Consider the following 72,089-nt stretch of genomic DNA (forward strand, 5'->3'; position numbering starts at 1 on the left):
ATGGGAAAGTTGTTTCTATAAATCTCATGTAGACTCATTGTAAGATTTTTGAGCTCAGAGAGCGATGTTGTTGTAGAATCTCACCCGACTTGTGATACAAATTGATGGAGTTACACGACATATAACTTGATATTGTGGTATTATTATGTTGTACATATCATCCCCTCTCCCCATGAACCATAAACCTTGCCGTTGGTGGGGAGGCTTGCGTGCCTCAGTGATACAGAGAGCCATACCGTAGGTGCAACCACAATGGAGGGGTATCTGTTGAGAGACCAGACAAACGTATGGTTAATGAAAAGGGGCAGCAGCCTTTTCAGTAGTTGCAGGGGCAACAGTCTGGATGATTGACTGATCTGGCCTTGTAGCACTAACTAAAACGGCCTTGCTGTGCTGGTACTGATAACGGCTGAAAACAAGGGGAAACTACGGCCGTAATTTTTCCCGAGGGCATGCAGCTTTACTGTATGGATAAATGATGATGTCGTCCTCTTGGGTAAAATATTCTGGAGGTAAAATAGTCCCCCATTCGGACCTCCAGGCGGGGATACTCAGGAGGACGTCATCAGGAGAAAGAAAACCGGCGTTCTACGGATCGGAGCATGGAATGTCAGATCCCTTAAGTGGGCAGGTAGATTAGAAAATTTAAAAAGGGAAATGGGTAGGTTAAAGATAGATATAGTGGGAATTAGCGAAGTTCGGTGGCAGAAGGAACAAGACTTTTGGTCAGGTGAATACAGGGTTTCAAATACAAATTCAAATAGGGGTAATGCAGGAGTAGGTTTAATAATGAATAAAAAATAGGAGTTCGGGTAAGCTACTACAAACAACATAGTGAACGCATTATTGTGGCCAAGATAGACACGAAGCCCACGCCTACCACAGTAGTACAAGTCTATATGCCAACTAGCTCTGCAGATGACGAAGAAATTGAAGAAATGTATGATGAGATAAAAGAAATTATTCATATAGTGAAGGGAGACGAAAATTTAATAGTCATGGGTGACTGGAATTCGATAGTAGGAAAAGGAAGAGAAGGAAACGTAGTAGGTGAATATGGATTGGGGGTAAGAAATGAAAGAGGAAGCCGCCTGGTAGAATTTTGCAGAGAGCACAACTTAATCATAGCTAACACTTGGTTCAAGAATCATAAAAGGAGGTTGTATACATGGAAGAAGCCTGAAGATACTGACAGGTTTCAGATAGTTTATAAAATGGTAAGACAGAGATTTAGGAACCAGGTTTTAAATTGTAAGACATTTCCAGGGGCAGATGTGGACTCTGACCACAATCTATTGGTTATGAACTGCAGATTAAAACTGAATAAACTGCAAAAATATGGAAATTTTAGGAGATGGGACCTGGATAAACTGAAAGAGCCAGAGTTTCAGGGAGATCATAAGGGAATGGGGGAAATAAATACAGAAGAAGAAGAATGGGTAACTTTGAGGGATGACGTAGTGAAGGCAGCAGAGGATCAAGTAGGTAGAAAGACGAGGGCTAGTAGAAATCCTTGGGTGACAGAAGAAATACTGAATTTAATTGATGAAAGGAGAAAATATAAAAATGCAGTAAATGATGCAGGCAAAAAGGAATACAAACGTCTCAAAAATGAGATCGACAGGAAGTGCAAAATGGCTAAGCAGGCATGGCTAGATGACAAATGTAAGGATGTAGAGGCTTATCTCGCTAGGGGTAAGATAGATACTGCCTACAGGAAAATTAAAGAGACCTTTGGAGAAAAGAGAACCAATTGTATGAATATCAAGAGCTCAGATGGAAACCCAGTTCTAAACAAAGAAGGGAAAGCAGAAAGGTGGAAGAGTATATTGGGGGGCTATACAAGGGCGATGTACTTGAGGGCAATGTTATAGAAAGGGAAGAGGATGTAGATGAAGATGAAATGGGAGATACGATACTGCGTGAAGAGTTTGATAGAGCATTGAAAGACCTAAGTCAAAACAAGGCCCCAGGAGTAGACAACATTGCATTAGAACTACTGACAGCCTTGGGAGAGCCAGTCCTGAAAAAACTCTACCATCTGGAGAACAAAATGTATGAGACAGGCGAAATACCCTCAGACTTCAAGAAGAATATAATAATTCCAAACCCAAAGAAAGCAGGTGTTGACAGTTGTGAAAACTACCGAACTATCAGTTTAATAAGTCACAGCTGCAAAATACTACCGCGAATTCTTTACAGACGAATGACTAAACTGGTAGAAGCCGACCTCGGGGAAGATCAATTTGGATTCCGTAGAAATATGGGAACACGTGAGGCAGTACTGACCCTACGACTTTAGAAGCTAGATTAAGAAAAGGCAAACCTACCTTTCTAGCATTTTTAGACTTTGAGAAAGCTTTTGTCAATGTTGACTGGAATACTCTCTTTCAAATTCTGAAGGTGGCAGGGGTAAAATACAGGGAGAGAAAGGCTATTTACAATTTGTACAGAAACCAGATGGCAGTTATAAGAGTCGAGGGACATGAAAGGGATGCAGTGGTTGGGAAGGGAGTGAGACAGGGTTGTAGCCTTTCCCCAACGTTATTCAATCTGTATATTGAGCAAGCAGTAAAGGAAACAAAAGAAAAATTCGGAGTAGGTATTAAAATCCATGGAGAAGAAATAAAAACTTTAATGTTCACCGATGACATTGTGATTCTGTCAGAGACAGCAAAGGACTTGGAAGAGCAGTTGAACGGAATGGACAGTGTCTTGAAAGGAGGATATAAGATGAACATCAGCAAAAGAAAAACGAGAATAATGGAATGTACTCGAATTATGTCGGGTGATGCTGAGGGAATTAGATTAGGAAATGAGACTCTTAAAGTAGTAAAGGAGTTTTGCTATTTGAGGAGCAAAGTAACTGATGATGGTCGAAGCAGTTAGGATATAAAACATAGACTGGCAATGCCAAGGAAAGCGTTTCTGAAGAAGAGAAATTTGTTAACATCGAGTATTGATTTAAGTGTCAGGAAGTCTTTTCTGAAAGTATTTGTATGGAGTGTAGCCATGTATGGAAGTGAAACATGGACGATAAATAGTTTGGACAAAAAGAGAATAGAAGCTTTCGAGATGTGGTGCGACAGAAGAATGCTGAAGATTAGATGGGTAAATCACATAACTAATGAGAAGGTATCGAATGGGGTTGGGGAGAAGAGGAGTTTGTGGCACAACTTGAATAGAAGAAGGGATCGGTTGGTAGGAGATGTTCTGAGGCATCAAGGGATCACCAATTTTGTATTGGAGGGCAGCATTGAGGGTAAAAATCGTAGAGGGAGACCAAGAAATGAATACACTAAGCGGATTCAGAAGGATGTAGGTTGCAGTACGTACTGGGAGATGAAGAAGCTTGCACAGGATTGAGTAGCATGGAGAGCTGCATCAAACCAGTCTCAGGACTGAAGACCACAACAACAACAACAACAACATGTTATCCATTGAAGGAGGTGTGATAGGTGGTGGGTTCACTTTCAGAATATGCCACAGGAGCTAGTAAGCACTGAAAGGGAACATATATGGCGAAGACATTGCGCTCCTGGAGGTAGGCATTCTTAAACTTAAAGAAGTCTTCATCCTTAGTAGGCTTTTCCACAGGTGCCAGTTCCTGGCTAGGGCAGTCCAACAGATGCATTACTATACACTTGTTCTTAGTTAAAGAGCTGAGACATCTATGACAAAAATATTGTTTGTACTCATCTTTATTCAATTGAATTGAAAGTGTGCTGTGCGGGTGCATCATGGCGAGATTCAATACCGACAGGTCCCTTTGGTTGACAGGATCACTGAGGGTGGTATAGTCAGAACGATTTTCCTCCACCAGAGGGAAGCTTAGTAATGATTAGGTCGATTGAAGCGTGACCTTTGGGACAGTTGCTCTCACTCAGGGGTCAGGAGTCAAGTGGATTGAGTGGGTAGTAAGCGCCGGGATGTCGTAGCCGACAGGTCCTTGGCTCGCTGCTCCATTTGGAATGTTAGAGTTAGTTGAGTAATGTCTGGTGTCGACTGGATCAGTTAAATAAATGATGTCGTGTCACTAGGGTCTCCCATTCGCCGGGTGCAAGTCTTTCGATTTGACGCCCTTTCGGCGACTTGCGCGTCGATGGGGATGAAATGATGATGATTAGGTCAACACAACAACCCAGTCCATGAGCGGAGAAAATCTCCGACCCAGCCGGGAATCGAACCCGGGCCCTTAGGATTGACATTCTGTCGCGCTGACTACTCAGCTACCAAGGGCGGACGGCTAGATCAGTTGAGATTACCTGATGCAGATGTTATTTCGGTGTGTTGCTGAGGCACTGCAGCGGCACCTCCGTTTAGGATAGGAAAAGTTAGTTTTGTGCGATATTCTGAGCACAGGTTGGAGCCAGGTGCGGGCCTGATTGCAGTGAGTTACACATACCAGCAGTAGCGAAGGCAAATAGAGGCCACAGGGGCGTAGAACTGCCGGAGAGGGCACACACAGTAATTTCCATGGTGCAAGTCACAGGCAGAAGAGGGCTACTAGCCAACCTAATTGTTATGCATAAGTGATGTGAAGCGGCACACTTGACCAAAACAGAGGCGCACTGCCGGGTATAAATAAGTGCCATTTTCTAATGAGATTCAATTCAAGTCCATGAAGAGTCGTTGGTTCGACTCTCTGAGGCCGACGCAGGGTCCGCAGCCAGCCAGGGCGGGCCACTGTCCGGCTTGCTACCATGGGCAGTCATCTCGGCTCCCGATAAACGCCGGAGACTTCTGAGGCGAGGGCGGCAGATTCGGATGCCGGATCGTGGACGGTCGTTGCCGCTGTGTTCTCTGCTATGTCAGTGAGAAGTAGCAGCAGTAGGGCTGGCCTACGGCTCCCGGCGGAGCAGCGCAGAGTCGACAGGGACGGTGGCTGTTGAGTTGGTTGCTGGCGCAGCCATCTTGATGTAATCTGAACTCTGCAGCTGGTGTACAAAACCGGCCCAACACAGCGTTGCGTTGCACAGCCCGCTAGGGCGCTTCCTCAGCAGTGGGGGGCCCTGTGACGCAGACCGAGGTAAACAGAGTGCTGTAGTGGAAACAAATAAATCATTTGGAAAGTTCTCGTCGAGTTTTAATATGGAAACTCCTTGCCCACACCCACTACATTTGGTGTCTTCCCACTACAGTAGGTCTACCTGATACATTTGGTGGCAGAAGCCACCATTACATTTGGTGTCAGAATAGCGGACGTCGTCTGTCCAGTACAACGTTCGAGCCCACCACCAGCAGATGTCGTGAGTGTTGGCAAAATTGTTCATTACGAGTGTGGGACGTTTTCTTTCTTTTTTTTCCGAGCATGGTTCCTGGCAAGCCACATTGTTAGATATTTGCGTGGGCATAGTATATTTTGTTGTCAGAGTAAGAGTTAGTGTGCTTAGAGAGTAACATTGTTTTGTGGCGTTTAATTTCTTTTGGTATTAATTTGAGTGTGGTGATACTGAGTATGACGATACAGAGTTGTAGGAAGTCAGGTTAGTCTTGCACTTAATCGTTTTGTTTTGGGACTAACTGAGAATGAAAGCAACACAATGGCAGAGTCAAGGACGCAAGGGGTGTCAGAACCAGAAGTGGTGAGGATTTTGTTGGAAAAAGTAGTACAATTGACAGCAGACAATCTGCAGTTGAGAAATGAATTAATATCTAGAAGTGAGCGGGAAACCGCATCTGATCAGTCGTTGTTGCCTAGGGTGCAGGAGATTGATCCAGCTGCTACGAGTCTGATTATTCCGTTTTCTGGCAAGGCAACTGAGGATGTGCGTTCGTTTGTGGAGGACTTGGAGACTTCAGCGGTGATGAATGGTTGATCTGATAAGCAGTTGTTACACATAGCCAAGATCAGATTAACGGGTGAAGTGAAAACATAGGTGAGGCCTTAAGGATGGCAGGACAGTTTAAGGCGTTAAAGGAAGGGCTTTTACAATGGTACAAGAAACAGAATAGCGCTCGGTACTTTAGGGAGAGGTTAATTACAATGACAAAGAGACAGGGGGAGACGGTATAGAAATTTGCGGAGAGGATAACGGAAATTAATGAGTATACTTACGAGTTGGGTCGGAGCAATGAAGCGAATAGTGTTCTGTTGCAGGAGGCTGAGAAAAGAGTATTTGATATATTTTTGAGAGTGGTGGAAAGTGCGTGAAGGGACTCTGAAAGATTTATATTCGGCCATTCAGCTGGCAATTCAGTGTGAGGAAATGTCGAGACATCTGTTTTGAGGGTCGATTCATTATGACGTTTCTTTTGTGTATTCAACCGTGATACCATTAATTGAGTATCTTATTTCTTGAAACAGAAAGGCGAATGCATTAAATGTAAGTCACAATGTTGCTGAGGCTTCTAGAGAGCTTCCATTGTTCTAGGTTACAAATCTCTCTTCGAAATATAGAAAGATGTTGCTTGGAATTGTTAATTAATCTTGATGCTGAATGAGAATTCTTAACTCACCATTATTATTAAACGCCGCTGAATCGAAAGGTCGTGGGTGAAATATTGCTGACAAATGATAGAATCATCATATTGAAATGGAATTGTTAAATCGAGTGGTTATATCGACGGGTTTCTGAACTATCAATTTAAGCAACTCATAATTCCTAGGAGTTATTACGACCTGCTTTTGCTGAGAAGTGGAGTCCTGATGGCGTGTATATTGCTTTTGTAATTTATATCCACGCTGCTTCAAGTGTAGATGTACTACAATTTACTCAACACGAAAATTGCATGAATCACCATTCTTGTCCATGATATTCAACTCGAGATGCGTTGTCTGAGCACTAAGTGGTAGGTATATTGAATTGTTAGGCATTTCAACTATTTTATAACCAGAGCCCACAGTAGGAAAGACTCTATATATTCTATGGATTAATCTATAATTCAGATTCAAATTCATTGAGATATTACACGCAACATGAATTGTGCTAACAGGTTATATATCAATTAGCTGATGTGACTGACTAATTTTATCAGTATTATTATTCAAATCTTGACTCTTCTGGAAAATTAGTATTAATGGTACTGAACCTTTCTGGCTAAAGTCAACAGTCTCTTCCTTTGTTTTTATCTTTGTTTTGAATATACTGTCATATGCTCATAACTCAGAGTCTTTTACAAATCCTCTGATAGACACATTTAAACTATCCTTGTATCATGTGTCTGGAGGTTTTTCCACAACTTTTTAATTCCCTAGATGTGATTTATTGTTCACCTTATGGATATTATGAGTTTTGCTGTACGTTTGCAGACTGATCAATGCAATACTCCACACCCTCTTGCTTAGATCTATTGGGGCAAAGTAGTTTACTCTTAATATTGATGAAGGTTCTTTTAAAGTTAGAGAGTACGACATCACATCTAAACCTGAACTGATGCAGTGCTGTTCATGGTGCCTGTTTTTATGCAGCCATTAGAGGAAACATTAGTCAGCAATTTCAACAGAGAAATGAATTGAAGTTGTAGAACACCTTATTCCCGTAGTTCGAGTAATAACGAAATTCTTCAGGTGGTCTTACGTCATCAGTGAATGAAAATAGTTGAAGATATGCCGGTTTCTTCGACAAATACAACGAAATGAGTCCCACATCCTACTACAACTTTAAATTGGCAGTACCGTATTCCATAGATTTCCACATCGCCTTTGACAACATATTCCACATAAACACTGCAATAAATCCAGGATTTTGAGTTTTCTGGGATACTAGATGGGGCCCTTTCCTCTCTGTATTTGTAAGTGGCCTGTCCGGTAATATTGGTATGAACGTTTTTCTTTCTTATGATTGGCCTATGTGTTTTCCTGTGCAGTTTTAAATACAGTCTTTTACATACACCGACAGCCTCAGTTACCCAATAATGCCTTTTAGCCTCCTCTAGCTGCTCCTGTACATTTTGTACATTCTCTATTGCCGCCACTCCTGCTAATGAGCCAATTACTGATAGCCCTGAATGGGCAGGAATCCGAAATAGAATGGGAAGTAGAAATAAGAATATAGATTCTTTCCGACAGATATCATAGGTATTGCCAGAAACCTAGGCGTTTTATAAGGAATTTTTCTTTTTACTCCTTTCGGATTCAAAGCACTTTTAGCCACTGCCACAACTGACTGAACGCTATTTGTTAAAAATGCTACAAATGTTTCTTCTGTTTCTTCAGTCTATAATATGCTGTATATAAAATTTTTCGGAAAGATATTCTGGCGTCCAATTTAAGTTTGATGTATATTGCAATATCAATTGCCAATGCTATGAAGTATTGTCCTGTGTCTATGCCCTGTCTCACGCTGTTTGCTTGGATAAAATTTGATCTGCAAAGTGATGTTTCGCCAAAATTTAATTTGCAACGCCAGCAATATCATGATCCTTCTGGGCAACGTGTAATGTATCAATTCCCTTATTGCCACAAGCCAGACACTTTTTCAGATTCGTTCCAAGTCCACAGTAGTTGTATTTAGGAATATTAAAATCAACTGGTAACATATCAGGAATACCATCGCCACATCTAATGCAGTTCTAAATACTTATATCATGCTACTGCATTGTTTGAGGTTTGCGTGTTCTCCTATATACCCAACTAGTATACTTTCATGTGGAGCTGAGCTACTTAACTAAAACTTTGTTCATTCGACATATTATAAGATCCTCTATGAGTAACATATCGAATTATGAAATTTTCTGTAATTTCCGTGCGTCAGAACTTCCAGCAGTTTCTTAAACTTCATTTCCATAAACATGTAAGTTCTTGGGTTTGTACATTGCACTATTTGATTTGGTAAATATCTCTGTTTGCCAGTTCGATAGGTACACAGGTGAAATGAAGTTTTCTACTTCGAAATATACACCGAAGCACCTCCGCTGAATTATCGCTATCATGGATCTTGATATGATTGTATACTGGTCTTTTTTTTTTTTTTTTTTTTTTTGTCGTCAGTCTACTGACTGGTTTGATGCGGCCCGCCACGAATTCCTTTCCTGTGCTAACCTCTTCATCTCAGAGTAGCACTTGCAACCTACGTCCTCAATTATTTGCTTGACGTATTCCAATCTCTGTCTTCCTCTACAGTTTTTGCCCTCTACAGCTCCCTCTAGTACCATGGAAGTCATTCCCTCATGTCTTAGCAGATGTCCTATCATCCTGTCCCTTCTCCTTATCAGTGTTTTCCACATATTCCTTTCTTCTCCGATTCTGCATAGAACCTCCTCATACCTTACCTTATCAGTCCACCTGATTTTCAACATTCGTCTATAGCACCACATCTCAAATGCTTCGATTCTCTTCTGTTCCGGTTTTCCAACAGTCCATGTTTCACTACCATACAATGCTGTACTCCAGACGTACATCCTCAGAAATTTCTTCCTCAAATTAAGGCTGGTATTTGATATTAGTAGACTTCTCTTGGCCAGAAATGCCTTCTTTGCCATAGCGAGTCTGCTTTTGATGTCCTCCTTGCTCCGTCCGTCATTGGTTATTTTACTGCCTAGGTAGCAGAATTCCTTAACCTCACTGACTTCGTGACCATCAATCCTGATGTTAAGTTTCTCGCTGTTGTCATTTCTACTACTTCTCATTACCTTCGTATTATGAAGCTCATTATCATAAACATCAAACGGTCTCATTTTTATTGTGCTGTGTACTGATTGGTTACTCTGTTCAGTGATTTGTGACAGATTATGTTGTCATTCGTATGTCCTCAAAGATTAAAGTGTCGCGCAACACTCACTTTCATGCAATCTAAATGGTACCTCTCGCTCCAAGGATGAACCTCGTGGCAGTGTGACTCTGTTAGCTGTCTCCCCTAGACAGAATGGGGTCGCATCAAGTTATACCATGAGATAATTAAAGTCAATTTTATCGTGATACTGAAGCAATAAATCTAATGCTAAAAATTGTGCAGTAATCATTTTCTACATGAGGCGAAACTACCATAAAAACCTGGAAATCCTTTACTTACAACACCTCTGAACTGAGGAAATTCATATCATTTTCAGCTACCCTGCTTAACCCACACTGTTGTGGGCCAAACCTCCTTTACCCAAGGAGGTCCAAACATGCCACACATACCTGGGATTGTGTCAAACAAGAACTTATGCTTCCTTCCATCCAGTAAATTAACCGTGGCGTCAATTCAGAGAGTTTCAAAGAGGGCGCATTATTGACACAAGAAAATGTGATGCACCCATCCGGAAAATTGCTGCTCATGTGGAACGAAGTGTTTCGTCAGTGCAATGGGTGTTGCAGAATGATTCACGGTAGGCCGTAGAACACGATGAGATGGGTCAGGTCGCACCACCCTGACCATCCCCCGAGAATACAGACACTTCAGCCGAACAGTATTGCAGGACAGATCTTCATTTTCCTCGGCTGTAGTCGAATAGTGTAACACATCGTACACTGTCAGTGGTGACGGCTTATTACAGCATGGATCAATTGGGACAGGAATGGCATCACATAGTGTTTTCGGACGAACCCAGTTTGTTTAAAAATGATGAGCGCATTTTCGTTCGCCGCAGACAGGGGGAGCGGCATCACAGTGACTGCATCACACAAGACTTACAGTGCCAACTGAAGGCCTTGTGCCAAGGGGTGCTTTTGGGTACAACCTCAAATCACAGTTGGTTCGTGTCCAGGACACTGTGCCCTGTGTGACCTACGTAAATGACATTCTGCGACCTGTAACCATACCCTTTCTGCACAGCACATTAGACGCCATTTTTCATCAAGACAGCGCACGACCACATGTTGCTGCACGAACACGTGCCTTCTTGGTGTCACAGGATGTCAGCCATTTTCCCTGGCCTGCTAGACAATCAAACTTGTCACCAATTGAAAATGTGTTACATATGAGGCAACGATAGGCGCAGCGCTGTGGCCCAGTGCCCACCACCAGAGATGAACTTTGGAACCAGGAGAATGCAGCATGGATGGCTGAACCACAGGGCGAGATTCGCGCCTTATATGCGTCGATCCCATCACGCATGGAACAAGTTATCAGGGTTAATGGCGGACCCTGCGTCTAGCAGGAAACAGGACACATACTGAACCGAGGTGACTGAAATACTTATCATTTCCGCAGAACATACTAATGTACATGTCCTGTGAATATGAATGTCCTGCCTCTAGTCGTTCAAGGTATTCTGTGTTTCTTGAACACGAGTGTATAAGAGACAAATTTCACCATGGCACGCAGCTCCGCCCCCCCCCCCCCCACCTCGCCATCTAAATCTGAGTTACTCATTCCCACCCTGTATCTTCCTGTCATGTTTACTGTTACGCTTTGGCCTAGGGTACCTGCCGGGATGCTAAGCTTTTCTGACAATGCAGCTCACAGCATTCCTGCTATATGTGGTCTGCTCGTCAACACCTGTAATATTTATGACTTACGGTGAAAATACTTATTTTGAACTTGGGCCACCATATCTGTCTCTCCCATCTCCTTCACGGCTGCTGTTGCTTCAGCTATGTTCTTAGGAGACTCAGTTCCTACTTTTCTTTGCACGTCAGCCGTCAATCCCCTCATAAGGCTATCCAATACCCTATGTTCCCCTTCCTGCAATAGGACCCTGTTGGTAACATTTTTTTTCCATAAACTCACATCTATTGACATTCAGCTTCCTAGTACTGTCAACAAAATTTTCAATGAACTCCCTTACTTTTTCCACACACTGCTCAACAGTTGTTCTTCCTTCTGAATCACAGAACAAACCTGTCCTCAGATATGAAATTGTTGACAAATTTCTCAATTTCTCATGACAGATTACATATGCTTTAGCATTTCGAACTAAGTGTAGCTTGGACATATGCAAAAGCTGTTCCTCCACCCAATATCCGAGCCTAGTAGCTGTTAACACAACTCCTGAAGATGGACGTTGACTGTGGATATTGTATCACAGACACAGTCTCTCTAATTGTTCATAGATGTCACTAAACCCGCCCAAAGATGTAATCAACCATGCTTGAGAAGACGGAGCGGTCCTACAGCCGATCAGTTGCAGTTATTCCACCAGGAAGGAAGTACACAGATCGTGTTGTCTGTAGTTCAACCATGCCTAGACGGTCAATACCACGATTCGATCGTGCCCGCATTGTTACTTCGTGCCAGGAAGGGCTCTCAACAAGGGAAGTGTCCAGGCGTCTCTGAGTGTACCAAACTTATGTTGTTAGGACATGAAGGAGATACAGAGAGACAGGAACTGTCGATGACATTCCTCGCCAGGCCTCCCAAGGGCTTTATTGCATTGGATGACCACTACCTACGAATTATGGTTCGGAGGAACCCTGACAACAACGCCACCATGTTGAATAATGCTTTTCGTGCAGCCACAGGACGTCGGGATACGACTCAAACTGTGCGCAATAGGCTGTGTGATGGTCAACTTCCATCCCAACGTCCTTGACGAGGTCCGTCTTTTAACCACGGCACCATGCAACGGCGTACAGACGGGCCCAACAACATGCCGAATGGACCGCTCAGGATTGGCATCACGTTCTCTTCGCCGATGAGTGTCGCCTATGCCTTCAACCCGACAATCGTCGGAGACGTGTTTGGAGGCAATCCTGTCAGGCAGAACGCATTACACACACTGTCTAGCGAGTGCAGCAAAGTGGAGGTTCCCTGCTGTTTTGGGGTGTCATTACGACGTAAGCTGCTGGTGGTCATGGAAGGCGCCGTAGCGGCTGTACGATACGTGAATGCTACCCTCCGACGGATAATGCAACCGTATTGGCAACATATTGGCGAGGCATTCGCCTTCATGAATGACAATTCGCGCCTATATCGTGCACATGTAGTGAATGACTTCCTTCAGGGTAACGACATCGCTCGACTAGTGTGGCCACCATGTTCTCCAGACATGAACCCTATCGGATATGCCTGGGATAAATTTCAAAGGGCTGTTTATGGGCGATGTGACCACTCTGAGGGATCTGCTCCGAATAGTTGTTGAGGAGTGGGACAATCTGGACTAATGATGAACTTGTATGCCACGTCGAATACAGGCATGCAGCAATGCAAGAGGACGTGCAACTGGGTATTTGATGTACCGGTATGTACACCAATCTGGACAACCACCCCTGAAGGTCTCGCTGTATGGTGGTACAACATGCAATGTGTGGTTCTCATGAGCAATAAAAAGGGCTGAAATGATGTTTATGTTGATCTCTATTCCAGTTTTCTATACAGGTTCTAGAACTCTCGGAACTGAGGTGATGCAAAACTTTTTTGATGTGTACACTTCCTCACCTGCCTTAGCAGAAAAAGAGAAACTATAGTAGCTGTACTGACGTGTGTAATGGGTACTGGGATACTAGATTGAAAAGAACTAAGAAATACCCAAGGATGTCGGTCATAGGTTCTTCCTCTTCTGACACCAAAATATGGTGATATAGCGTGCTATGTAACGAAACCAAGTGGGTGTTGGTCGCTATGGTGATATCAGAGTTGCAGGAGGGTCCCTCTGCCCCAGACTACATCAGGGGGTTCTGTGGGATGGTATATTCTAGTACTACGGCCAATGCCGAATATGATTACTCACCAACTACATTATTTATTAAGCATTACGTCAATACAAGAGGTTGACGACTGCTAAGACTAAATGGCAATGGCTAGCGGGTGGCAAATTCATGTGCTGTGGCAGCGAAGTGCTCCACAGCATAATGACAGTTAGGGGTGTATGTGGCCTTATTGATGCAATATAGTTGTCTGCTTTGCAGCAGGTGTGGTGAGACTGCCGAGTCGTGAACACTGCATTCAGCCCAAGGTGGCGAATTGAACCTAGGAATCTAGCGTGACTGGCTGGAGTGTAAGCTGAGGGCACCCACTGGGCAGTCTTGCCTTGGTTACCATCCAAGTGTGGCAGCATCAGGGCTGGCTGTCAGGGTGGCAGAACAGCAGGTTTGCTGACGTTTCTCAATGAGACTATCTCTGTTTAGCCACACATTGACTAAGGAATGGCGAGGAGGCTGTCATGGAGCTGGTGAATGTCGGAAGTCGGTCGTCCAAATCCTGTTAACGGCTGAGTGCGGAAAAATTATACTTCCCCCGGCCCATTTCCGTCACTTAGGTGGCCGAGGCAGCGCAGCCTTGTGCCACAGTGTGTAGCAATCGAGTCACCGCTATGGTAGACTGATGCCTTGTAGAATTCAGTATTAGTCTAGTGCGTAGAAGCTGGCCCGCACTCCCTTTGGCTGCTTGCAAGAGCTTCCCTTATGCCTGTGCAACAACATATCGTACTTTGTTGTCGATAAGACCATTACAGAGTATTCTGTCATTCTTTCAGAACTCACGGAGCCTGACGCAAGCAGGGAAGTGCTGCTGGTACCTGACCCTAATGCTCGCGGAGGTGTTTGTTTACTGCTGGTTCGGAGACGAGCTCATCACGGAGGTAAGAGCCATAAAACATCCAAGAACCTCACAGCGGTAAGACATAGTACTGCAGGTGCAAAAAGGCAATGTTGTTTGGGATAAGGATTTTAGTTACAGAACAGTAACAAGAAAATGTTGCGATGTAATGGTAAGATAACACACAGAATAAAACCTAAATAAAACAATTAAAAACCACTGATGAGCCAAAAAATTATGACCACTGCCCGTTGCGGGACTGACACCTGCTGGTATTGGGAACGTGATACACTAAGGAAAGTATATATAAGGAGGGATCAAAAAAATTCTGTTTGATGGCGTTGCCGCACCGTATATGCAACCCAGCGTGACACTGATATTGGTGTACGAAAGTAATCACTGACATGCAGCCAAGGGGTTAGCGTTGCCTACGAACTGAATCTTATTGATGGCCGCTTATAAATGTAGGATATAGTATATGAAATCATTGAATAGATTAAAGCCGGCCGTTGCGACCGAGTGGTTCTAGGCGCTTCAGTCTGGAACCGCGCGACCACTACGGTCGCAGGTTCGAATCCTGCCTCGGGTATGGATGTGTGTGATGTCCTTAGGTTAGTTAGGTTTAAGTGGTTCTATGTTCTATGGGACTGATGACCTCAGATGTTAAGTCCCATAGTGCTCAGAGCCATTTGAACCATTTGACATCATTAATTACGACTGCAGTGAACACAGAATCATAAAATTCGACCGTGGACTATTGGAAACGTGTCTTAAGGTATTACGAATCACATTTATTGCTACACCAAGTGAAGGTTGGTCCAGATTTGTCGATATTCGGGTGAAAAGCTGATCGATACGTGCATCACGTCACGGATACAGACAGAAGGGGACAAAGTTACGCTATGGAAGATATGCACCAGGGGTGCCATGGGACCTACGGTAGTAATCAAAGGCACATGTTAGCTGTGGACTACGTGAACATTATTTCCGACCAGCTGCATCTTTTCATTCTCGATGTCTTCTCCGACGGCGATCTCATCTTCCATTTCATTAACTTCCCTTCTCTCAAGGCCACCATCGCTCTATAGTGATCTAGTGTTCTGAAGACTACTGATTCATGTACTGCCCGCCAAATTTCCTTGATCAGGACTTGAAAGAAAAAAATGTGGTATGCTATCTGGCTCCTGCTCCTTGCACACAAACCACCAACCCATAGTTTACGGGAATTGCGTGACTTGTGTGTAGAAGTCTTGTGTAACATACGTCCAGTCACTTACTAGGAACTTATCGAATCTGTGCCAAGAAAATTCCTGCTGTATTGTGTATTGCGTTTCAAACGTATGCCCACAGACTGTGCGGCAGGTGGCCATAACGTTTTGACTCATCCTCATATTTTATAACGATGATGCTGGTCTGCCACTTTGAATTCCTGCTACGTCGAGTATTTATTTCATCTAGAAGGAAAATAATCAATAGATTTGACAATACAGCGTTAATCGAAATCTAGGTGGTGCTTGCAGTGCTGTGGGATGCAAGATAGCCTATGGTGCGCCGTTGTACAATCAGTTTAACGATAATGACAGTCGTTATTTTGATAGGATCCTGTAAAAAATTGGCCTGTGTGTGCTGTACACTAACAGGGTTGTTAATTACACCATTATTTTACGTTTTTGTTCACGTTCATATGGTAGTGTTATAGCGGTATTACATTTCAGACCTGTTGGTAAAGTAAACTGTTGTAACGGCGACCGGAACGGACGCGGGGTAGTAGTGACGGAAACGCGGCGGGACCCGCGGAGCGGCCCGCGAACAACAACACAACGGGAGAGGACGAACACGACCAACGGAGGACCTTACGACGCAACAAGAACAGACAACAGAGTAACGAACCAAACAAGTCAATGACGTCCACTGGAATAGAATCACGGAAGTCAATACGCTGTCTGGGGCGATATGTCCTGAGACGCACGCGATGTTAGACTGCTGGCTGAGCTTTTTTTTTCCTTTATTGATTTTCAATTCCCCCGCGAAGGGGGCGGGCTGGCAGCAGCTTAGTACGCTGCTCTACAGCCTACAGACTTTTTTAAAAGTGGAAGAAGAAAAGAAACAAGAAAGACAGGCGATAAAACGGTGACTTAAAGTGTACAATGGCGGAAAAATGCGGAAAGTTAAAACAGAAGGCAAAAGGGGTTGGCAATGTTAATAAAATACACAGGAATCAGACAAGTAACATAGGAGACACACAATTAAAAAACATTGTGACAGTCTGGTTTCTGTGCGCAAGAGATAAAAAATCACACCCAGCGGCAGTATGATGGCCGTTCGCAACACTTCCCAAAAGACACAACACGGAACACTCACTGTAAAACACTCACTGTAAAACACTGCACGGAAATGGCGGCATAAAGATGACACTCCCGAGCCAAAGGCAGATGGGGGGGGGGAGGGACCTGGAGGAGGGGGAAAAACAAGGTGGGAGGAGAGGAAAAAACGAAAGGGGGGGACCAAGGAGGGAGAGGACTCATAAAGGGGGAGAGGGACAGGGCAGACGCGAGAGGGAATGAGAAGAGGCAGAGGAGGGAAATGCAAAAGGACTCGGGGGAGAGAAGGGCGCAGAGAGAGGGGAGGTGGAGAAAAAAGAGGATGGAAGGGGGGAGAGGGAGCCTGGGAAAAGGACAGAGGAAAGGAGGGGGAGTGAGTATCAGAGTTAATAGGAAGGATAAATGGAGGGAGAGAGGGCATCATCCAGGAGGGGGAGTTGATGGAAGCCACCTTGGGAAAGAAAATGAAGGGTGTAGAGATGGAAGGTAGGGGGGACACAACAGTGAAGACGTGGCAGGGGGTGGGGATGGGAGAGGAGAGGAACAACCAGGGGGTGAGGGGAACCAAGGTGGCGGGAGGTGTAGAGGATGCAGATATGTTCGAGGAATAGGAGCAGATAGGGGAAAGGAATGAGGTCATAGAGGATCCGCGTGGGGGACGGGAGGCGTATACGGAAGGCGAGGCGGAGTGCATGATGCTCAAGGATCTGGAGGGACTTATAGAATTTGGGGGGGGGGGCAGATATCCAGGAGGGACTGGAATAACTGAGGATGGGACGGATTAAGGATTTGTAGGTGTGGAGGATGGTAGAGGGGTCCAACCCCCATGTCCAGCCAGAGAGGAGTTTGAGGAGTCAGAGGCGGTTGGGAGCTTTGGATTGGATGGAGCAAAGATGAGGGATCCAGGTGAGGTGACGGTCAATGGTGTGGCCAAGGTCGGTGAGGGTGGGGGTGAGGTGGACAGGACGGGCGCAGACAGTAAAGGAGGAATCCAGGAGCTGGAAGGAGCGAGTGGTACGACCTACGATGATTGCCTGGGTCTTGGAAGGATTTATTTTCAGGAGCCACTGGTTACACCATGCAGCAAAAAGGTCAAAGTGATTCTGGAGAATGCGTTGGGACCGTTGGAGGGTAGGAGCGAGGGCGAGGAATGCAGTGTCATCAGCATATTGCAAGAGGTGTACAGGAGGGGGGGAGTGGGTTGGGGCATATCTGCCATGTACAGGAGGTAGAGGAGAGGGGAGAGGACAGAGCCCTGGGGCACACCTGCAGAGGGGTAGAAGGTGTGGGAATTGGCATTATGGATGGTAACATAGGAGGGGCGGCGGGCGAGGAAGGAGGCCATCAGACGGATGTAGTTGATAGGAAGGGCATAGGTTCGGAGTTTAATCAGGAGACCGGGATGCCAGACACGGTTGTAGGCCTTTTCGAGGTCGAGGGAGACAAAAATGGCGGAGCGACGGGAGAAGCTGGAGGGAGAGGAGATGAGTGAGGCGGGGGAGTTGGTCATCGGCAGAGAAGGGAGGTCGAAAGCCATATTGGGTGTTGGGGAGGAGGTGGTTTTGGTGGAGGTGGTGATGGAAGCGCCGGGAAAGGATGGATTCCAAGAGCTTGCTGAACACCGATGTGAGACAGATAGGACGATAGGAAGAGGCATCAGATGGAGGCTTGTTGGGTTTGGAGAACACCAGGATACGGGACGTTTTCCACAGGTCGGGATAGAGGCCAGTGGCAAGGATGACATTATAGAGGGCTGGCTGAGCGCGAGGCAGGCGCGTAAGTATGCTACCGGGGGCGCCACTATTGGCCGCTGGGACCACGTGTTCCACAGTGGCGCCCCCACACTAAAAGCGGACCAGGAGGCGCGCGCCGCCACAGCTTACGGCGCGATGGTGCAGAGACCTCTATGAGTCTTCAATGTCCCTGACGTCTGGCGCAGATTCAAATTCCGTTGCGCGCGGCACCGGATAAACAGAGTGGTCTGTCAGCGGAGACTACTATATGTCAGTGGACAAATTTCCTCTGTAAACACTCACATTATGTATTGCAAGCATTTACATAGGTATATATGCACCCTCCGTGTAGTATAGTCACTAACATAATTTTGGTAATCTATTTCCTATGTTACGGCGGAGTTTACTCAACTACCATTACACCAAAACATTTAGCCCACATACAAGATCCAAGTTTGTCGACAAAAGTATAAAATAGTGTTCCATTAAGTTTCGGGTGTGCAGCCGCAAGAATTCTCCTTCTTCTTCTAATATTTCGGCTGTATAACGTTCAGCCATCTTCGCAATCAACGCTCTTCTGGAGATAAGTTGATGACACCTTTTTTGCCTGGTCCAATTAAGGTGATGCTCTTAGTCGATATTTGAACAACTTCAGCTGTCTCCGTCCCAGTATTAGATTTACCATGGAGGTCGAAAGTGATGGGAGGCTTCTATGTTTGAACATGACGATACTCTGGGTCACAGTGTTCACTCAAAGCTGTCACATAAAGATCGGTATCGGCACGCTTAGTGTTGCCAGCCACCACACCATCGTAATGGCGTACTTAGATCTCTAGTTCCTGAATATGTACTACTGAAGACCACGATAGTTGAACTAGAAACTTGCACATTTGACACCTGCTTGTAAGGAAAGTGGACCATTTCTGAAGGTGCATGAAGAGGAGAACAGATCTGAGAACGTTCATCCTTATGTTGTCAACATATTCCTTAAGACTGTTCGAATTTGAAAGGATTTTAACATTAAGAGCATGTTCTGCCCACCTTCGAAAATTTTGGAATTACTCGGCCCTGTCAGTGATGATTTGGGGCATACAGATTTCCTTGTCACTGTGGGAGGACTTACATCGACCGTTCGATTAGTATAATTCAGGACAGGTGCGTTGAACATTGTCGTCTCACGAGACTACAACAGCCTGAAAAATCGCACGTAGAGGAATATTGTTTAAACGAGCGACACGAGGTGAAATTTGACGAGCCCTGCTAGTTGCCAGTATGTCCCGTTTCTTGAATAGTGTTTACAACGAGGCAAGTGACATTAGGTAGAGAGATTAATGAAAACGAGCGTTATCCTGTTAGCAGGACGTGGAACCCCGTGCTATCTCCCATGAGAAGCCAACATTCTCAGGTGCAAACATCCCAGAATTTGTAGACGATGTATAATTGGCGTTGGTGTCCTTCTAGGGACGGTGACACAGCCCGTTTCTTTCTTTATTTTTTTTCTTTTGTGGTTTTAGGGCGCACAACAACAGTTGTCATTAGCGCCCAGACTAAATTATGACTGCAGTGTGAGGCACAATGTTAAAACAGCAACTAAGAAGGACAAAACTATAAAAGGCATATTAACAGGCAGGGGATTAAAAGAAAACAGCATAATCAAATGTCCTTAGACAGGTTTGTCAAGTGGATAAAATGAAGAGCGCGAGCAGCTGCTCCTGGATCATCGGCTAAAATTTCATCCAGAGTACATGGTAGGCCAAGATCAATGCGCAGTGTATTAAAATTCGGACAGGACGTTAAAATGTGGCGTACCGTCAGCAATTGCCCACATGGGCAGAACGGGGCCGGCGCAGCCGTCAGCAGATGGCGGTGGCTGAACCGGCAGTATCCAATCCGTAACTGGGCCAAAACGACCTCCTCCCGCCGAGAAGGGCGTGAAGAGGTCCAAGCCGTGGGGAGAGGTTTCAAGGCCCGAAGCTTGTTCTCAGTAAGTGAAGACCAATGCCACAGCGATAAAATGCGCTGACATATGACTCTGCTAAAATGAGATGAAAGCACGCAACAAGAAACTGTCCGATGCTGGAGGACCGCAGCCTTGGCCGCGGCGTCTGCAGCTTCGTTCCCAGGAATACCAACATGGCCAGGAACCCACATAAAGGTAACCGGAGAACCGTCGTCCGCCAGCTGCTGAAGAGAGCGTTGGATCTGGTGCACGAAAGGGTGAACCGGACACGGATCACTGAGGAATCAGAGCAGATGACATAAGCAGAATGTCGGTGGCGGCGGATGTAAAGAACAGCCTGATAGAGGGCAAATAGCTCAGCTGTGAAGACCGAATAATGCCCATAGAGCCGGTATTTGAAACTGCGTGCCCCGACAATAAAAGAACATCCGACACCGTCATCTGTATAAATGAAGATCGTATTAATGAACATCGAACGAAGTTCGACAAACCGCGAGCGGTATACCGCAGCTGGGGTAACCTCCTTTGGGAGCGAGCTGAGGTCAAGGTGAACGCGAACCTGAGCCTGGAGCCATGGTGGCGTTTGGTTCTCGGCAACTCTAAAGGTTGCAGGGAGTGGAAAATCAAGTTGCTGAAGAAGGCGACGAAAGCGAACTCCAGGGGGTAGCAGGGCAGATACATACAACCCGTATTGACGGTCGAGAGAGCCGTCAAAAAGGGAACGATAAGACAGGTGGTCGGGCATTGATAATAGCCGACAGGCATACAGACAAAGGAGTATATCGCGCCGGTAGGTTAGTGGCAATTCACCGGCTTCAGCATGAAGACTCTCGACGGGACTAGTATAGAACGCTCCGATCGCAAGACGTAACCCCCGACGTTGTATAGAGTTGAGGCGGCGTAGGATGGACGGCCGTGCAGAGGAGTATACAAAGCTCCCATAATCCAGCTTTGAGCGGACGATCGACCGATATAGGCGAAGTAGGACGGTTCGATCCGGTCCCTACGAAGTTCCGCTGAGAACACGGAGGACATTGAGGGAACGAGTAGAACGGGCAGCCAAATGTGACACATGTGGAGACCAGCTATTGTCATGTGCAGCCCATAATCAGTGTACGGTATGGAGGCCTATATAGGGCGACGATTTGCAGCCTTGGCATCAGGTTCCATTGGGACTCAGCAGCAACAGCATCATTCTCCTGAAGATGAGGAGCCGGTAGAACGGAGAAATGTTGAGTCCAATTGATTGTAGGATCCAATAGCAAACCCGAGGAGGCTATCAAGAATTATCACACCGGGAAAGCCTACGCAGTACCGGGGATGTTTCCTGCGAGTATAAGGCGGATGGGACGATGGGCCTGCCACCTCCTAGTCGAAAGAAGGCTGTACTGAACTTACACTGAGGCTAATAGACTGGTCACGAGCTTGCGCCACAGACTTTACGTTTTTACATGACGAGAGCAGTTTACAAGCATTATTGGAAGAACCGTGTGTACCACTGCGATTCGAATCATACTACAGTTGGTTAAGAAACTACCACCACCTTCCACCACCATCCAACGATAATTCTTTCAGGACTCTAGTGGAGACAGCTGCATATCCTGCCCATTCCACGTCACGGTTTTAGATGCTCTGTCAACCACATGTGGGATTTCACATCATACGTTACTGTGTTTCCGAGGTCAGAGGCATGAATATTAACAGTAGGACACCTACATTATTCTACACTGACGGAAAAAGTAGCAGCACCAAGAAGCAGTTGTGTGACATAAACGGAAATTGGTAGATGTGTTTCTACACTACTGGCCATTAAAATTGCTACACCAAGAAGAAATGCAGATGATAAATGTGTATTCCTTGGACAAATATATTATACTAGAACTGACATGTGATTAAATTTCCACGCAATTTGGGTGCATAGATCCTGAGAAATCAGTACCCAGAATAACGGCCTTGATACCCCTGGGAATTGAGTCAAACAGAGATTGGATGGCGTGTACAGGTACAGCTGCCCATGTAGCTTCAACACGATACCACAGTTCATCAAGAGTAGTGACTGGTGTATTGTGACAAGCCAGTTGTTCGGCCACCATTGACCAGACGTTTTCAGTTGGTGAGAGATCTGGAGAATGTGCTGGCTAGCGCAGAAGTCGAACATTTTCTGTATCCAGAAAGGCCAGTACAGGACCTGCAACATGCGGTCGTGCATTATCCTGCTGAAATGCAGGGTTTCGCAAGGGTCGAATGAAGGGTAGAGCCACAGGTCGTAACACATCTGAAATGTAACGACCATTGTTCGAAGTGCCGTCAACGCGAACAAGAGGTGACCGAGAGTGTAACCAATGGCACCGCATTCCATCACTCCGGGTGATACGCCAGTATGGCTATGACGAATACACGCTTCCAATGTGCTTTCACCGCGATTTCGCCAAACACGGATGCGATCATCATAATGCTGTAAATAGAACCTGGATTCATCCGAAAAAAATGACGTTTTGCTATTCGTGCACCCAGGTTCGTCGTTGAGTACACCATCGCAGGCGCTCCTGTCTGTGATGCAACGTCAAGGGTAACCGCAGCCATGGTCTCCGAGTTGATAGTCCATGCTGCTGCAAACGTCGTCGTCGAACTGTTCATGCAGATGGTTGTTGTCTTGCAAACGTCCCCATCTGTTGACACAGGGTTCGAGACGTGGCTAAGATGCCTGTCACCTCGACTGCTAGTGATAAAGAGGCCGTATTACCCTCCTGAATCCAGCGATTCCATATTCTGCTAACAGTCATTAGATCTCGACCAACGCGCCACTATAAAGAGGAAAAACAGGTTTGGTTAAAATACATGCTGTAGCGTTCATATGGGTTGGTTACCTTTGAGACTGGGCGTGGTGAGTTGACGTTAGTCAAGAATGTGTTTAAGCCTGCCAAACGCCATTATTAGCACCTCAATGACTTTGAACGAGATTGGGTAATATGGTTACGAGAAGCTGGAGTTTCTTCCTGCGCTACTGCAGAAAGGTTTGGCACAAATTTGGCGACTGTAGATGATTCTTGGGAGCGGTAGTCATGAGAAAGTACGGTCGCAAGGAGACCGCGCTACGGGCGGCCACTTGGCAATGCCGGGAGGGAAGACTATCGTGTTCGACGAAGGGCTCTGGCGCATCGCGCTGCATCTGGAGCAACAATTTGAGGAGCAGTTGGCACCTCAGTAACACAACGAACTGTTGCCAATCGGTTACCTCAAGGGCAGCTCGGAGTCGGACGCTCTGTAGTGTGTATTAGACTGATCAGAAACCACCACTATTTACTATTTCAGTGATGCCAAGCGAGAGTTCATTGTAGGGCAGGGTGGAAGTCTGCTGTGTTTTCTGATGACAGTTGGTTCTGCCTCGGTGGCAGCGATGGTCGTGTGTTGGTTAGAAGAACGCCAGTTGAGGGCCTGCAACCAACATGTCTGAGAGCTAAACACACTGGATCTACACCTGAAGATATGGTCGGCGTGCGATTTCGTTTGACAGCAGGTGCACTCTCCTGGTTATCCAATCTCGTGGTTATCCTACGCGTTCTGACTAATGTACGTCAGTCTGGTGATTCTACATGCTGTACTGCCATTCTTGAACAGGATTCCAGGTGTCTTTTCCAACAGGTAACGCTACTATAACCGAACATGATGTACATGTCGACATGTTGTTTTGGCCTGCTCGATCACCAGATCTGTCTCCAATCGAGCACCTTCATCGGACGACAACTCCATAGTCATCCGAAAACAGGATTAAGGGGGGTAGGACGTCAAACGGGCCGACTTGGAGCAGGAGAGGCACCACAGAACATTTCATTTTCTACTGTCTATACTTTTACAAATAAATTCATAAAACATTGTCAGCATGACCAGGAAGGATTCAGGATTCACACTCATAGCAGTAGAAGTGCAAAAACATAATAAAATTAATATTTTTTAGATATGAAGTTTCATGATTTTTTCATTTACTGTTGGCTGCATTTATTGCTATAGGTACATTTTTCTTCACAAGTAAGAGAGATTCTTTGATAAATTTTGCACAGCATACAAACCCTACTTACAGGTGTATGAAACTCTAGAATTTTCCAAATATATTAAAAACTGTGGCAAAAATTGAGATAATTAACTACAAAATTGATTTTTTTCTGAACATAAAGTTTAAAACGTAACATCTCATTCATTTTGTTATAAATTAAATAGAATCTAGACTTTCATACACCTGTAGGTATGGTTTGTATTCTGCGAAAAATTCATCGGTCTCTCTTACTTATGAAGTAAAGTGTACCTATAGCAACAAATGCAGCCAATAGTAAGTGAAAAAATGATGAAATTTCACATGTAAAAAAAATTATTTTGTTATGTTTTTGAACTTCCGCTGCTACGAGTGTGAATCCTGAATCCTTCCTGGTCATTCTGACAAAGTTTTATGACTTTGTTTGTAAAAGTATAGGCAGTGGAAATTAAGATGTCCTGTGGTGCCTCTCCTGCTCCAAGTTGGCTCGTTTGACGTCCTAACCCCTTTAACCGTCTCTGTATTGCCAGAACAAATGTAGCAGGCATGGAATTCTAGGCCACAAACTCACATCCGACACCTGTACAACGCAATTAATGCAAACTTACATTCAACATTCCGCCAGTTACTCCGGTTGTTAATACACCAGTATTTCACAGTTGCATCGGCTTATCTCGCACTTACATTAAACTGTGATCTTGATATGTTAATCACTGAAATATATTACCTAGGCATATACACTCCTGGAAATTGAAATACGAACACCGTGAATTCATTGTCCCAGGAAGGGGAAACTTTATTGACACATTCCTGGGGTCAGATACATCACATGATCACACTGACAGAACCACAGGCACATAGACACAGGCAACAGAGCATGCACAATGTCGGCACTAGTACAGTGTATATCCACCTTTCGCAGCAATGCAGGCTGCTATTCTCCCATGGAGACGATCGTAGAGATGCTGGATGTAGTCCTGTGGAACGGCTTGCCATGCCATTTCCACCTGGCGCCTCAGTTGGACCAGCGTTCGTGCTGGACGTGCAGACCGCGTGAGACGACGCTTCATCCAGTCCCAAACATGCTCAATGGGGGACAGATCCGGAGATCTTGCTGGCCAGGGTAGTTGACGTACACCTTCTAGAGCACGTTGGGTGGCACGGGATACATGCGGACGTGCATTGTCCTGTTGGAACAGCAAGTTCCCTTGCCGGTCTAGGAATGGTAGAACGATGGGTTCGATGACGGTTTGGATGTACCGTGCACTATTCAGTGTCCCCTCGACGATCACCAGTGGTGTACGGCCAGTGTAGGAGATCGCTCCCCACACCATGATGCCGGGTGTTGGCCCTGTGTGCCTCGGTCGTATGCAGTCCTGATTGTGGCGCTCACCTGCACGGCGCCAAACACGCATACGACCATCATTGGCACCAAGGCAGAAGCGACTCTCATCGCTGAAGACGACACGTCTCCATTCGTCCCTCCATTCACGCCTGTCGCGACACCACTGGAGGCGGGCTGCACGATGTTGGGGCGTGAGCGGAAGACGGCCTAACGGTGTGCGGGACCGTAGCCCAGCTTCATGGAGACGGTTGCGAATGGTCCTCGCCGATACCCCAGGAGCAACAGTGTCCCTAATTTGCTGGGAAGTGGCGGTGCGGTCCCCTACGGCACTGCGTAGGATCCTACGGTCTTGGCGTGCATCCGTGCGTCGCTGCGGTCCGGTCCCAGGTCGACGGGCACGTGCACCTTCCGCCGACCACTGGCGACAACATCGATGTACTGTGGAGACCTCACGCCCCACGTGTTGAGCAATTCGGCGGTACGTCCACCCGGCCTCCCGCATGCCCACTATATGCCCTCGCTCAAAGTCCGTCAACTGCACATACGGTTCACGTCCACGCTGTCGCGGCACGCTACCAGTGTTAAAGACTGCGATGGAGCTCCGTATGCCACGGCAAACTGGCTGACACTGACGGCGGCGGTGCACAAATGCTGCGCAGCTAGCGCCATTCGACGGCCAACACCGCGGTTCCTGGTGTGTCCGCTGTGCCGTGCGTGTGATCATTGCTTGTACAGCCCTCTCGCAGTGTCCGGAGCAAGTATGGTGGCTCTGACACACCGGTGTCAATGTGTTCTTTTTTCCATTTCCAGGAGTGTATATTCCCAAAATGTCATTATTATAAATTATGTATTTGTGTATTTGATTGGTGTACTTGAAGATGGCCAAGTTAAGTGGCAAAATAAAAGAAACAATTTATGTAGCTGGCAACAAAATATTACATGACTAACAGAATATATGGCAAGGCCCCGCAAAACACTAAAACAGTCGCTCACGTGGGATTCCTTAGAAGGATATTTTATAGTTTTAGTTTTCTTGTTGATGTGGTGCACCTTTGAATATTAGCCGATTGACAGGGCAATGTACTTTGAGTAATAAGTCAGATATGTAGAGAGGTTCAACACGAACATATACGTATGAGCTAATCTGATCAGTAACATAATGTTCACTATCTAGTGCTACTGCATACATTTCAAATATGAGATGTTTTGAAAGAGTAAAGCGATTTGTAATTTCGTTTGTAATATTAGTGCTGTCTGCGTGATTGATAACCATGTCTGAAAAGTAACAGCATGGTTTAGTCACATGGGGTATTTAGTGTGTTTCCGGCTGTCAGAAAGGTTACACGTGTTATTTAGTGTGTTTCCGGCTGTCAGAAAGGTTACACGTGTTTTAGTAGTATCTGTAAACATGGACCAGCGAAACGGTATTAAAAGTTTCAATAAGAACGGAATAAATTGCATCAAATTTTCAGAAATGTTTAAAACTGCTTTTGGTGAATCTGCTACGACTAAAACACATGGGTTTACATGGGTCTACGAGTCGTATAGGCGTTTAGAAGATTGCCGTGAATGCTATGTTGATGAGTGCCCTCGACACCCCAGCACATCACCAACCGATTTGCCATATCAATTAGCTCGTGTCATGAAAGTGTTGCTGATGATCCGATGATTTTGGTATCAAACAAGTGACAGCAAAATTTATTCCAAAACTGTTAATTTCCAAAGAGAACCAGCGCAATTATAAGTTGCACAGGAACCGATGCAGAGCTATTGGAACGCGTCGTTACAGGTAACGAAATAATGTGTATAGTGGAAACATTCTCGGTCGCCGAAACCGAAAAGTGTTCGGTGAATACGCCAAATGTTATGCTCACTATGCTCTTCGATTTTAGCGGGGCAGTACGCCAAGAGGTTTTCCTGCAATGTTGAAAGATCAATGAGAAATACTACTTACAATTTCAGCACAGTTTGCGTGTATCAGTCCGACAAAATCGTTCGGGTTTGTGGCGATACAATGCATGACCATTGCATCACCAAAATGCATATCAGTGCACTAATTTTTGGCCAAAAACAATACTGTGATGATGTATCAGCCTCCATATTCTTCTTATCTGTTTGCAAAGATGAAGAAAATTCTTCACGGCCATCGAATTACAAAGATAGATGAGATTTAAAACGCATCGTCGGTAGAGGCAGAAGTGTACCCACCGGTCGATTTCCAGAAGTACTTTGGGGATGGGAGAGAGCATTGGTATAAATATATATCTAACGGGGTCTGTTTCCTAGGGAATAACAATGATGAGGACGAATAAGTAAAATTCTTTTCAGAAACCAAAAATTCCCGCAAATTTTTTAACGCAGCTGGTCAGGTCCGTGACATCCTTTTTCTTTCAGATTCTGTGATTTGCAAAGTATTTATTTTGCTGTTTAAAAAATATTTATAGAAAAGTTCATGACATCCTTAATAGGTTCCTTATTTCTTTCCTGGAAAGTGCCGTGTAGGCAGTAATAATGGAACTGTAATTGTTAATTAGACCTCTAATATCAAAATAGAAAAATAATAGCATTTTATGTAGCCTTAGACCTTTGTTATGTGTGTGTGGTACAGTTTAGTTGCTTATGAACAGTACCTCACATAAAAGGGCCATGTAAAATTGAAATTATTGAATAAATCAGCTCTGCAACGGATATTGCTCTATACGAATTTGTATCACGTAAGTTTCGGTCAACGAAAACGCAGAACACATTTTTACTTTGTGAAAATAGTTTTTATATTGACAGCATGAGAGAGCCGTTATATTTTGGGCACGTTTTCCTTTCTGTTGTTTATACTCACTTGCTTTTTTTTTACTAGCTGCTGGGTGGCTCTCGATCTTCAGTGCTTGTGTCTTCTTTCAGAGTGAGAACGTCACTCTGGCAGCCTACACAGCAGTGACGTCACTACAGGGGTTCCCCGCTGATGTCCGTAAGTCGCTGCTGATTGTCATGACCCGTGCTCAGCGCCCCCTGCGCATCACTGCCGGTGGGCTGTTTCCCTTCTGCAGGGAATTCTTCGTCTCGGTGAGGATTCGTCCTAACGTACACATTTCTGTACATGTGTTCACATTCGTTTTGGCACAAATACTGTTTGCTTTATGCTGTGGGTTCAGTATAGGAACCATCCGTGCGGCAACTGCCTCCTCCTGGAGTGCACATCAACCTTTACGTCTCCATATTTTCATAAAATTTTTAATTGTTTGTTAAATGTTACATTTACTAGATCAGAAAATTAATGCAACATGCTGCGTATACAGAGCGGTTCAGCTACCCTGCCCGGCCGGTGTGGCCGTGCGGTTCTAGGCGCTTCAGTCTGGAACCTCGCGACCGCTACGGTCGCAGGTTCGAATCCTGCCTGGGGCATGGATGTTTGTGATGTCCTTAGGTTAGTTAGGTTTACGTATTTCTAAGTTCTAGGGGACTGATGACCACAGATGTTAAATCCCATAGTGCTCAGAGCCATTTGAACCATTTTTTTTCAGCTGCCCTACAATTGACATCTTATGGAACATTCAATGTATTAGCTGGCTTCATAAACAACTTGCGAGATTTTCATATTCTCTCGCTCGCTACATGAAAAGCATTAGTCCTACAGAAGAAATGAATGAAAATTTTTGCTGAAAATTAATGTAGTTAATCTTTGTACTTAAATCCGTTTTCCCTAGTGGCCGTAGTTTTAGGGTTATTCAACAAAAACGCAGCCCCACTCCCAGAGTGGTCTCCACTAGTCAGGGTTTGTAGTACGTTGTTCATGCCACTCCCTCCTACCAATATACAATTATCTGAGACTACACAAATTATTTCACAGCCGAAATTGTCTACCGAGTCAAGGAATTAGAAATTGGGATAATGAAGTTTGTGTAAATTTTACCTAACAATTTCGTGAATTTTAACAGCATAAAATAAACCTTTACATCTTTGTATTCGTCAGGCTTTCTGACTACGAAACTACTGTGCTTGTACGGGCTAATTTTGAATAGAATTGTTAATGTAATTAGTTTTAAAAATGGCTCTGAGTACAATGGGACTTAACTTCTGAGATCATCAGTCCCCTAGAACTTAGAACTACCTAAACCTAACTAACCTAAGGACATCACACACATCCATGCCCGAGGCCAGATTCGAACCTGCGACCGTAGCGGTTGCGCGGTTCTAGACTGTAGAGCCTAGAACCGCTCGGCCACTCCGGCCGGCGTAATTAGTTTTAGCATAGCGTTTACAGATGTCGTGTTTCGTTCGTTACCATCACTGGCACTTTTAAATAAATTATGTTAACGAAAAAGCTGATTATGTTGGCGGCGTAACAGCCCAACCAAAATAGACCAAGGAAGGTGTAATATCGGGAATAGTTCGTGGTAGTCGGAAGTCTTTGAACAGTGGTAGGAGGAAATGCCAAGAACAACGGTCTATAAGTCCTGACCGGCAAGAGACTAGTATTGGGTGGAAGTGCGTTTCAAGGTCACTTTTGTGCGTTTTCCAAAGATAACCAGCTCGAATATAAAATGCTCATGAGTCAGTAGGTAGAGTAAACATTGAAGCAGAACTGCTGGAACGCGTGACGAAGTACCATGTGCAGTGGAAAGTCATGGATATGCTCACTGTGCTCTTCAATGTTATCGGCGTTGTACATCAAGAGTAGAAGTTTCTGCTACAAAGGACGAAAAATCAATGAGGAACACTACTTACAATTTCGGCGGCGTTTGCGTGTAGCAAACCGAAAAAAAAATCAGTCGGATACGTGGCGCCACAACGTTACTTCTGTATGTTTTTCTCGAGTAACTGAAGTACTGTGGCCTGCAGCGATAACGTATCCCAATTAAGAAATTAACTACATTAAATTTCCTACAAAAAGGTCCTGTTGATTTTCTTTAGGGCTGGGAGTTTGCGAGCAGGGAGAGCGAGATTATCAAAAACTCTTGCTTGGTATGGAGATCAGGTATAACATTGCGGGATGCACAAAACGACAGCCGTACCTAGAGCTGAATCACATTATACATAGGGGAACATCTCCAATATTGTTCGACTACACTGTTGGTTATAAGGGATTAGAAGCAATAACAGCTGTAAAATATCTTCAAGGAACAGTCCACAGTGAGCTAAAGTGGAATGACCACACAGACGCAAAAGTAGCTTGTTGCTGTCAAACAGCAACGTATGATACTCCTAATTTAACAGTGTACTACACGTTTATATGGTGAGGGTCGTCAATGCACAATGCTCATAGATTCATTTAAAGTGGCCGAGTATTGAGTACCTGCGATAGCTTCATTGAGTACGGACGCACTTTGTAATAGAATTTCATTGTTATTCACATTATTTATTATTTTTCCTCGACATCAGCAACAAAATATAATGAGATGTAGTCCTTTCGTCGAACAGACAAATGTGTGATGAGTCCTTAAATACGTTATAGAAATCTGTTTGGCAGTTGACTGGAAACACGTGTACGTCCGTTTGCAAGAATAATAAACGAAGTTACATAAGCGATGGCGCGTACTAGTTCTTTGATGAATTTCTTTAATTTGTAACCGTTGTTCGTCGTGGAGATTTGCTCTCAAATAATACATGTTCCACTGCTTACATCATACAAAACGCAACAATGAAATGACTGAAACACTATGGGGCATGCCTCATCAAGAACGTGGAATGGCTGGGGACCTTTTTCTCTCATACGCGATCTGAAGTTTAAGATTTAACGACCACCTTTGAAGAAAAACGGTCCTTCCACTATAGTCAACAAGAATTCATAAAAAGGTCTTGTTAAAAGGAAATTAATGGGGTTTTATGCATAAAAGTACAGTCTCTATTGTCTGCTAGATTTATGATGACTTATTTTTCTGATAATGTCATGTAAAAATGTCAGATATTTCCCACTTCTCCCGCAACTCCTCTAATGTCACAACAGTAGGTCACTTTTGCTAAGTATAGAATCCAAAGTAGCAGACCTAGTCCGCTTTTCTTACTTTTAAAACGGTGTAAACTCAAAAATCCCAGTTTAAAATAGTGGGAAATTAAACGAATCCCTCTTGTGCGAAGGCTGCAACAGGCTGTGTCGTTTCCGGGGCACTTTGATAAGTTTGGAATCCGAAAGCCTACTTGCCCTATCTTTAAAATTGCAGGAAATTAAAAATAATGCAGAATGGAATAATGCCTTAAGTTTAAAATGATGGGAAATTAGAAACAGCCCATTTTTTAATTCAAAAAGTCAATTGCGCTAGTGACCTATTGTGTTCAATGTTCAGTTACCACTGCGTGTAGTGGGATAGAATAGGGACATTTATTGAGTTAATGAACGGGTGGATAGCTCCACAGTATGGCGACACAGGTAACAGCTGCCCATTATGATGGTTCAACAATTTCCTTGGTATCTCAGGATGAGTCCTACCAACCATCCCTTCTTTGAGCCGAGCAAAGCCATAAACATTTTCCCTACCTCAAAGTCAGTTACATATCTATTTCCCGGTCGGACACAAATTTTCATACGTTACCAGAGTGGCCGTCACGAAATTAGACGCCACAAGATCACACCCTATCCCTGGAGTCGAGCGGCGATAAGCGCTGTGATTCCACGCGACATAGCTTTGATTCCGCATGTACATTAAACACAGCAGTAAGTCAGCAACAGCTAAATGTTCTTTGTTCCGATGTGATATCGTATCGTTTGAGTTTTCTGTGGTACAGTGCACTGGCGTATGTTTGGTAGCGAGCAAAATGCAGGAGCAAGGGCCACCACTTGGTGTGCGTGCAGGCCGAGAAGCCATTCGAAAACAATCTAAAGTTGTCGTATCGAACGTGCTGACTATATTTTACTGACCTGCCAACAGTGAAGCCAGGAATAATATAAATTTTGCGCAAGTTCATAAAATGGCAACAAAACCTTGTGGTATTTTCGAATTGACTGTACTCCGTATTACAAGTCCAGTAACTTCTGTAATATCCCTATATGTGAGCACATGTTTTGGTTCTCCAACAAAGGGATACAAATAAAAGCGAAAGCTACGGATTCTGACTATTTTCACAAAAAGGTAGTGAACAGAACTGTACTTCGATACTGCGACAGAAGAGAGTATCCGATGGTTAGGATAATACAAAGTGATCACAATTAAAACATTAATTATACTGATTCAGACATTTCTGTTCTTTGTCTTACCCTTTTATGTGGTTTTTGATTCAGAAAGTATGATGATGGACAAAAGGTTTTAGAGAATGCTGAGACACTATATCAGCAAGAACGAAGTTTTCTTTTAAATGCGCTTACTGGGCGCAGAGGGTAATAGTTTCGTAGAATACGTCGATAAAACTTGGACTTCACAAAACCACACTCAAAACTATATTTCACTCGAGTTTAATGGAAATATTGGGCAGAAAATACTCACAGTTACATTTGTATGCGTGATGGCTGCAGTGACGAAGGCTCAGTAAGGGCTGCAAACAAACCATTTTCGGGAGGTAGCGGATATTCTCGGTCGTATTAAAGGGAGCAGTTCAAACTGAAGTACTGGCAACGGCATAAAAGTAGTCACGCGATGCTGAGCACGGAATCTCTTGTAAGGAAAGTGCTTTCGTACATAACGCAAAACAGTAATTGTATCTCAATGGAGACAAGTCTTCCGAAGTAAGAGTGACTTCAGATGTGCCTCAGGGGAGTGTCGTAGGACCGTTACTGTTCACAATATACATAAATGACCTTGTGGATAACATCGGAAGTTCACTGAGGCTTTTTGCGGATGAAGCTGTAGTATATCGAGAGGCTGTAACAATGGAAAATTGTACTGAAATGCAGGAGGATCTGCAACGAATTGACGCATGGTGCGGGGAATGGCAATTGAATCTCAATGTAGACAAGTGTAATGAACTGCGAATACAAAGAAAGAAAGATCCTTTATCATTTAGCTACAATATAGCAGGTCAGCATCTGGAAGCAGTTAATTCCATAAATTATTTTGGAGTAGGCATTACGAGTGACTTAAAATTGAATGATCATATATAGTTGATCGCCAGTAAAGCGGATGCCAGACAGAGATTCATTGGAAGAATCCTAAGGAAATGCAATCCGAAAACAAAGGAAGTAGGTTGTTCGCCCACTACTTGAATATTGCTCACTGGTGTGGGACCCGTACCAGATAGGGTTGACAGAAGAGATAGAGAAGATCCAACGGAGAGCAGCGCGCTTCATTACAGGATCATTTAGTAATCGCGAAAGCGTTACGGAGATGATAGATAACCTCCAGTGGAAGACTCTGCAGGAGAGACGCTCAGTAGCTCGGTACGGGCTCTTGTTGAAGTTTCGAGAACATACCTTCACCGAGGAGTCAAGCAGTATATTGCTCCCTCCTACGCATATTTCGCGAAGAGACCATGAGGATAAAATCAGAGAGATTAGAGCCCACACAGAGGCATACCGAAAATTTTTCTTTCCACGAACAATACGAGACTGGAATAGATGGGAGAAACGATAGAGGTACTCAAAGTACCCTCCGCCACATACCGTCAGGTGGCTTACGGAGTATGGATGTAGATGTAGACATTACCAAAATTAATTTCATAGTTTTCTTAACCATTTTCTCGCTGGATCTATCTACAAGGTCCAACAGAACGTGTATTCATCAACAACGACGTTTTTCACTACACCGTCGGAACAGTTTCATACCACTTAGGGGATTTCATTTATTGTCTGGGATTACTTTTACGTTTTCACTATAAAATACGTGTCACATGCATGTGTAAACTTTGAGAATGTTGTTATTTTATTTTCTGTCAAACTAAGTCAGTGGTTATTTTTATTCCACAGATTGAAGTAAAAAAAATATTTTTGTTTCAAAATTTCTTGTGGCAGTAGTGTTTAATTTTTTTTTGTAGCAGCTAGACTAAAGTAGAAGTCTTATACTTTTTCGGAATCTGTACTAAGATCTAGAATTATCATTAACTGCAATGCTCGAAGGCCGTAAGATGCCCTTGAGGAGGCTATTTTCTTGACGGCCGCTGTAGTAAATCGTGTAACCGTCGTACAATCGCATTCGAAAACTGCGAATACATTTCGTAATGTAATTCGTCGGTCTGGAAGGAATACTGCATCGAACTATACAGGCACTGTTAAAGACGGACACTGCCCTTTTGTACTACTCTCTATGTTGTGGGATGGAGTAGGAACGTTTTCTCATTTCAAATATAATATCAGCCTTATATTTGTTTAACTAATCACAAAGTGATGCGAGGCTACGACAGTCAGGTCTTGTCAGGACTGCCGCTGACCGACGAGTGGGCGGTCAGTGTTGCGTCAACCGCCCGAGCAGGCTGACGGAACCGTGCCGTGCTGTGTTGTGCTGTGCTGCATCCCATCGACCGCGGTCCACCGTTGGCATTAGGCTCAATGTGAAATTTACGAGGGCCCGTCGCGAGATCCACTGACGTCAGAAGATACCGTAAGTTCAGTGCCACCGACTGGTCGAAATTCGCACTGTTTTCGCCGTCTGACTAACTCTCAGTAACACATTATTGCTTCAAAGTTCAGATATATGACATAGCTTTCCAAACCTACACGATTTTAGACTTAACCTTGCTCCAATTTTAGGACAGGGCAGCAATATGCCCAGACAGGATGTAGGTTGCTGTGCTGGAGAAGCAAAAATGGTTCATATGGCTCTGAGCACTATGGGACTTAACTTCTGAGGTCATCAGTCCCCTAGAACTCAGAACTACTTAAACCTAACTAACCTAAGGACATCACACACATCCATGCCCGAGGCAGGACTCGAACCTGCGACCGTAGCGGTCGCGCGGTTCCAGACTGTAGCGCCTAGAACCGCTCGGCCACTTCGGCCGGCGCTGGAGGATCGCTGTTTCCCATCATAAAGTGAATGAAATGCTTATAATTATATATGGTTACTATATCTGCGCCAGTTAGATAAATCATTCCAAATAATTCAGAGTTCGGGCAACGTAACCATCCTCTATGCGGAATTTGCGATCTTTCTTGGATTTTGGAGGGTTTACATTTGAGATGGCTGTATGAGGATTATTCTAACTAAATCTCCAATCTGTGTTGAAGCCTGGTTAACAATTTTCACGGGTAAAGCCGCAGAATACGACTCGGCAGATTGGTATTTTCCATGGTTATCATCAGAGGTAACAGAACTTAGGGTCACAACTGCGTCAGTTTTATAAAAAGACCAACCAATTGACATCAGAAATATATATTTTCTGTGACGGATAACAGTATCATTATTTAACTAACACTGATTATTTATGTAGGTATGCTTTGATGTAAGCGAAATACGCAATAGTTACACGTTCTGACAGAACAGACGGTAACCTCTCAGAGAAGAATGGTCTTGTAAAATTTTTTTGTTTATTTATACACACAATCACATGTTTATGACACAGCCATAGCCGGTTTCGGCCAAACAATGACCATCTTCAGATGCTAAAAGAGGCATACACTTAATACAGCTTCATGCGTTTGACAACGGTCATTGTATGGCCTAAACCGGTTATGACTGTGTCATAAACATGTGATTGTGCCTATAAATAAACAAAAAAATTTAAAAAGAGAATCAATCACGCACTCCGTAGACAAAATATCGTTTTTCCAGAAGAATGCTCGTTAGTAATGTGCTACAACATCTACTCGCAGTGATATAATGGTTTGTTAACGTGTTTCCGATGAAAGCTCACGGGAAAAGGACGGGAAAATTGGAGATATGATAGTCCATTAACCACTTCCCACGTCTATTGCCATTAAAACCACCTGCTTAGTACCCCGTTGGCCCATCTTTTACACCAAACCAGCTCCTACTCTGCTTGGCATGGATCGCGCAAACGCTTAGATACGTGATACCAAATGTTTGTGAAATCGTCGTAAATTGCGGATGCAAGCGTGACGTGCCATCGAGTTCAGATCAGTCGAATATGGTGACAAAGACATCAAAGTGAGCCGACCTCATACCAATGTAGTAAGTTTCTGGCGCTGTTCCGCTGCCAGTTATCCTGCAGAAGGACATGATACATGAAGGAAACAACTCTGAGATCAAAAATTAGGATGAATGAGAAAGACAACTATTCAAAACGACATATGAAGAAATTGACATGCGCAGTAAAGTGCAAATGTACGTGGTGTACATGAGGAGTGGGAGCTAATGGGTCGTTCAGTAACAGCACTGAAAATTTGGCAGAGGACAGAACGTGGACGTCGTGATGCTTTAACGCTGTTCTGCTCTCTTTAGACATATATCTTAAGATAAAATCAGGCAGGTAGTATTGCATCGCTCTGCTAGAGATGCACATACGATCGCTGTATTACCGTCAGACTTTTCCACAAGGTTTCCTATTAATTTCATCTACATATACATCATACTCTGCAAGCCATCTAATGGTGTGTTTCGGAGGGTACTTTCGGTACCACTATCTGATTCACCCGACCCTGTTCCACTCGCTAATAGTGCATGGCAAGAATGATTGTCGGTAAGCCTCTGAACTGGCTCTAATTTCTCAAATTTTCTCCTCGTAGTCAATATGCAAGATGTACTGGGGGGTGGGGGGTAACATGTTGTCCGACTCCTCCTGAAAAGTTCTGTTCTGAAATTTCAATAGTAACTCTCTCCGTGATGCACAACGCCTCTCTTGTGTCATCTGCCAGTGGAGTTTGCTTAGCATCTCAGTAACGCTCTCGTCAGCTAAACGATCCCGTGCCAAAACGCGCCGCTCTTCATTGGATCTTCTCTATCTCCCCTATCAGTCATACCTGTAGGGATCCCTGATAGATGAACAATACTCAAAAATAGGGCAAAAAGAGTCTTATAAGCCACTTCTTTCGTGGATGAGTTACAGATCCTTAAGATTCTTCCGATGAATCCTGGTGTCTGCTTTTCCCACTATCTGTTTTATGTGGTCATTCCACTTAAGGTCCCGGTCTCGGAAACTGACATACAGCCGGGAGAGCGGCGTGCTGACCACATGCCCGTCCATGTCGTCATCCAGTGATGCCTATCAGCTGAGGATGACACGGCGGCCGGTCAGTACCGTTGGGCCTTCATGACCTGTTCGGGAGGAATTTCTTTTTATTCCACTTAGGTCGCTCTGGATAGTTACACCTAGATATTTACGGCAGACGCTGTCTCCAGCTGTTTGTCATCAATTGTGTAGCAGTACAGTAGTGGATTTCTTTTCCTATGTATGCGCAGTATGCTACATTTATTTACGTTCAGGGTAAACTGCCAGAGCCTGCACCAATCATCAATTCTCTGCTGCTCGTTCTGCAAATTCTTACTACCTTCTGCCGTTGCTACTTTGGTTTTGTTAACTGCATCATCTGCGAATAGCCTTAAAGAGCATCCGAGGCTTTCTACTAGATCGTTTATATATATTGTGAACATCAACGATCCTACCACACTTCCCTATGGTACTCCGGGTATTATCTTTACATCTATCGAGTCATTTCCGTTAAGAGCGGCGTATTGAGTTCTATGTGCAAGAAAGTCTTGAATCCAATCGCAAGTCTGCTCCGATACTCCGTAAGCTCGTACTTTTTTCATTAAACGGCAATGCGGGACGATGTCAAATGCCTTCCTGAAATCGAGAAATACGGCATCAATCTGAGCGCCGTTGCCCACTGCGCTGTGGATCTCATGGAGGAACAGAGCGAGCTGAGTATCGCTGGATCTCTGTTTGCGGAACCCATGTTGACTGTTATAGAGGAGATATTCATCTTCAAAAAACGTCATAATCCTTGAGCATAAAACATGTTCCGTAATCCTACAACAGATTGATGTCAACGATATAGGTCTATAATAGAGTGGATCTGTCTTACGTCCTTTCTTTAAAACGGGAATGATGTGCGTTTTTTTTTTCAGTTGTTAGGGATCTTTCGTTGCTCAAGCGATCTACGATAAATTGCTACTAGAAGGGGAGCAAGTTCTTTCGCCTAATCTTTATAGAATCTTATAGGTATCTCATCTTGTCCCGACGCCTTTCCTCTACTAAGCGATTGTAGCTGCTTTTCAATTCCGCAATCGGTTATCTCAATATCTGCCATTTCGACGTTCGCACGACGATTGAAAGGAGGGACAGTGCTGTGATCTTCAGCGGTGAAACAACTTCGGAATACCGAATTCAGTATTTCGGTCTTCTCTGTGCTATCATTCGTTTCGTTGCCGGTGAATAGATGATTTTGACCCACTTACTGATTTTACGTACGACCAAAATCTCTTAGGGTTGAAACTTCCTGGCAGATTAAAACTGTGTGCCCAACCGAGACTCGAACTCGGGACCTTTGCCTTTCGCGGGCAAGTGCTCTACCAACTGAGCTACCGAAGTGCGACTCACGCCCGGCACTCACAGCTTTACTTCTGCCAGTATCTCGTCTCTCATTCTCTTAGGGTTGTTACTGAGTTCGGTTTACAACGTCTTACTTCCCAAATCATTGAACGCTTCTCTCATTGCTCTCCTTACACTCACTTTCGCTTCGTTCAGCTTTTGTTTGTCAGCTAGGCATTTACTTCTCTTGAATGTGAGATGAAGTGCTCTTTGTTAACGTAGCGCTTTTCTAACATGGTTATTAAACCATCGCTCAAAACCTCAAATGCATAATTTCGAACGAATGGTGGTATGATTCCTTCACCTAGTTGACTGGCGCTTTGTATCCATGTCAGTGCGATCTGTAACGATACTGATATCGATGGGATATTAAACTCACCCTTCTGATAAGCATAAAGCAATCTAGTATGCGAGCCAGCATTGCATTCTTGAGCAATTTTTAAGCGATTTGTCACAAAAATTCTAATCAACAACTTGGTTTCTGTCCAAGCTGCTTGCAAGTGTACCAGATGCGACGAAGTAGTTCACATCCTACTTTTGTTTCTTCGTTTCACAGGCTCTGATAACAGTAGGGAACTCAAGGTGACCTGTAGCTCATTGTCCAACCTTCTGTACTTTTGTTTCTCAGCAAATAATAATACTATGTTCTTTCATCATAATGTTTACACGACACTCTTATTTTGCTCTTTGCTGATATCTCATTTACAAACATAACGTGGTAATCCAAGAAATAATTCTCTGCCTAACGTTTCGTCTGTCAGTGCTGAAAACAGATTCAGAGTCTTTAACGACACAGAAAGACAACGACGTCAGACGCGGTCGCCATAGTTTAGCAGGTAACATCAGCCGACAACGTGGTCAAAGTAAATCCGATTTCCTTCGTCAGTTTCTGGCTGGGTCGAGAGCTTAGGATACGTTAGGTTAGTACAAATTCTGTGTATCAAGTAGATTAGATTTTAACCCTTTAGGGTGGGATGGATGCCATGACGTCTGTGACGTCTGTGTGCTTGCAGACTAATGCTGCATTGCGGCATTTGCTATTAAAAAGACCCCGGACACATGTGAATGAGCTATATCTGTCTCGAAAATACCAGGCGAATTCTGTACCTCAAGCTATCGGCATAACCAAACAAGTTTTACGAGTACATGACATGACGAGATAAGCGTTCTGTTACGACTCGAGACAATTCGTGGTGACCTTGAAAATTAAGTTACAAACAGTCTGTATTTACTCTGTATTTGCTTAATGTTGTGCAAAACTACGTCAATTAACGTCTAATGACACTCATTCTGCATACGTATGAACGATAAGCATAAAATTTAGCATAAGGTATTCCGAGCACCTAAAGTGCTGAAAAGTGGAAATACGAGTACATGGCTATCGCACACCGCATTTAGAAACCACATCACATAACAGAATCACTACGCTTCTAAGCTGAGATAATAATTTGTAGACACTAATGCCAACCTACCACAGCCCTAAAAAGACCCACTACAGTAACTATAAGCGTAAATACGCTAGCCTTCTGACTTGAATAAATTACTGTTTGAGTTTGTAATTTACACCTAAAATTTGCAACAAACATTTTTCCAATAAACTTGCGATTACAGTCCATAGATTCTCATCTATTACCGATTATGAATTTTTTACCTTTAGGGTGCCACAAAGTCTTTCTTTGAGTAAACGTATCAGTTTCTCACGCTCTATATTTAGTGTATGGAAACATCGAACCAGTTGACCGTAGAAGTTGATTTGAAGTTCACCGTTTGTGGTCCGAAGGCTTTACGATCCGGCGATGAGATCGCCTAAGGTGTGATCCCGCACCTAATGGCGTACTGATGCGGAAAGATTGGCTGTCTTCAGCCGATATCGGTCGTCGGCGGAATCCACCGCTATCGGAGCCACTGAGACCACAGCCTAACATCGCAGAGTCGCGCTGAAATATGCTGCTGATGTTGTAATGGGGCAAGAGTTGGCGCTGTTTTTTGTGTTCATCTCAGAGATCCAGAACTTATCTAACGTCAGTCCGTCTTCTTTTGAAGTTGCTCTTGTGCATTTGAATTTGTATGACCTCACTGTTTATCCTACCGTTGTAACTATTAGATCTTACTGAGACCACAGCGCGCTGGTTTTCTACTTCTAGCGTATATCTTCTACAGCTGAATTATTCTACTTGCCCGGGCAACAATTGCTCCTGTATTCCTTAAGGTGGGTGCTAATATATCTATTTGCAGTTTCTATGTTCATTTGGGTTTTACATGAGTAAGGGATTTTATATGCTCTTGTAAAGAACCTGCGCCCGCCCCTCGGTAGCGATCAAGTGTTACAGGAACTACAAATAGAAGCATTAGCACCCTCCTTAAGGACCACTAGAGCGGTTGTCGCCTGGGCAAAGCAGGTAAATCAACAGTAGCAGAGCATACACTATGACCAGAAAACTTCCAAATGCGTTTCTCTGACATTCTTGTTATAGCTGGATCTAACAATTACCGTGGTATGATGAACAGAGCGGCCATAGAAATCGGAAAGCATAAAAACAATTTCAAAAGAAAACAAGAAGAATTGAAGCTAGTCAAACTAGTGTCATTAGCACTACATAAAAGAAACGGCGCCAACTGTTCTCCACGAGACGCTCCCCGCGATCATCGGCAGCGACCTGATGACGTCACAAAGCGCCATTCGCGTGGGTGTATGTAAACAGTTCGGCTTGTTGAGCTTGTTTGAGTCTGTGCTAGCTTTCTGAGTTGTTATGACATCTGATGACATCTCAGGCATTGGATGACGAAACGTTAGGCAGAGAAAGACGGCCTTATGCCCATAAGTCAGATACCAGCAATAAGAAAAATACTGCCTGCGAAAACCTGTTTTTGATTTTGCACTTTGGCTGGTTTGACACAGCTTTCCACTGTAATTTATGCTCCATTTGTTCACGTGCACATAACTAATGCTCCACATCCACTGGTGTGATACAGACGTAGTGGGTAACAAAGGCGAGGAGGAGTCCTGTGATTGCACGTATTCGTTTTAGACTGTCGTTACTCTGATCTATGTACACTCTCGAATCGTTGTAGCACGGTTAGAGTCTTGTACCAAAGGCAGCTATCCTCCTATAACACGTCAAACACGAAGGTGTGTGAAAAGGGGCATCACCTGTAGGGATGAATGCGACAGTCCAAAATGGAATTGTCATACACAGTAAAGGGCATACACACATCCAATTTCACTGCAATTTTTTAAACATTTTTCTTTTTCCTCTGTAATTGCAATGATATTGTATAGCTTTACAGATAGAACTCTCAGATTTGGTATTATCAATATGTATATCTATGATCATGGAATGAATGGACTCAGAGACAAATTTTCTGGTACAGCTTGCAGCAGCTTCATCCAACAGTTGACCATTGTCGGCCTCTAGGCAGGAGCGTAATTTCTGATTACCTCTTACACACTTGATCCTTTGGCCGCCTGTAGTTTTCAGTTCATCTGCTAACATTAAGGTGGTGTTAATAACCAGTAATATCGAAAATAACAGACTTTGAAAGGAGGCAGTTCGTCAGTTATCAGCAGACAACTGTCTCTAACCTACTGGAGACATATAGAGATAATGTCTGTAATTTTGCGAGAACATATGAGGCTCATGATGAAACTTCATCTGTTAAATGTAATATCTAAATTAGTTTGGGTTTGCGTTAAAGAAGATTGTGGCTTGTCTATAGCACGAACTGACGGTTAACAAAACTGTCCACATATGACAAAGCAGGCATTCTCTTTGAATCTCGATGATACAATCTTCTCGGGCCGACAGCCGAGTCATTGAGTTGTTCTCCGGCAACGTTTCAGCAAATTTATTACTTTCCATCTTCGGGCAAAGTCTCGGGTTCACGTCCCTTCCGGATCTTTATAGCCGTTGGACCACGGACTTCTCCGCATCCTCAGTGCCGGTCAGGCCATTCAGCTGCCAGTAAAATGGCGTGGGTGGTGGGGGAGAGGGGGGGGGGGGGGAGGTGCTGGCGCCGGGTCCTACCGTCTCTGTGCGGCCTGTTTATTACATCTTCCGCCACCGACCTGTCTCCATCGGTGCGGTCTCTTGATAATGTTGTATTCCACGTGGTGCTGAGATAGAAGCCACTATCCCGGTTGACCAGGTTATCACTGACCTTTCTCTCCACTGCCTCTTTAATAATAAAGTCCCAGAAACCTTTCGCTCTCTGAAGCCTCTGGGTTTCTTCAAACTGAAACGTGTGTTCTTCACTGAGGCTGTGCTCCTCTACCGCAGATTTTTCCTTTTGTCCGAGGCGAACGCTTCTCATGTTCAGAGAGGCGTTGTGTGATGCAACGCTGCGTCTGTACAATATGCTGATTTCCACACTCACAGGGAATGATGTAGACACCCGGTGTTCTTACACCCAAGTTGTCCTTCATTGAGCCCAGCATATTACCATCTTCCGTCCTCCAGCAAAAATCAGAGATTTAGCGACGTCGATCTTGAACCATGAAAATTGGTAATCACAACTGTTAATTTAAATGGGTCTAAAACTACTTTACAATGCAACCATTTGTTATTACGCTTTAGTTTTCAAGTAAACTAAATTTATGTCTTTATTTCTAATTTTTATATTTTTACAGTCGGCAATTCAGTCGACAATTATGCAAAGAGAGGAAGCTGAAATTTTTATGTTGTAAAAATTTACACTCATTAGTATTAGTCGCATAAATCTTTATATATATATATATATATATATATATATATATATATATATATATATATATATATATATATATATATATATATATATAAATTATTTCCGTAAAACTTTATGTAAGTTGTGCCTGAAAAGTAATTTCAACTAAGACAGTTATAATGAAATTCAACTGTCCCCCTTTGTAGAAGGATGTGGGTGTTATATATGTAACACTTATGGAAATTTTAGGTGCCACATCTTGAAGCTCTTGAACTGCCTTCAAAGGCGCTTGACCATGGGAGAAAGTAAGGTTTGCCCTAAGTGTCACGCAGATTTTGAAAGTCGTATTTCGCTAGTTCTGGCAGATCCAGTTCAAAAGTATCAGCTTCCTTACTACCCGCTTTTCATAGGAAATAATCCGTTGAAATATGCATGAACTATGGTGCATTTGTTAACGAAGTCTGTTGAGGGAGTAATGTTCTTATCGTGTCATATTTACATGGCAGTAGATGTAAAAACCTTTGTCTGGACCGTCACATTCGTAATTTTCCAACTTTTTTTCAAGAACGTTCATTGCAAATTTAATGAAATGCCATTATAGTACTGTAAGTGCCCTAGAATGCATTTTGGAATATACGAGTGTTTGCACATGAAGTATCATTTCGCTGACGACCATTCTACAACTCTTTGAAGTTATCATATATTCTGACACATTGCGTAATTATAATTTTTAAATTTTCGTTAGCATCAGCGCCGACCTGCAGCTAAAATCTGTGTTAGTTCTACAATAATACTGCCGTCTATTGTGAAACATATGTATATATTATTTGTTGCTTTGCTAAAACTGAGCGATTGTCGTCCTTGATTGTACTACGTCAGACTGATAACTATGGAAAACCACAGTTGCTGAACCACATTCTGAATGTGGCTTTACCTGTAAAAATTCTTAATCAGACTGCAGTAAAGATGCCAAATTCCATTAGTTTATACCATACACAGCCTGTAGGGTGCAGCACGCCTTAGCAATATTATTATGCAGGGACATTTAACACCTATCTAAAAGGCAAATTCTCCGAGAACCAACACAGACCGCAAATTCTACAAAAGGAATAGTTACACTGCCTATAGTCTTAATTATTTACAATAGTTTTCCTCACTCGTACAGCTATACAAAGGTAACAACCACAGATCTTTATAAACTTTGAAGTCATTTTACTTCTGGAAATTATTGTCCTCTAGCTTAATTGTCTGCACCACGTCTGGGTATGCTGCTGTCCAGTTCTAAAACTGGAGCAAGGTTAAGTGTATAATCGTGTAGCATTAGAAATTCATCTGGATTATAATTGAAAGCAGTTCCCTAGATCTAAACTTAGAGTGATAGACTGTGAGTAAGTCAGCCTGTGAATATGGCCTAGGATTCAACCAGTCGATGGAGCTGAATTTGTGCTACCGCCTAACAGCACTGGACCCACCAGAGGGCTATAGTTCCATCTGCATGAATATAGTGCCAGGAGCCGCCGTGGTGAGCGTGAATCTGCTTGCTGAATGGACGGTGGTAGCCCTACTGCTACCGACGCTACGTCATTTCGTCATTATTTGAACAAATAAGTTGCCGGTATATTTGAGTAGATAAGCTAGAAATTGTTTAAACATCGTGACAACTGTTATATAAGCAGGTATCCACTCCAACTGCGTTATAGGAACTGTTTCAATAAATAACTTTCCTATCATGCTCTACTGCACACACTGCACGAACTGTTCAAGAATTAATCATTCAGTTGCTTAGATTTCCCTCTAGCACAGGTGGATGTTTCAGTTTGTCACAATTTTAAACATAAGGCAATTGGGGTTGGAGCTTTTTAGAATTTCCCGCCATTTTACACTTTGGGTAAGTGTCCATCTTGAAGTTTTGAATTTTCCATCATTTTAAAGGTAGGGCAAGAGCGCTCTTTTAGTCTAAACTTAGCACAAGTGGTCTGACAATCATGTAGACTGTACCAGCTTAAGCCTAAGTAGGATCTTTAGAATATTGTGCCGTTTTTAACTGGGATTTTTTTAATTTACCGCTAGTTTAAAGTTTGGGAAAATGACTAGGTCCACCATCTTGGATTCTATACTTAGCATAGTGAGATACTTCGATTGTATTGTCACGGTAGTGGAGGGCGTGAGTCAGGAAGAATTTTGACACTATTGCATGACATCATTGGAGAAAGTAGACCTACAGAAATCTGTATTCGTACCTCAGATTCGTATCATAGGACAATAACTTCCATGGCCGGCCGTGGTGGCCGAGCGGTTCTAGGCGCTTCAGTCTGGAACAGCGGGACCGCTACGGTCGCCGGTTCGAATCCTGCCTCGGGCATGAGTGTGTGTGATGTCCTTATGTTAGTTAGGTTTTGTAGTTCTAAGTTCTAGGGGACTGATGACCTCAGTAGTTAAGTCCCATAGTGCTCAGAGCCATTGGAACCATTTTTGAACAGCCATGGACAGAGGCAAGCAAATGGATTCCATTAAATAAAGCTTTCTCCTAATAAAACATGCTCTCTGTTGAACATACAAGACAGAGAGAAAATCAAATCGGCTTACTTCACTTTGCCACTCAGAACGACTTAATCTCTGTGTTCCAACGAACCAGGCTTGTCTGCTGTATGATCAGTGGCGTTCCGCCAGGTAAACTAGTCCAAACGTCCACTGCTTGCAGTTTCCCTGTCTATATTCGTTTGAAAGTTGGTTGAGATGGGCAGACATTCACTGACAGCAGCACTTCCTGTTTGGTTTGAAACCGATTGTCTTTCACAAGACGTGACGCTTGTCTCTGGATCCTATCGGTTAGGATTTTTTCACCACCACTGTTTACGCCTTGTGACAAGGCTGCGAACGTTACATCATTCATTCCTGATATGTCGTACTGCTTGAAACCAACAAATCGAGCAACTTCAGTTCTGGTGTGGGCACGCACAGGTCCAAAAACAATAGTTCCATTGTGTCACGCCTCCACGTGGACTCATCTTACTGCGCTGATTCTATACAACTGACTGGAAACACACACACGACTTCCCTGCCGTGCCTTATGTAAGTGGAGGAAGACCAAAAGACAGAATAGTTCCAGTTCTACACCACCTACGGCGTTTCAAAACCGTCAGTGGTCTCTTTTAAGGGGAGAGTAGTAATCTGCCCACTGTGTTTAGTTCCCACTGATATTTAGGTGGTGAAACAGCATTTGCATCCATTCGTTTGGTGATGACATCATATGTTGTGTCCATTATCTACAGGCTTTCTCTATGACCGTGACGTATCGAAACAAGTGAACTGTTATTGATTACTTAATAATAAAGTTTACTTTTACTCGACTCACAAGTTTGTAGACTTGTTATACCTAGTAATAGGCTCAGATTCTCTATGAAATTGAAATACAGCGAGAAGAAAAATTCGTGCACTTGGACTTCGCAGCACAGTTCCTCACATACTGGCAAAACAAAAATGTTTGTCACAAAATTTCGTGCTGCACGTATTTCGGGCAGTAAATGGCTATCTGGCAACACTGTAATCACACGTACGGTAACTACCTCTGTCAGGAAATTCATTAATAATGTGAAGTTGGTGCAGTGGATAATGTTTTGGGTTAACGTGCAGGGGGTCGAGGATTCGATGCTGGGACCAGGCTCATCTGTTTTTGTATGCTAAAAGTAGTCTGCGTGGTACGGTATCTGGCGTTTTAATCGACATACAGTGATTATAGTGGGTTTTGTAAAAAAAAAAAATGCAGTTACTCCCTACAAATACAAAAATGGAAGTACAATCATATCCATTGGTCAGCTTTTAAACAAACCTTGTCGTGGATGCGAATTGTTTCGCACCACTGCATCTCCTAGATTCCATAACTGTTTTCTGTGTACCCTCCCCCAATGGCCCCATCGAAATTATTTGCAAAGCACATTGCTAGCCCTACTGGTGACGTAAGGCCCTAACGAAATGTAATGGATGAGAATGTGGCAAGAATAATTGTTAGTATTAATCGCTAGGACTATTCGGGTACAAACAAAACAAGTTTAGAATCTACTAGATGTAGCGGTGAGACACAATTCACAATTATGACATGCCAAATGTTTCTTTAAAAGCTCACCAATGAAAACGAATGTACTCATATTTCCATTTCCATGTTCGTAGTACGTAGTTGCAACTGCTTTGATGAAGGCTCACTATAATCGCTCTATGATGATTAAGACGCCAGATACCGCACCACGTAGACTACTTTTAGCAAATGAAAAGAAATATGCCTGACCTTGTATCGAACCCTCGACCTCCTGCATGCTAACCCAAAACACTGTCCACTGCATTAACTTCATAGCACTACTGCCATCCCCTGACAGAGCTACTTACCGTACATGTGATTACAGACCTGTCAGACTGCCAATCCCTAACGTCCATCTAAAAACTAAGCTCTGTCTGAACAGCCCAGGAAGGCCCAACGGTACTGACCGGCCGCCGTGTCATTCTGAACCTACAGGCGTCAGTGGATGCGGATGTGGAGGGGCATGTGGTCAACACATTGCTCTCCCGACCGTACGTCAGTTTGCGAGACCGGAGCCGCTACTTCTCAATCAAGTGGCTCCTCAGTTTGCCTCAGAAGGAATGAGTGCACTGCATTTGCCAACAGCGCTCGGCAGACTAGATGATCACCCATCCAAGTGCTAGCCCAGCCCGACAGAGCTTAACTTCGGTGATCTGACTGGAACCGGTGTTACCACTGCGGCAAGGCCGCTTCCCTTAACGTCCATTTACTCCCCCAAATATGCGCAAGACGAAGTTTTGTGGGAGATAGTTTTTTTATTGCTAGTATGTGAGGAACCGCGCCACGAAATCCGAGTGCATCACTTTTCACCCTGTGTATCGGGCTCTCGAAGTTTCACACAGTCACTCTGAATGTGCTTGACTGTTGTTACCTGATTAGTAAGCCGAAATTCGTGAAGTAAAGTCTCTTTGACCCTTGGTAGGAACCAGTAGCTTTGGTATCTGAATTAACTATAAAAGTCTCAGTCTTGCCTGCCTTTTAATTCAGTTCAACAGGTAATCGGTTTCGACTTTGCAACCAAAATCAGACCTTAACAATGCAGTGATACACATCACTTGCATATGTAGTTTACGACTACACGTCCTCTATGTAGCTGCTGCTGGCTGTAAAGTGGGAAACGGTTATCTGTTTGAGGAATCTAGAATGAGAATTCCACAGATTAGCAGAAAATTAGTTTCTATTTAAAACAGGTAGTAGTAGAACAATAAGAATTACTTTTTAAAGGAGATAATGATGAGCCCTCTTGTATTGATAGTGTTGTTGGCATATGGCTCTGGTTCCTACCTTCTCTGGTCCAGCTGTCTGCAACTTGACAAGTGTGTTGTATAACGCTAGTTCTATTTCTTTCTTCTAGCTGTTAATCTCACGAAACTGTTTTCAGATTTCTTAACTTTTGCCCCCATTATCAGTGTTAATATGCTATTGTCTTTCATAATGCCAACTTGATCCTCATCTGAAACATCACAAATTTTCTTTTCGGTCCCTTAGCATTTATGCTTGTGAAAAACACGGATGTTGTCAACTATGCTCCTATGTCATTTCTGGTTTTAATGCTGATACCCATTACAAAGAAAGCAAGTGGTTTCTCTTAATTAAAGGTTGTGAAGGAAATATGTTTACTAGATATCAGTATGAACAAAAGCTGTGAGATCACTTAACAGTTTTGAAGCTATAATGAGAGAGAAGTTCAAGTGAGGCAAGTTGTGGATATTCATGCTACTGTTATCATGTTAAAAGTAGTATGAAATATTTATAGAACAAAATGTTAACTCTGTTTCCAGTTTTCCACGTGAAAGATTGGATCAAATCTTCAAAAGACGACCAATATCATATTAAGACTATTTTCGAACACACTGTTCCATTAAACATATTGTAGTAATGGTCTCCTTATTTTTTTTTTAAAAAAAAAAGGCCACCATATAAGACAATTTTAAGTTCATACTATGAAGTAAAAGAGATACAAGCAAATAATTTGTTAAATAAACTATAACTATTGTATTTCTACTACGCAATATACTTAGTTGAAGTTAATGGATTAATAATAGACTGTTTATCAAGTATGTTATACAATTATGTAGCAACTACTTGTGGCTATTTTTATTTAGTGAAATACATGAATCCTAGAACATTTGTGGAATAGATATCTAATAAAATACATTTCTTTCTTTACAGATTGTGAATATGTCTTACTCCTATTTCGCCATTCTTCGAAACTTTAAGGATGACTAGAAGCAACAAATAACGCTGTTCTTGAATCAAGGTGCCATTGGACTTCTTGAACTATACTCTGATTCTGCATGGACTTTTTATGCTAAGGATAGTTATGTATCAGTTTCACTAGATGTACTAAGCATGCCTGACTTGTATTCCATTTCACATCACTGAACCATAACTGAAGGACACAATAAAATATGAAACAAGACTCAATATTTCGCCATATTTGTCAAGTATGCACCTCTACTTCAAATTTCTTCAGATTAACATGCAAGGTGGACATAGGAGCTAGGTACAAGGTAAGGAGAACAGAATGCTTACAGGAGTACAGAATACACAGGAGAATGCTACTGGACTGTGAAGTATCCATGTCGCTATAAGTTAGCAGACAAAATAAAATACAGGCAAGTGTCAGCTCTGCAGATTGTATTCATTATGTGAAGAAAGATTATTCTAATGTACTTGATATATCAGAGTCCCTGTAAACAAGATCACAGCCTCACTGTAACTACAAAACATGTATCTATTAAATGTATATATTACAATGGTGTTCCCAGCAGGAAACTGATCTCCATGGAACATTGTGCACATGTTGAAGGTGATGCTCATTACTATAAATTGATAAGCTAAACAGTCCTTGAAACTTCCTGGCAGATTAAAACTGTGTGCCCAACCAAGACTCGAACTCGGGACCTTTGCCTTTTGCGGGCAAGTGCTCTACCATCTGAGTTACCGAAGCACGACTCACGCCCGTCCTTGTTTGTGGGTATGAACACATGCTGCAGAACTTCTTGTTCAGACACATGTTCTTTATTTACAGTGGCAGTGTGTCTCTTGGTAATGGCCTAATACATAGAAATTTTAATGGTGAATTACTGCTCACGAGATTATCCCACTATCCACCATGGATTAGAGTCTGGTCAAGCTGGCATGCAGCTTCTGAGAAATATATATAATTTAAAATTTCTTGGTAGATATGCTGTAATTCCACAGTTCTCTGGGCTAAATTTGAATATTTCTGCTGATTTTTGTGAAGAAAACAATAAAATTGAAAATTTTAATACTGCACGAAAAGATATTTGCCAGTTTGCGAGAAACATTTGATTAAAATTCTAGATATCTCCTCAAGAGTAATACAGGAAATCTTAGTAACATATTTATGTACAGATAATATTTATGAGATTACTGCAATGATGGACTCATTTTCACTGCATAAAACATTCAAAATCCCACTTGAATTCTCATGACTGTTCTGGATAGCACCCCAAGAGCTCTACTGCAAACACTAATGACATCTTGTTCTGTAGATAATAGTCTTCATACAATTGTAATAATGCTACATCCACTTCCGCTACATTAAAAAATACAATCGTACAACAGTTCTGATCTCATTTCTGGATATCTCATCAACACTTCTCCTGAAAATTGTTAACTAAAACCTTGCTCAAGCCTGGAAAACTTTGTCCTGAGGTAGCAGGATAGTCTGCCTGCAAATGATTAGCCAACTATGCAAGAGTAGTTAAATCGAACTTAGTCATTTAAGGCAAAATTGTGGCTGAGCTATATTCTACAGTATTTTTAATTGCAGTGCAAAGCCTGCTAAAATGTGAAGTTCTATAAAGATGCTCTGGAAAGGTTAGTGGTGCTCTTTTAATTTATTTACTAGAGGTAATGGAAAGTTATTTTCATGTTTGGCAGATGGTCAAAACCATGCACCAGTTCCAGAATATTTGTTAAATCGAACAATACTGTGGAATACTATGTAAGGATCAGCCAATGAAGATCATGTACACTAAGAAGGATGAAAGTAGTACATGTAACAATACTTTCACACTCAATGGGTTGCATGATCATGTGTTAGCCTTTTGCTTAAAGCATCGAGCTGTGCAATGGGACAATTTTCCTGATAAATTCAGATTCAGGAGACAGTCAATATCTGAAACATCACTTATCGGTAAACCTGAAATTCTGTTGAGAATAGTAAGTGGGTACACTGAGTGCACTAAGCATGTTTTTAATGCACAAGCATTATTATGAATTAATTCAATTGATTAAATTAATATATATTTGTATAAAATGATATAATTTCATTAATTTAATTAATTAATGAAAAAAGTTGTCCATTACAAATATGCCTAGTGCACTCAACATAGCCACTTACTACTATGCATAAAAATTTAAGCCAATTTTGAGTGCACTAAAATTTTAGTTGAAAACAGTAGGCCGTTCGAGATAACTAGAATTAATTTAAAAAGACAATTTTGGTGTATCAAATGTTGTGTTACATGGCCATGTAACACTGAATCACATATAAAAATAATTAAATATTAACTGTAAAAAACAAATTACATCTAATAAGCTATTTTTAGGTTATATTTATCGCTAATATTTGAAATTTTCTATCCTCATAATCTTTTCAAACAGTTTAATAATGCTAGCATTGCTGATCTTCTTTGTAAGCATTTCATTTATGTAGAATAAAAATCTATTACTGAAATTTAAAATCATATGGTACTGTTTCATAATTTTCTAGAACTGTTCTTTTATCGTATGAAATGAGAATTCTTTCTTAACTTGCTTGTTGATTAAATTTTTAGTATTTACATGTCTAGTTACTTGATTGTACCCTAATTGTAACTTTTGTTTCATTTCATTCTCAATTAATCTTACCATAGATTTTTCCATTCAACTTTTGAGTAGTCTTAAAATTTCAAGTGACTCCTTCTACCTTCATTACAGTGCTTTTACCATTTTTATCAAATAATAATTTTCAGGTCTTGTTGAAGCCCAGTTTTAATCCATTTATTATCTTCTAACTCATTTGTTTTTTCATTTAACATACACTCTTTATCTACCGTGTATCTAACATCATCAATGTATACTACAGTGTCCGTATCAAAATATGTAACAGTTTCCCCTAGTCTGTCCAACATATCATTCGATTTAAGCATTGCAACTGATGTAGTGAATGCTATTATAAGCATATTTGTAGCTGTGTTATTTTCCACATAAAAATCGTGGAAATTGCACTTTCTCTGTACCAACCGGTCATTAGTAACATTTATAACTCTATCATCTAACCAGTCATCCAATAGTATCTCATAAAATTTTCTGTAAATCTGTCTTACATTCAGTTTTACTGATATTTTGTTGTTATCGAAATTTTCCCCATAATGAATATAGACATATCTTAGCAACATCTTTTTTCTTGGATTTTCTTTGATCTTATCAAGATCTAAAGTAGAATCCAATTTTTCTTTCCCTTCATTTATATAAATCCCATTGCTTTCAAAATTTGGTAACCTGGTTTCTAATTTTATTTTCACTAAGTCCTTTATGTAAATTATAAACAATATGCTGCATTTATTTATAAATTCCAACAGTCTTTCGTTTTCTCAATCCTTTTTTAAACTTGCAAAACTGGATGTTGTAGTCCTCAAAATACCAATACTTTATACTTTATAGGCCCATACCATTTTTTAGAATAACATCTAGGTCTATATAATGTTGCTAGTATCCTACAGCATAATAATGATAATATTGTACACTCGAATAGAGACTACACATATCACTATATCTTAATTTTGTGCTAAGATTATCTGCGTTACTCTTAACTTCATTGTATTTGCATGACCACCATAAAAACATCTCTGGGATTCATTGGTTTGACAACTTCAGACAACTGTTTTAATTTCTTGAGATTTTTAATACTGCTGAGTTAATCCAGTTGCAGTCCCACATCTCTACCAAATGATATCCTGGATTTTGTATTTCTGCAGTTCTTGTAAATGTCTTTTGATGTAAATCATCCACTGCTACTCGATTTTTGTAATTAATTGTTTCAGTTTGAAAACATTTTTACAAGAATACCAAAAACAACTGCAGTATTCATAAACAGTATCAGTTTATTCATCAAAGCCATCTACCTTAGCTCCACCTATATTTATTTCAACATGTTTAAGAGCAGGTTTAATATTATTATTGTTTAATTTATTTAAGCAAGCTATAGAGTCTGTTATAATTTTCCTTTTGTTCTTCAACCACTACAGCAATTTTTCTATTACATAACTATTTAAATCTGTATATAGCCATACAAACTCCAGCAGTTTTGAAATAATAGAACTATATTAGCTATTTCTAGGAATTTTATTCTTTGTTTTAAACAACCACTTCTTAATACATGTACATCAGAATTACAGTATTCATTAACTTCTTGCTTCACAATGAAAACACAGTTTTCTTTAACGTCTAGCTTTGCCATTTTTCCCTATTTTCGGTTTCATAGTATCAGCACAATAATATCGATATCAGAAATTGGTCCTATTTAATTCTTATTTTCCTGTGTATTGAATAAATGTGGGATACATCCTTTCTTTAGCTCCTTCAAATAAAATATTTTTGGAAAACTACTAAGTGATCCTTGTACAAAGTTACTACTATCAATAGCTTCTAAACATATCTGTTTTATCTCCAATAACATTACTTTACTGTGAAGATAGTATAAGTCTTTGTTGTGTTTTCAACACAATACTTCAAAAATATTGTAAAACTTATCATTTGGCATTATTAGCTAGAATGTATAACCATTATGTTTATTAGATATCATAAACCTTCAGAACTCATCATTTGTTTTAAATATATAAACATTATCATGATTAAAAATGTGAACTATTACCATATTTGAATATGTACTTCTGTTTCTTGTTGAGCTTCATAATCATACAACACTAAAGGTACAAGAAATTCTCTTTGCAAATACTTTTCTATAACACTTTGAAACGTCCCCTTAGAAAAATTTATGAATTACTGTGCTGATAAACCTCTTACGTTAGTTGATTTTCAAACATCTGAGCAAAACTGAACATATTCAGACATTTTGCTCATTACTTATTCTGATCAACACTAAACTGACATACAATATTTTTAGCGCAATGCAATCTGACTTTCAATAATCCCAAAAAAAGAATAGCCCTGACTAACAATAACCTATACCTCCCATGAATCACTTACCTCACAAAATTCTTCGTTACTCGAACTACTGCAATACAGCGAGCGCCAATACTGCCAGCTAAATAAAAGATTCTATCCACTGAAGGCACTAACTACTGATAGGCAAAGTTAGCAAATGAAAGATTTTGGTAGAGAACAAACAATGTATTTACCTTAATAATGTTCAAAAGCCATCATATATATATATATATATATATATATATATATATATATATATCAGTTGATGGTATCCACTATTACAAATTTACTCTTTCTGATGGACACACGTCCATATTGTCCACTCTCAAAATTCTGCCATCTCTCTCCCCATATCTGCCACTGCTGGCGGCTCACCTCCAACTGTGCAATGCTACATGCTGCTCACATCCAACTGCCCAACACTAAATTGCAAATATTCCAACAATGCAAACCAGCCACAGACTGCACACAGCATGGTCAGTGATTTTCATACAGAGCGCTACGTGACGTTACAAACATAAAAACCTAAACAGCCTACTTACATAGCCACCATGCTCCCCATAAAAAATTTTACAAATTGTTTTGGGCAGTGGCCAATACAGATTTGAATTTTTTTTAATAATTACAATAACAAAGAAATGAAATGCACACACTTATTGATTTACTGTTGGTCAAAAGCAAAGATTTTCTCACAGTCCATAAAGACAGTCCTGATTATTCATCACAGTAAAATTGCAGTGTTTTTCTCAAAGTCTGAGTAGTAAAAGAAAATGCACACAGAAGTACTGGATTTCCATGATGTCTTGATGAAGTAGTGTTGTCCATCCAACTGAAATGCAATGCTGACTCTTGACATGCAGACAGGTAATGGGCCACAACAGAGCAAACCCACAGCAGAGTCTGTCGAAGTTTTGAAGAATATTGGTAGGTAGGTCATCACAGAGCAGACCCACTGTAGTTATGGTAGAGATTATGGTATTGGTGGGCCACCACAAGTGCAGACCCATTGCAGTTCTTGAAGAAATAATGGTATTGGTGGGCCATCAAAGGTGCAAGCCCACAGCAGCTCTTGTAGAGATGGCCAGCAGCCATCTGTTGCATTGGGTCCACAATTACCATCAAAGAGTCTTGCTGACAATATAGCAAGTCCATAAACCACCACTTGTGCACTCACAGTTCTTTGAATTGTCCTTAGAACCAGCAATGCTGTTAACCAGTCCTTTGCTGAACTATTAACACATGTGCAAACACTAACAGTCCCAACTTCTCACATATTGTGCATATACTATGACCAACAAAAATGTGTGCACTGAAATGAATGCTTAAAGTTACTTAATTTGATGAACTGGTGTCAACTACAATTTTATAACATGAGAATACAATTACAAAGTTACAGAAAACATCATTAAAGAACATAACAATACAGATAACATTTGTAGTAATACAGGCTTTACAAAAGAATAGAAATAAACATGTACATCAGTGTTACAGGAATTATAAGTCAATAAATAAAATAATGAGAATAGTTTTCTAAACATTAATTTCACACATGAGCATTAAAAGAGAACAGAATAAATAATGTCTAAACATGTTTACAAAGAAAATAACATATTATTAGAAAGATTGTACAACATAACTCTTATCAGATAAACACATAAACACAGGAAGAACACAAATACACAAAGGTACACAAACTCATAGCGGGATAACACAAAAGAAAAGGACAGGGTTTGTTTTACTGCAGTATTTTCCAAACAAAACTTTCTTTACTTCTTGGAGATCTCCCATCATTCATCATTATTCCCAAGAAGTCCTATCTATACCTGCTTTCTGTATTCTATTCATATCCTCTTTCAAAATAATTATTCTTCATTGTACAGTACCCTTTTTTTACAAACATTTTTCGTATAACTTCCAATGCATTTCTTCCAATTCATCGCAACTCATTCTCTTATATAGCCTACCCCCTCTTAAGCTAATTTAAATCTACTGAGCTCAGATGCGTAAACTAAGGGACGAAGCAATGTAGCAGCTCAAAACAATTAACACAAACAGCAATGACAAAAAATTGCAAATTGGCAAAGCTAGCAGCAGTAAATCTAAATTAGCAGAGCAAATGCTACATTACAACTAATATGAGCCAATGTGGAGCAACAAGAAATATAAATCATTAGTAAAACTGGCTTAACACAAGATAAAATTCAGTAGGATAATGCCTGACAAACAGCAGCAGCAAATGTAATAATTTATACCTAAACATGATAAAGCTCAAGCAGAAAAGATATTACAGTAATGACAATAATGCAGATAAGGGTAATGTCTATTTACATCTTAATGTCTATGTCACTGAAGTTGTGCACCACAAAACTTATTCTACAAAAAAAATTACCAAGTACTTGAAAAGAATAATATGTATGCAGTTACTGTTATTAGTCCCTTCTTATTGTTCCCTTTCCAAGTGCTCCGTTTTCGAAGAATGTGGGCCATAAAATTATTATTTAATATATCTGTTGACAGAAAGTGTTCATATTAGGAAATATATTTAATTTTATTTTATAAAACCAATGCTGCAACACAGTTGTTAACCAGATATCAAATGAAATAAGCAACTACATATCAATAGCCATGTGCCATTTCATAGGTCAGTAGAAATTCTCTCAACTCATAGAAAAACACTTGTCATAAGCAGTTGTGCAGATGTAAGAATATTTCCCATCAATTCATAAGCATTTCAGTAAGGAGCACAAAGTACGAGCTCCACAGTATAATCATATGTTTCCAAGTAATAGCGTGTCATATTTGCGATGCTTTCTACAAAGAAATGTCAATAGTGAAGTTAATGGCTTCTTTTTTCTCTGCCTAATTCCTTTTTCTCGAGGCAGATGGGCACCCACAACACATTACGACAAGGTCACTTAGTTTTCATACCCAAAAAATTTACGACATCAGTGTCTTCTGCTACAGTGACAGTCCCATATAAAAAAAATTCACATATCTAAAAATTACAGTAGAAATGCGTAGAAACGAAATCCCATGAATAGCGGAGTTGTGATACATTCATGCATGGACACACAAGTCATAACTCTTAAAGTATGACTCTTGGTTTCCAACATCCTTTTTCACAAACCAGAGTCCCTAATTTCTATTCATTATTCATATACATATAAACACCTAATAACATTCCTCATATATGGTAGCATCAGCTTATTGATCATAAACATACCTCAACAGCATCATACACATCGACAATGTAATGATAACATCATAACAGATCAATCACATCTCAAAATCGTCGCAGCTTCTTTCAATAATTTCAAAACCATCAATAAAGTCATCTACCTCAAACGTACTTCAAAAATCATGATCCCATACCAAATACATCATTCAAAGCTCTCATAGTATCACAATGGTTCCAAAAAATGTGAACAGTTCACAAAGTACACAAAATACAATTTCATAAGTGTGAAGTTATCCACTATGTAATTGCGTAAACAAGTGTCACTGACATAGTAAAAAAAAGTTTGTCTGTCTCAGTTAAATGATCAGATAGCTGTGTAATTCTGTGTTACAGAAATATGGTACCAATGTGTAAAATTGTATAAGCAAATACCATGTCAGCCAGGGCTCCTTGTGCTTGCTCACACATGGTACACAAAGGTAAGCGTGTACCCCCCTGAGGGTTAATATAATTATACCCTCAGGTGTTACAGATTACAGCAATGGAATGAAATGTATCACGTAAAGCCTTTGTATCTTTGTAATTCAAAAATCTTTAAAAATAAATGTTTGAAGAACAAAATTAATCACTCAAATACGTGTACTGCAGCGCTAAACTGTGTGTCTTGTAAGATAATCTCTGCCATTACTTAAGGGCAAAAAATGTGCCAAGTGTCGTAATTATCGTCGTCTGTAAGGAAAGTTCTTTGGAAGTCAATCTTCTTACCTTATAATAAACAGAAGCGATATGCTATGTGTCTACATATCGTAGTTATTACATACACTACCGTGATCAAGGAAGTACTATAGTGTAATGTATTGTTGTGCTACGAAAAAGGCTGTCTCATTATAGCTTATACCACAAAAGTTACTACTAAAACATGTTTTACTTTCCAGAAGAAATCAGAAAAACTGTGCAGATATAAAACAGATACACCGCAAAAGCAATAATATAAATTATGTCACTCATTAGTAGAGTCGTGATATAATCGTGTAGCTGTCAAATAAACTAACCACTGTGTCATCTAGTATCTCTCAGAAAGTACTTTAAATCCAGAATGTATTTTCAAGTAAATCAAAATGTTGCATTAAAATCTCATTAGCATTAGCAGTATATGTTCTAAGTATGTGAGCCTTATAGTCTTTGCGTAATCGTGCAATTAACAAGCAAGAATGTACACACACAATACCACTGTGTCGTCGGTTCACTAAAACAATGCATTCGTAATTACTGTCTAAATATGTTCCCTTAGTTCTAGATTGGATAGTACCTTTAAAACATTGTTGCCTGGTAACAGTTCCTAAGTGTGACAAAGCGTACTAGTAACGTGAAGTGAAAAATTTTATATTTAAGACTAAGTTAAAAAACAGATTATCTCTCAATAAACGGTTTTACATGTGAAATGTGGTGCAATCCTTTACTCTTCCAAGTATGCAGAGTTTCAACTTCAACGCAATTATCATGTAGTATACGTCGGTAAGGAATGCTATAATTTTTCTCAAGGTTAGAGTCTATATTATTTTTCTCAGAGCCAGCCGGCGCACGTGGCTGCCTGCGGTGCGAGTCATTGTCTGTCTCTTTGTTGTCGTGCGTCGTTTCTGGGATTTGGAGATCTAACTTCTACAGATTCACCTTGTCGAGAGGCCCCTGCCCTGTTTGAACCACGGTAATTTTGGTTAAATTCTGGTCTGTTGTTAAGATTATATCGGCTGTCGTCATGTCGGTAGTTTCTGTAATTTTTTTCTTCTGGGTCACGGGGTGGAGAATTTCTCCATGACTCGTAACTGCACGGTGTACCGTTGTGTCTGAAGTTATTCTGTCTCCCTTGATAATAATTATTTTGGTTCCCATATCGTCTGTTTCTCTAATTTTCTCTGTCATATTCATTACTATGGAAATGCAATCTTTCTCTGTAACTGTTGCTACTCTGCCAAAGGTTTTCGTACGGGTGGTGTCTGTTTTGGTCACGATTTGCGTTGTAAGAATAGTCTTGTCGTGTCCAGTTATTATTTCTTTCATCGCAGAATTGTGACGTATGTGACCTGTAATTGTTGTGTTCCTGTTTTCGCGTCCAGCGATTGTCAGTGTCAATTTACAATTTCTGTAAGAGTATCTGAAAAGCTTCAGTGTCATATTTGCAACGTCCTACCAAAATAATATGTCTTAAATGTTCAGGCAATTTGATTAAGCAAATGCGGATGAGTTCTGAGGGGCTGTATGGGTCTGACAGGTACTGATTCTTGTGCAACATGCTTTCAAAATATTTCACAAGACTGGAAAATTCAGATTGTTCGAAATGTTTCATCATTATGATGCTTTGTTTTGCTCGGTCTTGTGTAGCTTAAGACCAATATGCTGAGAGGAAGGCATGATAAAAAATTATCCTTCACTGTGACAATCAAGAATGACCATTCGCATTCTTACAGCTGGTTCATTCTCTAAGTAGCCACACATAAATTCTAATCTGTGCTCTAATGACCAGTTGGAAGGAAAACAGAGAATTGATCAAGCCACGCTTGTGGATCAGTGTCGTTGCCAGAGTTCTTAAATGTTTTGAATTTACGTGTAGTAACGAACAGCTTATAGTCAAAGTCATCATGTCGGCGAGTCGCATATCGGTCATTGTTACGTCGTGCCGGCGGTTCCATCTCAGAATTCGGTGCACCTTGCCAATTTCTTTCATAATTTCCGAAATGCCTGTGTTATTTTTTGTGGCTTTTCCGGATTTCTTAGTCCCTCTTCCCGTGTTGGAGCGCAAGTCTCCTCTGAAATATGTAATTGTTGTATTACTTGTGTCAACTGAACTTGTACTTCCTGGATTTCTGTTTTGTGTTGCGTGTTAATTTGATTCTGATTTTGTTTGAATTTCGTAATTTGTTCGTACTCTTCTGTGTTATTAAAGACTACCGGTCTTGTGTCATTCAGATTATCATCTACCTTTGTAGATAAATTATTTACCTGATCCGAAAGTTCGATTACTTTCTCTGATGATGAACTAATTTCCTCCATGTGTCGTTCTGAACCAATTTACAGAGTATCTACTGTGTCCTTTAAGATTTCCTGAGTTTTTGCAAGACGCGTAACCGAATTGGTACATGAAACTGAGTCAATTTTAGCCTGCAAGGTCTCGTGATTTTCATGAACAATAGTTTACAGTTCTTTTATGGCTGCTTCGTGATTCTGTAATGCATTTTCATGCCGCGAAAAAATAGGTTGAAAATGCTCACAAATTTGTGTTTTTACGTCATGACAGATTTTTGACATTTCGATTCGATGTTATGTAACTCAGTAGTAAAATCTTAACGTGTTTGTTAAAGTGTTTCTTTAATTTCATTCTGATTTTGTTCCATTTGTTGCTGTGACTGTTTTTGATTGCGTCTAACTGTTGCTGTGTTTGTCTCTGGTGTTGTTCCATTGTGTCTAACTTCTGAAACTTTTGTCGCATTTGTTTCTGATTTTGTTCAAGCGTTCTGTCTAACTTTTGTAGCCTTTGTCCCATTTGTTGCATTAACTGTAATAACAATGCCCTAGTGTCTGAAACATGTCCCTCAGTGCTATTCGGCAGTGCATTTGAACCGGCGAAATACTTAGTGCAAATCTACATGCATGCCACAACTGTTTTACTGTACAACAATGAAAAACTACAACTACAAACGAAATTCTCTCTATAATTACGCGCTAGCAATAAACAACACCTGCAATAATTACACAAACTATAAGAAAACTTCAGAATATTCCAATGAGCTATCCTCGGTTAAGGGTAGACATATGAAATGTTCCCTTAGAGAAATTTATGAATTACTGTGCTGATGAACCTCTTACGTTATTTGATTTTCAAAAAATGAAATGGAAATGATGTCCCATGCTTCTGTACAGAGCTCAGGGGAACGATGTGGGAGACCTGCACCGCTTTACTAGGCAAGGTGCTACTGGAGGTGATTTGCCATTGCCTTCCTCCGACCATGATGGGGATGAATGATGATGGTGAAGACGACACAACAACACCCAGTCATCTCGAGGCAAGAAAAATCCCTAACCGCACCGGGAAGTGAACCCGGGACCCTGTGTTCGGGAAACGAGAACGCTACCGCGAGACCACGAGCAGTGGGCTTTGATTTTCGAACAGCTGAGCAAAACTGAACGTACTCAGACATTTCGCTCCTTACTTACTCTGATCAACACTAAACTGACACAATATTTTTAGCGCAACCCAATCTGACTTTCAATAATCCCAACAAAAGAATGGCCCTAACTAACAATAAAGTATACCTTCCATGAATCACTTACCTCACAAAATTCTTCGTTACTCCAACTACTGCAATACAGCGAGCGCCAATACTGCCAGCTAAATAAGAGATTCTAACTACTGAAGTCGCTGAAGGCATAGTCAGCAAATGAAAGATTTTGGTAGAGAACAAACAATGTATTTACCTTAATAATGTTCAAAAGTCATCATATATATATATATATATATATATATATATATATATATATATATATATATATATATATATATATATATATATATATATATACACACACACACACATCAGTTGATGACTAAAAATTTACTCTTTCTGATGTACACACGTCCAGATCGTCCACTCTCAGAATTCTGTCATCTCTCTCCCCACATCCACCACTGCTGGCGGCTCACCTCCAACTGCGCAACGCAACACGCTGTTCACATCCAACTACCCAACACTACAATGGCAAATATTCCAACAATGCCAACCAGTCACAGACTGCACACAGCACATTCAGTGATTTTCATACAGAGAGCTACATGACGTTACCAACATAAAAACCTAAACAGCCTACTTACAACTTAAAGTATTCTTCTGTCGCTATATTATTGCACATTGAACATTAAAAAATATATTCTACAAATGAATCAAACAGAATTTTTATCATTATTCTTATAATAACAGATCCAGTGCCAGCCAGCATGAACAGATGTGTCTAAATTAACTATTCCAAATTCATATTCTCTAGGAAGCTTATATAACTCATCAATCTTAAAAACACCAAGAAAGTATTTGATTTTGAATTGCTTAGCAAGTTTTTCTATATTGTAACTACTTAATGCATTATGACATAATTATATGAATTACTTCTGAACTTTTTTTGTTCCAGTGCCATTATTCTCCTCTTTTGCTAAATTATGTATTTTTTCTTCTAATTCTTTTTCATCTTTTTTTCCTTGTCCATTACTGTTTTTGCAGTACCAGCTATCCCACCAACTAATGATGCAATAGTTGCTAGATGTGGTAACCCCCCAACAATAAAGGAAGAAATCCTTCTTCAAGTTTCTTCTTTTGGCTGTGTTGGTCCATCATGGATACGGGACATCAGCTGGTTAAATAACTGTCAATGTAAATGAAATTCACCACTGCCCAAGTATCTAAAGATGTTATTTTGTTTTATTTTATTTTATTTTGATGCTTACCAGTTTTAGTATTTCACTATGGGCATCTTCAGGCCACATATCCATCTCCCCAAATAAATGAAACTCTCCAAATAAACTCTGCAAATAACGAAATTGTCGTTTTCGTTTATTAGAAGAGATGCAAATGAGTCCTGAAGATAGCATAGTGAAATACTGAAACTGGTATCCTTCAAAGTAAAATGAAAAAACATCTTAAGATACACAGCTGCTGGTGAATTTAATTGACATTGACAGTTCTTTTTTTTAGGTATTCGATAATATTTTTTCACAGCAGGTATACCTAATGTTATGAGTGAATTACCACCAGTTATTTATATCTTTTTCAGTTTTGTGCGCCAGTTAAAAATTATCAATACTGTTGAATTGTTCATAACTGAGTTTAATTGTTACTCATTTTAGTTTACTTTTGCCACTTGGTAGCAAAGTATAAGCAATTCGGAAGTTATTAATTATATAGATAAAATTTTTTATAAGGATTAATATTTTTACAGGGCCCAAGCATTATCATCAAGTTCAGTACCCATTCCTAATTTTCTATTTCCATACAGTATTTGTGACTGCCGTAGCAGCTAATTTTTCTCTAATTGATGAATCAGAAGCATGCATTGTCTCTTTTGCAGCTAGCTCAAATTGTTTATGTACTTCATATCTTTTCTCTAAATTTTGTTATCTCAGCATGCAGTATCATGTACTTTGCAAGATTCATGTAGTGGATTTGTTGCTTTATCACCATGTGATAATCTTTTTTCAGGTTTAATAAAAGGTCTGTGATAGGCATAACCTAGTAGATGCATCTCTGGCATTGGTAAATTACTTAAAGCTAAGTTTATTAAACTTTTTCGTGGTTTTCACTCTTACAAAACGTTTGTGACAAGTTATTCAGAAATCTAATGACATATGAAATTCCTTGTGGATTATTGATATTAAAATCCCTAAATTTATTTGCTACCATTTGTTTTATTCCTACTTTTTCATTACAATAATTTTTATTTCCGGCTTCTTCTCCATGAATAATTGCTAATTTGTCAGTTAAATAACTAAAATCACTCATCCAAATTAATTCAGTGGTTTGTTCTGTATGTTTTGATCAAACCTTCACCTTTTTTGAGATCTGAAAATTTTTAACTTTGAACTGGTTGTCGTAATTTTGGAAAATAATATTTTGCATTTTCTTTTATCAAACTTTTATATTTTTACCATTATTTGACCTTATTTTATTTGGATTATTATCAGAATATAATGTACCTGAATTGAATAATATATCTCCACAATTTAATAAATTAACATCATAAAATTTTTCACCCATATCATCCATAGTAATGTGTTTTTTAGTTAACAGATTCATTAATCCATTTCTAGCTTCATAATCTTCTCCACCATGAGTTAATTTATCTGCCTGATATTTTACAGGTAAATTACCAACATCTTTAAACATACCAAAAGGCTTGAATCTAAGAACTATATCTTCACTGTGATTAATATACTTTAACATTCTTTCACTTATATTTATTTTTCCTCTTACACATACAGCTGTTTTCTACCTTTAGTATCTTTTTTGTACTTGTTAAACGCAACTTGTATCTCTTATTCTCTCAATATTCAGTTATACAAAGCAGAGTAGTCATCAGATCATCCTATGTTTGGACTTACATATTCTGCTAGTTCTTCATGAAGATATGGAACCAACTGTTTTTCAAGCTCTGTATTTTCTTCAGTAGCTGTTAGTACATTATCACCTAAACGTTTCATTCTGTATTTAAATTTTTTGGTAGCCTCAGCAACAGCCTGATCATTTTTTTTATATTTGTCATAGTGTCTTCTTGGTTGTTTTTTCCAATACTAGAATCTTTCTTTCAGTTCTTCATTTTTTCCAGCTTCGTTTAGCTTTTTGAACACCCTCTGGGTCACAGTTCAAAAACATCCGCTACAGAAGAAAACATAAAGTAAGGATTTCAATAAATTAATATGATAATACAGTTTGCCTTTATATTTATAAAAGAAATGCAACTTCATGTGTCTGGTCCACATTTAGCTTTCTCACTTGTCCATGAACAATTAGGATAATTTTGACCAATTTTTTTTAATTTTTCATATTCTGGTATATAGTCAAGAGCTTCTTTAAATTCATTTATACATTCAAGTAAAACACCATCATCATGATCAAACAGGTATACGACATTATCCTTTGAAAATCTCATTCAATGAGAAAATCTTTTATATAGTATCTGTATTTCCCTTCATTAGGGTTCCAAGTCATATCTATTTTAAAAAATAAAAATTGATCATTCCATCATTTACTATACATTTCTTTAAAATCATCAAATTTTAACACATGATAAATGAAATTTAAATTTTTATCATTTTGTCTAAAAATATTTTAAAGAATTGGAGTATCCATCACTAATTTTTTTGGTAATTTTGAATATGTCTGAGCTAGATGAAACTCTTTTAGTTTATGTCTTCCCCTAACAAAATGTTATCTACCTATGTATTTATTTTCAAGAATGAAATCATCAAATACTACAAGTAATTATCTTGGCGAAGATACAGTGGTATAATTTCATCATTGTTTTAATAAATGCAGTAATTTCCATTATTTTTATCTTCAGTGTTTTACACATTTTCATGAATTCTTGATATTTTGGGTGATCTAAACGTTTTGAGTAAACATACAAGTGATTTATCCCATTCCAATTTAACCATCCTGAAGCTAGTACACAACTGTCAATCATTATCATTGTTTTTTCCACATCCAGTTGGTCCTCTTATTGGACATCAAATAGAATTTGTTAAAAACTTACTGTGTTATTTTTATATCTCTTCTCTGGAATTCTTATTTTTTGTTCCCAATCTGTTTTCACTTGTTTAAAGAAATTTTATTAATATTAAATGAGTCAGCAATTACAACTGAGTGGAGCCATCTGTTCTCAAAGAAATGTGACTGTACGTATACAATAAAGTAATTGGAATTTTGCACTAGTTGTTTTTTATACATTTCAAGGTCCAAATATTACTCAAAATATAATAACGTTCATTGTACTGGACAAAAATAGAAATTGTGGTTGGCCAATGTAGTTCAAAAAGCTTGTAAAGATTTATTCATTCACAAAAGGCAAATATTCTCAATGGAGAAGATGAAATTTTAAATAGGACTACTACTGAAAATGATGTTAAATTATACATGGATATAAAGGAGAGTATTGGAAGTGTGCTAGGATTTAGTGCCTATATTCTTGAAGCTGATAAAAAAGTAATTAAATGAAGTTCCTAAATCTATTCAGTTTGAATTAATCAATATAAATTTTGTGGCTTTCCAGGTTTTACTGACAGACCTGTTACAAATACACTTCTCGGTTTTTCCCACAGATCGCATTCTGCAGATCCATAATATTTCATCAATGTAAATGTTTGATATCTTCAGGTGGTGGTAGTTGCTAGTGTTACTGAGGCAAAATGTGATTGATGATACGCACGTGACCGCATCGAAATGTATCAGGCCAGGAGCTGCAATATGCATCTGTTCTCAGTACAGAGGGATGATGACTCAGTTTTTCAGGATGCAAATAGGATGTTGCGGTACAGAAAATGGTCCAGAAATCACGAGTGTGTTAGTTTGTGTGTTTAGTGAGTGAAATGAAACAATGTGTGTATAGTGTGTGAAGTGGCTGATAGTGAGATATGAGTTAACTGTATGGCATTACATTATGTAATAAGTTATTTATAAATAAACTACTGTATACCAGGAGTAAATCTAATGGTTGTCCCTAACTAGAAGTCTGTACATGTATGTGTACACGAATTAGCTTATTTTAATTTGGTGTAAACTTGTAAATACTTTGACATATATCCTTGTAAAAGGAGATCTACAGATGAATAAAGCTGCTATTACTACTACTACTACTACTACTACTACTACTACTAGGAATATGCAGCGCTCCTAACGCCTCCTACTGGGAATCGCAGTGTGCTGTGAGCAATGACTGTGCTCCTGGATTCTACTGTGGTCAAAATCTGAATTAAATCTCAGCAGTGGTTTGCGTCGAGTCTTGAATCAGAAGTTCTAGTTTTCCCCGTTCTGATTTAATGGCAGCCAGTGCTGGATTCCACTCAGTACTTCACTGAAAACCTACATCCATTTTGACAAGATTTCCCGGATATGTATGGCCGCATTAACAACACAGTCCCAGAAACATGACGATGGGGATAAAATTTCCGTCGTTTCGTAAAACGTGCGATGGCTTGTGTCTAGGCAATACTCAGCCACTGCTAAGTAACCAGAGGGAAAAGTGGTTCAAATGGCTCTAAGCACTATGGGACTTAACATCTGTGGTCATCAGTCCCCTAGACTTAGAACCACTTAAACCTAACTAACCTAAAGACATCACACACATCCATGTCCAAGGTAGGATTCGAACCAGCGACTGTAGCAACAGCGCAGTTCCGGTCTGAAGCACCTAGATCCGCTTAGCCACAGCAAAGAGGGAAAACAATAACCTCCAATTCATAACTTGAGGCTACACGCTACTGAGATTTAATTCAACTTTCAAACCATAGGAGTGTGTGGCAGCACAATCAATGCCCAGAGCGCATACACAGAAAGCCTTTCTGTCGGTCCCAGCTGGGGCACTCTGAAGCGCCGCTTTCCTTCAACTGCGACCATCTGAAGATGACGAGCAGTTGAATCGATGAAATATTATTCTATTTTCACAATACAATCCGGCGGCAAACCGAGGAATGTATTTGCAACATAAATTGTGATCTAGCTGCAGGAATGATTGTGAAGCACACTGGTCACTTCCACTGAGAACTCCTTATTGCTTCATTCAAGCCTAATTCTGAATTTGGTGAAACAATAATTTATGAAGCAAATTATTTTGTATATATTCCAATTTTTGATACTACACAGGAATTAGAAATATCTTTAATGGATGACACTGATAATTTGATTTACTTCAACAGTGCTGCTGTAACAGTAATTTTAGAAATGGTTTAATTGGTTTTTATCTTAAACAAATGATGAACAAACTAGAGCATTCCATGTGAATGAGTAATCAGAAAGTAATCTAAGTACTGATAAGAAGGATACAGAAATGTATATAAATATAGGTGTAGGATGGCTGCATACTAATCACGCTCAGTTCTACATGAGCTTCATTGTTATTGGAGCTGAAAGTACATGTTATCCAACTGAAGACGGAAAAATCTAGTAAAAAAGTAATCAACAATTATGTGACAAAGTAATTTCATGTTATAACCAAAAAGAAAGGAAATAATGTTATGTGTAGAGTAGAGCATACTTTTATTTCATCATCAGTTTCGTTTTATTTGACTTCATCTCTTAATGATAAAATAAGTATTGAGGGACACATACTTAATAATACAAAATAAAGAGTAGAAAAAGAAGGAAGTGTTTTATCCACTTAATATACCTGGTGGTTTCTTTAGAGACTACAGAGAAATTTAAAGTTAATGAGATGTTATTGTTATTTTTATTTGGATATCAAGTTCTGGAGATGCTCTTCTTAGATGGTCTGACTACAATGAAGGTGGAGTTGAAATAAAAAGATGCACTTCCAAAAAGAATCTAAAATTATGGGAAAATCTATCTAAACTGGTATACCTATTGTTAAATATGAACCGAATCATGTGCTTGAACAACTAGAAAATACACTGAAAAATCCTAAAGTCCCGATATCTGTTTGTGAACTGCAAAATGTGGAAGTTGCTGGTTTAAGTAACAAGAAAATTTTCGAACTAGATCTCATGAATTGATACGACTCAGCAGAATTTGATATGCATTATTTTGTTTTCGTTGTATTTCAAACGAATCGATAAAATAACCAGCTAGCTGATTCATCACTGTATGATCACGTAAAACAGCATACTCTATATTTGAAAAACAGAAGAAACGAAGTATTTCCTTTAGAAGCATGGAATTAGAACCTCCAGATAATTATTTGAAAGCTTCTGACGCTTATCTCGATTTTAACCTTTTGGCTGTCGCAACTGCGTGTCCTGCCTATCACACCCTTGAGGTCGCTCAATCTGTGTGCCTGCGCTAACAGCCATCTCCGCGTACTGGTGTCTGCGCGTGAGCTCTTCGCTCGGCCGACCTCGCCCTGTGATGGGTATTTCTGGACCAGGGCAGTCGCGACTGTCTGGGAGTCTGAGTGTGATCGCCGGTGCGGCGTTACAAGTAACCAAGGTGTACCTTGGTACTTATTCCATAGCTTTGAATCTGGAGAGGAATTGCTCGATAGACATAATGTGCAGTGAAATTGCTTATGTTGCTAACATGTAACTCCTCATCAAAGTTTTTCTTTCATTTGCAATTAATTCCTGCGAATCGTCATAAGGTCTGTGTATACATCTGATTTTTATTTGACATACTGATACTTCATTATCAGCTTTTTGTACGTAACGTACGATGTAAACGCTGGAAAATCCGTAGCGATCAAATGTTGTTGTTCGTCTCTACTAGCGCAATATTTCACCCGCAAACTACTTTCGAGGGAAGCGTCTGGATGTTGAGACACACTTCCGAAGCTAATCACTATACAGGGTGTACAGAAAGTCTGAGAATTATTTCAATTATTTATTGCACCAGAACATACATATTGCATTTTTAAGAGAATTTATGAAAGTATTTTTTTTTCTACAAACATGGGATGCACGACGCACAGATTTCTTTGGGCTCCTTATGAATGTCTCTCGTACGCGTTCTCCATTCACTTCACTTACACTGGGACGTCCCTTTCTCTTTGCCGGGCACAAACAATCCGTCGCAACGAATTTGTTGTGTCAGTGGTAAATGGAATTTCTTATTGGTGGCTTCTTACCCTACTTGATTCTAAACATCCGTAGAACAGCTGTAGAACACTTGTTTTTGTCGAACTCCCAACACACAGAAAGCTCGCTCCGCACCTGAACTCGCCATGTTTGCGACTAGCGCTGACTATTGGCAGACTACGCTTCGGCGGTGTACACGAAAAAAAACTTTCAGGGCTTCTCTTCAAAATGACATATGTATGATATCTGTACAATGTTTGGTTCTTGTGCAGTAAATAATTGAAAGTGTTCCCGAACTTTGTGTACATCATGTATTATGAGCTCCTTAACCCAAAATAATCCTAGGGAAGCTTCAAAACCAGGAAGTGAACGTTTGTGAATTTTTTTATACGGGATGCAATTGTTATTTGACATTAGAAAAAACGGTGATGCAGAATTTTTGTTTAAAAATTCGATAAGGAAGTACTAAACTTCGTGAACTACCTAATTAAATGTAACCTTTAATTCCTAATGACCATTTGTGCCTCAGAATCGGGCGTGTGAGCCGAGAAGAGAAGCTTGGAAAAGTTCGTAGAAACTTGGAAAGTTCTGTAAATACTGAGAGAGATTTTTTGTATGGGATTTACACAATTTTCGTTATTCACGACTGAAACGATCAATATGAGTAATCCTTTTTCTTATTTTCTTCATTATGGTCTTGAGCTTGAAGCATCCAGTCTATGTTTGTCAGCATAGATGGGATTTTTCACATCTCCGTACATAAGGTGTTGTTCAGCACAGTAATCCATCTGGAGAGGCTCTTCAAGCTCAGATAATTCTGTGTTTTTATTTACTTCTTTATTTTTATTTTTATTGAATTATTTTTTTTGCAGTGTTATATTTCCTCTCCTTTCTCACTTGAGCACTGGATGGGCAATGGCGAAGTGAAAACGTTTTTTTATTTTTATACTCGTTCTTCATTTTTTGCTTATTTATTTTTCAATAATTTTTTTCAGAAGTAAGGTCTTAATTTCATCTTCCAGATGTAGCAACTTGGCTACAATTTTTTCTTTGTGTGGTATATTTCAAAACATGGTACAACACACAATGGTATGTTACATGTTTTCATTCATGTTTAGATTTTCGGCGGACATTCTGTTTCGAGCAGACTGCACATCTACGCCATAGTCAACGTTTCTTGGACTGGTCACTTGGAATGACATTAAAAGCGCCTTTCAGTAATGCACAGACGATTCTCGTCATCCGAGCATCTTGCTTTCCTATCTCTTCTCCGTCCTGTAGCAAGTTTTTTTAAAAGCTCTCGTATTCATTGCAATTTGACGTCATCTGACCAGTGGTTTGAAAGTTTAACTTTAATTGTAATCACCCTGTATACTGTGTTCGAACATTACGAATTACTTCGAAGGAAAGACGATTTATTGATACATATCACAGATTCCGAACATATCATTCTTTTGAAATACAATTAGTTACTTATTCACATGAAGTAATAAGTGTTAGCGACAGGGGCCCTCAGATTGATTCCATATTTGTAGATTTGCAGAAAGCTATTGATACGGTTCCTCACAAATGACTTCTAATCAAACTGTGTGCCTATGGAGTGTCGTCTTAGTTGTGCAACTCGA

General features: G+C 40.8%; 1 protein-coding gene across 1 annotated transcript; it reads left to right on the top strand.

Moving 5' to 3' along the window:
- Positions 1 to 14,282: 14,282 nt before the first annotated feature.
- LOC126416376 (odorant receptor Or2-like) lies at positions 14,283 to 50,088 on the top strand. Its single transcript, XM_050084054.1, has 3 exons — positions 14,283 to 14,382; positions 28,624 to 28,785; positions 50,000 to 50,088. The coding sequence occupies exons 1-3, from the start codon at positions 14,329 to 14,331 to the stop codon at positions 50,054 to 50,056; spliced, it is 273 nt and encodes a 90-aa protein (XP_049940011.1). The 5' UTR covers positions 14,283 to 14,328; the 3' UTR covers positions 50,057 to 50,088.
- The last annotated feature ends 22,001 nt before the right edge of the window (positions 50,089 to 72,089 follow it).

The sequence above is a fragment of the Schistocerca serialis genome, chromosome 8 (assembly GCF_023864345.2).
Source record: "Schistocerca serialis cubense isolate TAMUIC-IGC-003099 chromosome 8, iqSchSeri2.2, whole genome shotgun sequence".
Taxonomy (NCBI): Eukaryota; Metazoa; Arthropoda; class Insecta; order Orthoptera; family Acrididae; genus Schistocerca; species Schistocerca serialis.

Coding starts and splice junctions, on each gene's coding strand:
- LOC126416376 (XM_050084054.1), top strand. CDS start 14,329: ATGCTCGCGGAGGTGTTTGTTTACTGCTGGTTCGGAGACGAGCTCATC. Junction 14,383..28,623: donor GAGACGAGCTCATCACGGAG/GTAAGAGCCATA, acceptor GTCTTCTTTCAG/AGTGAGAACGTCACTCTGGC. Junction 28,786..49,999: donor GCAGGGAATTCTTCGTCTCG/GTGAGGATTCGT, acceptor CTTTCTTTACAG/ATTGTGAATATGTCTTACTC.